A 72,089-nucleotide genomic window follows, 5' to 3' on the forward strand; every position below is an offset into this window, starting at 1 on the left:
GTAACAGCCATCTGCAGATTATATGCTGTTCATGCCAGGTGTCTCTAGACAGAACACAGGCAATCTCTGATTTTGGCTTGCACCTCCTGGAAGGCCCCAGAGCCATTATATGTGGTAGACAGCTTCAGACCACATGAAAGCCCCACCACCCAAACACTCAAGGGGTAAACTAAGGGGGCACCCAAGCCCCACAGAAGTAAGTCCCGCCCTGTGGGGTGGGCTCCTACACAGCTGATCCTCCATGATGGTAATCAGTGGTTGCAGCCTGTTCTTGCAACTGATTGATCTGGGAGTAAATACCTCTCATTGATGGGCCAACAGCAATCAAGTCTCAACTACAAAAAGGGTATACACAGCACAAGTGGGGGACACAGCTCTAATGTCCAGCATGAGTGATTGGGGAGGATGTGCCACTGAACCCTACAGAACACCTACTATATTAGGCCACTCTACCAAGCCTGAGAGACATAGCAACTCTACCCACAGGTGAATTTAATAGTGGGCATACCAGGCATGTGCCCTGAGCCCCAACTTCTGAAGGGTCCCACAAAACCCCAACTTTACACTTTATTCTAATGACACCAAGTTTGGTTTTATATGTGCAATTTTAATATTAATAATACATAGTACTTTTTATTTATTTAAAAATATGGTTAACATGTATTTTTATTTTCCCTCTCTTTTTTTAAGAGGCCCAATATTTTCTTCTGTGTTTGGGACCTCAACCAACCTTAATCCACCTCTGACTATACCTAATACATAGAAACAAACACAGGGAGGCTGACAAAAGGAGGGGACAGAGAAATATGTCCCAAATGAAAGAACAGAACAAAACTCCAGAAGAAGAAATAAACAAAATAGACACAATCAATCTACCAGATATAGAGTTCAAAACTCTGGTTATAGGGATGTTCAATAAACTTAGTGAGAACCTCAACAGCATATAAAAGGACCAGTCAGGCATGACCTGTGGTGGTGCAGTGGATAAAGCGTCAACCTGGAAATGTTGAGGTCGCCGGTTTGAAACCCTGGGTTTGCCTGGTCAAGGCACATATGGGAGTTGATGCTTCCTGTTTCTCCCCCTTCTCTCTCTCTGTTTCTCTCTCTCTCTCTCTCTCTCTCTCTCTCTCTCTCTCCTCTCTAAAAATGAATAAATAAAATTTTAAAAAATGACCAGTCAGAAGTGAATATTACACTATCTGAAATGAAGAATAATTTACAGGAAATCAACAGTAGAGTAGATAAAGCCAAAAATCAATCAGCAATTTGAAATATAAGGAAGTAAAAAATAGCCAATCAGAACCACAAATAGAAAAAAGGATTTAAAATATATATAATAGTGCAAGGAGCCTCTGGGACAACTTCAAGCATACCAACATTTGCATCATGGGAGTGCCAGAAGAAGAAAGGAGAACAAGAAACTGACAACCTATTTGAAAAAACAATGACAAAAAACTTCCTTACCTGGTGAAGCAAATAGACATAGAAGTCCAGGAAGCACAGAGTCCATAACAAGATAAAACCAAAGAGGCCCACACAAAGGCATATCTTAATTTAAATGCAAATGGTTAAAAACAGAGAATCTTAAAAGCAGCAAGAGAAAAGCAGTTAGTTACCTATTACGAAGCTGACAGAAGACCGTCAGCTGATTTCTCAACAAAAACTTTGAAGGCTGGAAGGGATGGCAAGAAATATTCAAAGTGATGAAAAGCAAGAAACTACAACCGAGTTCATTCTATCTAGCAAAACTATCATTTAGAATCAAAGGATATATACATAGATTTCCAGATAAGAAAAAGCTAAAGGAGTTCATCACCACCAAATAAGTATTATACGAAATGTTAAAGAAAGAAGAAAGAGAAAAAGAAGAGGAAGAAGAAAAAGAAGATTCAAAAATATGAACAACAAAATAGCAATAAATTCATATCTATCAACAATTGAATCTAAAAAACAAAATAAAAAAACCAACCAGAGCAGAGACTCAGATACAGAAAACATTCTGATGGTTGCCAAATGAGAAGGAGATTGGGGAAAATGGGTGAAAAAGGTGAAGGGAGTAAGAAGTACAAACTGATTGTTACAGAATAGTCACAGGGATATAAAGTACAGCACAGGGAATATAGTCAATAAAATTCTAAATAGCTAAAATAAAAATCACTGCAGTGTACACCTGAAACTAATATAATAATGTATTTCAACTGTGATTGAAAAATAAAAAATAATTTAAAAAATAAATAAAAAAATTTAAAGTTGATCAGAAATAAATTTTGTTTAAATATTTCTATACTTTTCTGTCTTATTACCTTTGCTAATGTGCAGCAAATAAAATTTTTTTAAAGTTAGAATTTACTAAATTAAAAATGAGAAGTGATAATGTAAGCCTTCTGTTTGCTCATGCTTTTATTATTTTCTAAAATCTTTATTCTTTGAAATAACTGACCCTTTTCGCAAAGAAAAGTATTATATTTTTTTAGGACTGGCATTGACACATATTACCATTGACACATATTTGTGCTTTAGAAGAAAGGTTTAATATAGAACAGCTTCTTTTTCCATCAAAAAATGTACTAGACTTAATGTAACTTCATTACTAATTCCATGTTTTGAATTTTTACATTACACTACTCTATATATTTTAATAATTACATATACATACATATTTTAATAATTACATATACATACATTCATCTTATTTGAAATTATATTTTAAGATAACTAAATATAATATGTTGTTTATATACTGTATTGAATCTGTTTTCTCTTCTAACATAGGTATATTTTGATACTGTGTATACCATGAAAAAATAGAACTGTCATCTTTTTTCTTCAGTTGATTCACCATTTTGGTATCCCTTTATCTAAAGATGCAACAAAGTTTGATTTAAGCCTCAGTATTCAGCAAATATACAATTGGCTTCAGCTTTATTGTTAATGGTAGTAACACTAATAGCCTCTTGTTGCAATGTCTCTGGTAACCCTGAGAATTTGTGTAATCAATGACCATGAGTTAATGAGAAATGCCATATCAATTAGTATAACAACTTTTGTAACATTAATAAGGCATATACTGTACTATGATGTGTAATTAGAATTTTAAAAATCACTTTTTAATGTAGGTAAGAATATTAAAAGTGTCATTTGAATGATGTCATCTTATAAGAATTAGATAAAGGATTTGGCATGGGGATGGGGCCATCTTGGACTTGGGGAACATGTTTAGGACACTACTCTTTTAGGGATTCTTGCTGTATGGACCAAGTGTTTGCTTAAAGGCTTTTAATCACTGTAAAAAAAAATAGAGGACTGGATGAAGAAGATGGGGCACATATACACCATGGTATATTATTCAGCTAGGAGAAATGGTGACATCGGATCACTTATAGCGGAATGGTGGACTCTTGGTAGCATTGTGCGGGGTGGAGTAAGCGAATCGGAAAAAAACAGGAACTGCAGGATTCCATACATTGGGGGGACATAAAGGCAAGACTAGGAGGCATGGACAGGGGTGTGGTGGCTATGGGGGGTGGAGGGAGGGAAGGAGGGAGAGGGGGAGGGGGAGGGGTACAGAGAGAACTGGATGGAGGGTGGCGGAGGATGATCTCTTTTCGGGTGATGGGTATGCAACAGAACTAAATGACAAGATAACCTGGAAATGTTTTCATTGAATGTATGTACCCTGATTTATTGATGTCACCCCATTAAAATAAAAATTTATTTAAAAAAAAAAAAAAAAAAAAAAAAAAGAATTAGATAAAAATCTATCACTTAGCCCTGGCTGGATAGTTCAGTTGGTTAGAGCATTGTCCTGAAGAACAGAGGTTGCTAGTTGGATTCTTGGTCAGGACACATACAGGTATAAATCAATATTTCTGTCTCTTTCACTCTCCCTTCCTCTCTTACTGAAATCAACAAATAAATGTTAAAAAATTTTTCTGTCTCTCTCTCTCTCCCTTCCTCTCTTGCTGAAATCAACAAATAAATGTTAAAAATTTTTCCTATCTCTTTCTCTCTCCCTTCCTCTCTTGCTGAAATCAATAAATAAATGTTAAAAAAAATTTAATCTCACTTATTTAAAATAGTATGAACATTTTTATAAGTTGGAAGCCAGCAATAAATAACTATAATTGTAAAAGTTTTTAATTCACGTGCAGAACAACCCTTAAAAACTTTTTTAAATCTATTAAATAGAAACTTTTATAGCAAGTAAGAAAAATTAACTATAATGATAAAGGCAAAATAATGAAGAATAGACTACATCCTAATTCAAATATTTCAGAAATATTTAATAAATAGTATTCATAACATGACACTATAATTTAAGTATGTATTTATTTCTATTTAATTACATATAAGGAATGGAAAATTATAAAAAATGTGTTTATATTATAATGAATCTTATACAAAATATTAATTTTTGCATATGGATATTTAAAAACTAATTTATGTGCAATAAAAATCATATTATTATTAAATTTAAACTTAAAGAAGTATAAAAATTAAATAAATAATTGAAATTTGGGAAAAATTAAATACCTTCATTAATTATTGCTTTCTTCTTAACCTCACTTGAAAGTAAGCATTAATTTGTTATACAAGCATAAATAAATATCACCCAAGAAGTTCTGCAGCTGTTGACTGACCTGAGACAATTGCTTTCTATTTTAAATATTTAAAATTTTAATACCAGTCCTGGTCAGTTGGCTCATGGTAGAGCATCAGCCTGGTGTGTGGAAGTCCCAGGTTTGATTCCCGGTCAGGGCACACAGGAGAGGTGACCATCTGCTCTTCCAGTCAACCCCCTTCCCCTTCTCTGTCTCTCTCTTCCCCTCCAGCAGCCATAGCTCAATTGATTCAAGCACATCAGCCCCAGCCCTGAGATGGCACTGTGGACCCTCTTCCTCAGGCACTAAAAATAGCTCAGCTGTGAGTGGCCCCAAATGGGCAGACCATCGGCCCAAGATGGGGGTTGCCAGGTGGATTCCAGTTGGAGTGCATGTGGGAGTCTGTTTCTGTAAGTGCTCTCTCACTTAAAAAAAAAAATTAATGCCAAAATATTTCATAATAAAAATGTAGTTAAAAATTTTTTTTTATTTATTTTAAAGAGGAGAGACAGAGTAAGAGAGAGTAGGGGTAGGAGCAGGAATCTTCAACTCCCATATGTGCTTTGACCAGGCAAGGCCAGGGTTTTGAACTGGTGATCTCAATGTTCCAGGTTGACACTTTATCCACTGCACCAACACAGTAGTTTTAATTACACTTCAAATAATATTAGTTCATCTTCAAACAGTTTCTCCTATGACAGTAATGATCTTTTTTAACCTTGATTTTGGCCCAATACTAAATTGGATGAGACACAATGTATATACAGAAGCCATTCATAAATGGTTAAAAACATACAATCTTGATTTTTGAATTTGTTTTCATTGACAGCTGGCCTTACTGTAAATTTTTGTTTTAAATGCTTGACATTTTTATATTTTCTGCTTATAAATTATTTTATGTTAATATCAATTGACAATACTAGTATAGTTTCACTATTGAAAAAATTAAGGATGCAATAAATTTTAGTATCTGTGTTGAATTAAGAAAATAAACCATTTAAAACATATTGAGACTATTGTTAACCTTTTTGTCAACTTTGTCTAGTGTAGTTAAAATATTTAACTGAGTTCAAATATGAAATGCTGTCTCAAGGTTATGCATGAAAATATTTAATCATGATAAAAGTAATTATATTGATTTCTCATTTTATCAATAAATTAACTTACATAGTTATTTCTATTTATAATGAATTATAAGTCCATACATTCCAAGTAGACTCAGGAGATAAACAAATATGCACAATTTTTTGCCTCACCAGACAGTGGTACAGTGGATAGAGCATCAGACTGGGACACAGAGGACCCATGTCAAAACCCCTAGTTCACAGGCTTGAGCACAGGCTCATCCAGCTTGAGTTTGGGCTCATCAGTTTCAGTGCTGGGTCACTGGCTTGAGCATGGGATTATAGACATGACCCCATGGTCACTGGCTTGAGCCCAAGGTCGTCAGCTTGAGCAAGGGGTCACTCGCTCTGCTATAGCCCCCCAGTCAAGACACATATGAGAAAGCAATCAATGAGCAACTAAGATGCCGCAACAAAGAATCGATGCTTTTCATCTCTCTCCCTTTCTGTCTGTCTAACCCTATCTGTCTCTCTCTTTGTCTTTGTCACAAATATACATATATGAACCATTTTTTTTAATTACAAGAAGGGCCCTGGCCGGTGGCTCAGTGGATAGAGCATTGGCCTGGCATGCATAAATCCTGAGTTCAATTCCTGGTGAGGACACACAAAAGCAGTGACCATCTGCTTCTCTTCCCCCTTTCTCCCCCTTCTCTCTCTCCTCTCCTCTTGCAGCCAGTGGCTTGACTGGTCCAAGTGTCAGCCTCAGGCACTGAGGATAACTCAGTTTATTCAAGCATCAGCCCTAGATGGGGGTTGCTGGGTGGATCTCGGTGGAGGTGCATGCAGGATTCTGTCTCTCTATCTTCCCTCCTCACTTAAAAAAAATCACAAAAATTAAACAAGATTATAAAAACAAAGTTTAGAGAATTACTGACCATGAAGATCTGACAGAAAACGTAAGTAGATCTTGCATAAATAGAAGCATATCATTATTTAAATTAAATTTCTAATGAATAATTAATGGTTAAAATAAATTTAAAAAACTCAAAACATGTAAATTAACCAGAATATTTTACAGATAGGAAAGAAATAAAATTTCATAAACACACATATACACAATATTACACACATAGAAAAACATAAGTTAGAGACACAGAGAATAAAGAAGGAAGAAAGAAATAAAGAAATGGAAGAGACATCTTGTTTTAGTAGTAATAATTAACTTTTTTCTTCAAACCTGAAAAATATATCAATCCATATGTTTAAAAAGAACAATTTATCTTAACTGGATAAATTAAAATGAATGTACAAATTGAGCATAGGGTATTTTTTTTTTTTTGTATTTTTCTGAAGTTGGAAATGGGGAGGCAGTCAGACAGACTCCCGCATGCGCCCGACCGGATGTACCTGGCATGCCCACCAGGGGCGATGCTCCACCCATCTGGGGCGTTGCTCTGTTGCATCCAGAGCCATTCTAGCACCTGAGGCAGAGGCCACAGAGCCATCCTCAGCGCCCGGGCCATCTTTGCTCCAATGGAGCCTCGGCTGTGGGAGGGGAAGAGAGAGACAGAGAGGAACAAGAAGGGGAGGGGTGGAGAAGCAGATGGGTGCTTCTCCTGTGTGCCCTGGCCGGGAATTAAACCCAGGACTCCTGCACGCCAGGCCGATGCTCTACCACTGAGCCAACTGGCCAGGGCAGCATAGGGTATTTTTTAAACCCTCTTGATCCATCATTTATTCCTATCCAGACTGTGCCCTAAAGTCTAGACTACTTACATCAACAAGTTTATTACCAATGGCTTCTGGCAGGATCTTGGCAATGAAAGAAATTTTCCTTAAATTAGATAAAGATAATTAAGTGCTGAACAGGGTATTAAATATTCAGCTCCCTTTTTGTAGAACTTCCTCGGGTTGGGGAGATTAGATTTAACAATCAAAGGACATAGAGTGGCAGAATAAATAAAATTTTAAAAAACCAAGACCCTACAATAGAATCACTTCATCCTTAAAGACACACAGAGGCTAAAAATGAGGAGTTGAAAAAAGATATTCCATGAAGATAAAAATGTTTTAAAAGGCAGGATCTATACCCAACAAAGTAGAGTTTAAGTGATACTGGGGTCACTTCATCAACGAGCTATAACAATTGTATTTTATTAATACTCAACATCAAAGAATCTAAATATATAAAGCAAATATTAACTGATCTGAAGGGGAAGGGAGGAAGCAATACAAAAATATTATGTAACTTTAATATACCACTTCCAATAACAGAGCATACAAACAGAAAATCAATACAAAAAAGAGTGTACTTGAACTACTCTTCAGTACAAATGGGCCTAACAGAAATACACAAAACATTCCTTTTAATAGCACCAAAATAAATATTCTTCTCAATAATGAAACATTCTCCAGGATAGGATCATTTGGCAGGCCACAAAACAGGTCTTAACAAATTAATGAAAATTGAAACCATACCAAGCATCTTTTTCAATCACAGTAGTATGAAACTAGAAATTATTGACAGGCTAACCATTGTAAATTTTATAAATAAATAAAAATTAACAGTATACCCTTGAAGAACAAATGTTTCAAATGAAAATCTTTAGACAAATGAAAACACAACATAAACTTACAGGAAGTATCAAAAGCAGTTTGAAGAGGAAAGTTTATAGTATTTAATGCCAACATTAAAAACATATATATCTAAAAACAAACAATCTAAATTACCCCTCAGTGAACTAAAGAAAAGCAATCCAAATCTAGCAGAGAAAGGGAATAAAAACTATCACAGCAGAAATAAATAAAATAAATAGAAAATAATTTATACAACTGATACACTTCTTTTGAAAATTGAACAAAATCTACAACTGTTTTTAACAGGACAAAAAGCAAAATTTTAAATAAAATCAAAACTACAACTGATACCACAGAAATGAAATTAATAGGAAACAATGGTGAACTATTTTGCACCAACATTTTGAACTGAGGAGAAAGGTATAAGTTCCTAGAAACATTTGCTCTACCAAGTCTTAATCATGAAAAGATAGAAAGCTTAAACACATCAATAAGAAAAAAAGATATTGAAGCATTAACAAAAATATTTCCAAAAAGAAAAACACACTATCAGAAAAGTCTTCAAGTATGGATTTCATCAATTATTTAAAGAAATAAATAACAACTTTCCTTAAACATTTACATAAAATAGAGAAGGCAGCCCTAAAAAATTACTTTATTAGGTCAAAATTACCCTGATAACAAAGTCAGACAAAGTCATCAGAAGCACTTAAAACTACAGACCAATATCCCTGGTGAACATATGTAATAATCCTCAACAAAGTACTACCAAACCAAATGAAACAGCACACAGAAAAAGACTGTAACTATAACCAAGTATAATATACTTCCAGGATGCAATGATGTTTCAACTTACACAAATCAATGAATGTGATACACCAGTTAAAAAGATGAACAATAAAAATTAGAGGATCATCTTAGTACCTGTAGGAAAAGCATTTGACATAATTCAACACCACTTCATAATAAAAACTCTCAACAAGTTAAGTACAGAAAGACTTATTTTATCAAAATAAAGTCATTTATGAAAAGCCTACAGCTAGCATTATACATGATGGTGAAAAGCTGAAAATTTCCAAGATAAACAAATAATAAATATTATCCAAATTGGAAATAAAATTTTCTGTGTTTAAAGATGATATATAAGTAGAAAACCCTACATGTTATGCATGCAAACCAAAACATATTCCAAAAATACTCTTAGAACTAATAAATTACTGTAGTAATTTGCAGGATAAAAACATATGAGGGTGATGAGTATAAGGTAGTTTAAGATGGTGACATAAGAAGATCCTTCTCCCATGGACACAAAAGTTTGTAGCAACATATGAAACAATATTCCATAAAAAGAACTGAAAAACTAGCTGTACACCTGTTCCATAAAAAGGCCATGTCAAGATAGGTAGGAGAGGTATATTCACAGTATTGCCAGAAACCCAACTCCTGGCATAGGGACCCACAATTTGGAAGAGCATTTTTCTTAAATGGAGCTTTTCCTTGAGAAGTGTTTGTTGTTTTTTGGGTAGGGGTTACTCATCACAAGACACCACAAACCTTGGATTCTGCACTAGAGAGATGAGCTCCTAAAATGTCTGATTTTGAAAACCAACAAGGCTTATGTCCAAAAGAAGCATAGGGCTCTAGGAAACAAAGATCTCATTATGAAAGGGCTTGCACACAGTCCCTCTTACCCTAAACAACATCCAAAAGAGGAGTTTGAAAAAAGCCTCACTTTATGAAATTAATTTGCTAATCTTTTTTTTTAACTTGCTAATTTTAAAAGCATCTGCTAGAGGGGCTGAAGTCATTGAGATTCCCTCTAAAGCAATGTTTCCCAACCTTTTTTGTGCCATGCACCACCTTAACCTTTCTAAAATTTTTATGTCCCCCCTATGTAACATACATAATTTTTAACATTAAAAAATTGATTTGTTCACTTAATAAACATAAATGATAGGTTCTAGGAAGAAATCACTATGAAATTGTTAACAAAACACAGTAAGTAAAATTACAGAACATATAATGAAAAACAGAAATTTAAATTCCAAATAATTTTAATACAGATTTTTCTATATTAATTTATTATTTTAATTGTGTGATCCTTGCGCTTGATGCTTGCTGCACAGAGATTTTATATTAGGTTCCAATTTGGTTAGCTTTAGTCTCAAGTCTCCACGTTGTGTTATATCCAGCAGATTTCTTTTTTTTACCAGTAAATCATTTACAGCACTAAATCCACATTCAGCTAAAAATGAAGATGGAAATGGTAGCAATAGTTTTCTTGCACATTTGGTTGAATTTGGGTATTTGATTTCTGTTTCCTCACAAAGCCATGCCATCGCTCCTTTGATATTAAATAAAGCTTTAACTGACTCATCATTTTGCAATTCTGCGAGTTCTTCTTGATATTGCATATTTGATATATCAGACAAATCCACTAACATTGGCTGCATCATCCATGTTGGGAAATCAATTTGTTTTAAATCAGAAAATCTTTCTTTTAAATCAGTCGATAGAATATTCAAATGATTGACAGTAACAAGTAAAGCGGTATCAGTTACTTCACATTTTTGGAGCCAATGAAACTGTTTAAAGTTTTTGTTGTTAATATGTTTCTGACATAACTCAATATTGGTAATGAAACCAAATATCTTTGCTTTTGCATCGACAAGAGTTTTATTTGTTCCTCAAAGTTGCTTATTTAATATATTTAGTTTTTCAAAGATATCAGCTAAATAACTCACAAATGCTTTACCATCTATTGTTAACAGATACTTCATTTCAGGTTTGTCGCTTAAAAAATCACTAAGAGTATCAAACAGTTCCATAAATCTTTTCAAACAGTTTCCTTTAGATAGCCATCTTACTTCAGTATGAAGTAAAAGTCTCACATGGTCTTCATTTTGTTCTTCACAAAATAGCTTGAAAAGACGCTCACATTTGGCACTAGCTTTAATAGCATTAACACACTTTATTACTGTATGTAATACTTCATTCAGAACAGGCGAGATGTTTTTAGCTACCAAGTTTTCCCTATGAATAACACAATGCACAAGAATCATTTCTGGATTCGCATCTTTCATCAATTTTAAGCAGCCATTTTTCTTGCCCATCATATTGGGAGCACCATCTGCAGCACAAGATGTTATATTTTTCATTGGTATATCATTGACATCTAAGTAGTTTTTTAGCTTATTATATATATTTTTGGAGGTAGTGGTGCTTTCTAATCTTTTATAGAACAACATTTCTTCAGCAAAATGTCCTTTATCAATATATCTTACATAAGTTATCAATACTGCCTCACTGTCTCTCAAAGTTGATTCATCCATTTGCAAGGAGAATTTTCTTGTTTTCAGCTTTTCAATAAATTGTTTTTCAATATCCTCACTCATTTCGTCTATTCTTCTGCTAACAGAATTGTTACTGAGTGGCATAGCTTTTACATCTTTGTCATCTTTTTCAAGAACCGTTTTAAGAAATGCTGATATTGACGGTTTTATTAAATTCTCTCCTCTAGTGTGATGTTCTCCAGTTTTAGCGATGAATAAAGAAATTTGATAACTAGCCTCAAGAACACGATTATTAGTTGAAGTATGAGCAGTAAATAGAGACTTTAATGTTCTTTTTTCAAAATTTTTCTTTAAAGTTTTAAAGTAACTCAAATCTGAATTAATGTGAGCACTATGTTTCACCTTCAAATGCGCCTCAAGATGACCTCGTTTCATTGATTTGTTGGTCAAGCATTGCTGGCATAAAAGACAAAAAGGAATCCGCTCATTGTGAACAGCGGGTATGAACCCAAATTTTAAATATTCCTCCGAATATTGACGAGTTTTTTTCTTGCTTGCACCACTCATTTTACTATGGGCTATAATAAAAATAAGATCAATTAAAAACTAATATTAAAATATGTGTTAAAATATATTCAATGTGACATAGAGTAAACGTATACTGTTTTGTTTGGTGATTTCCACTGCCATGTCTTGTAGGTCACTGATCTGTTTTTTGTTTTAACTATTGAAACTCTCTAGTGAGTATAAGTTCATTATTGTATTCTTAGCTCTGTTTTATACTTTCTTACATTTCCTATCTTATTGTTGAATATCTCATTGTGTTATTTTAATCTTTGGTTTGGTGAGCATCTTTGTGACTGTAACTTTGAATTCTTTATTGGTTAAATTACTTACTTTTTTTCTTTAAGGTTGTTTTCTTCTGGAATTTTATATTGTTCATTTCAAACATATTCCTATATTTCCTCATTTTACTTGTTTCTCTGTGTTTTGTGTGTGTGTGTGTGTGTGTGTGTGTATTATTTGAACCAGCTACCTCTGCCTGTCCTTTAAAAAAATCTATTTGCAACAAGGTTGAACCTAGAAGGTATATTCTAAGTAAAATAAGTCAGTCAGAGAAAGACAAATATCATATGATTTCACTTCTGTGGGGACTCTAAATAACAAAATAAATGAACTCACACAACAGAAACAGATGTAGATACAGAAAACAGACTGATGGTTGCCAGAGGGGAGAGAAGTGGTAGCCTGGGAGCAAAATGTGGAGGAATTAAGATGTTCAAGTTGGTAGTTACAAAATAATTATGGAATGTAAAGTACAGAATAAGGAATAGAGTCAATAATATTGTAATAACCATGTACAGTACCAAGTGGGTACTTTAAATATCAGGGGGACCACTTTGTAAAGTATTGAATATATGATCATCTAACCACAATACTATACATCTAAAACTAAAACAAAATACTAAATGTAAATACTAAATGTAAACTATAATTAAAAAAAAATTAGTTATGAAAATGATGGATGAGTAAACAAAATGCTATATATACATGCAATAGAATATTATTAGTCTTGAAAATAAAGGAATTCTGATACACCACAACATAGATGAACCCTGAAAATATAGTATATAAGTGAGGTACCTACAATAGTCAAGTTCATAGACATTATAATGGTGGTTACCCCATTATATATCTCTCTGAAGGGAGAGATAATCGACAGCTATTGTTTGATGGGTATAGAGTTTTAGTTTGGGTTGATTTAAAAAATTCTGAAGATTGCCTGACCTGTGGTGGCACAGTGGATAAAGCATCGACCTGGAAATGATGAGGTCGCCGGTTCGAAACCCTGGGCTTGCCTGGTCAAGGCACATATGGGAGTTGATGCTTCCAGCCCCTCCCCCTTCTCTCTCTCCCTCTCTCTCTCCACTCTAAAAATGAATAAAATAAAATAAAATAATTCTGAAGATGAACACTGGTGATGGTTGTACATCAATGCAAACGTTCTTAATGCCATTCAATTGTAAACTTAAAAGAGTGCTTAAAATATTAAATTTTGTTATATGTATTTTACTGCAATAAAAAGTTTATATATATATATATATATATAAACATGCACATGGCTGACTGGGTGCCACAGACAACCAGATGTTGTCTGTGGAACATTATGCAGAAATGTAAAATATGGCAGAACCACCAACACCTTTCATAAAAACCCTCCATACTGTTTCAGCTTTGAAAAAAATGGTTCACACTTTTGCACATCCATCAAAATGTGCGTTTGTATAATCTTTACCCAAAGCAGGGTATTTTCCTCATTAACTCAACTCAGTAAGTATATTTCTGCAAAATATATATATTCTAATTTTCTCTGAAAGGGATTTTACTTGCAATAGTCTTCTAAGCAAGAGTCTTTCATGAGAAAAATATTGCACAAGCAAAGGAAAATAATTTTTCTGCATTGTGATCACTTGTATCTTGGGCAATGTTGTAAATATATATATATAAGGCACTTAATTCCTACAATAGTAAAGAAGCTACTGAATTTTATATTATTGCAGTATTTTATCCTGGCACTTTAAAGTTCATTTGCAATTTTAGAATCAGAAAATACTCCTAGTATGTTTGGTTAGTCTTTTCTGAAAAGAATGATTATGATAATGATGGTGTCAAGATACACATGACAAGCATTAGAACTTCCAGTTTTATTTTCATTTAAATCTTTTAAACAGAAAATTTGTGACTTTTTATCTTCATATATATTTTTTTCTTTAAATTTCTGCTTCCTTATGTGAAGTAAAAACATATGGAACACTTCACAAATCTGCATGTCATCCTTGGGCAGGGGCCATGCTAATCTCTGTATCGTTCCAATTCCAGTATATGTGCTGCCGAAGCGAGCACTTATTTTTATATTCGAGTTAATCATATATCTCTTAGTTTTAGCAGTTAATATATTCTGGCTTATATTTGACTTTCCATCATCTTTTATATTGTTTCATAGCAGTTTCAAAACATTTTTCTCATGTAACCTGCTGCTGATCCTGTCTTGTGTATTCATTTTAGTTATTGTATTCCTCATTTCAGTCTGATTCTTTTTTATGGTGTCTATCTTTATGTAAATTCTCACTGAGTTCATCTATTATTCCTCTAAGCTCAGTGTTTCAAACTCTGTATCTGGTAAATTGCTTGTCATTATTTTGTTTAGTTCTTTTTATGCAATTTAGTATTGTTCATTCATTTGGAACATTTTATTTTTTACTGCTTCCCTGTTTCTGTTACATAAATCTGCTACATTTCCCAGTCTTGGGTATTCTGTGGGGCCCAGTGACAGACTCCCTGATCACCTGAACCATGTGCAACAAGGGGTGTCCTTGTGTGGGTTGTGTGTGTCCTCCTGTTATAATTGAGCCCTAAGTGCTGTTGGCACACCTGTCAATAGTATTGATCCTCAGGATGTCTGGCTGTGAAGACGGGCTATGGCTACAGCAGACTAGCTTTGTGCAGTAGATAATCCTAGAAATCAGGATCCACCTTAGCAGGGCTCTAATACCTGCTGAGTTCACTCTTTGGATGCATTGTTTGTGACACTAATTCAGTGGTGCTCTGGTGTGGTCTGAAGCCGTCTACCAGGTGTGTTGGCTCTGGGGCCTCGAGAGTGATCTGGTGCAAACTCGTGTCAGCTACTGCCTGTGCCTGACTTGGGGCAACCTGGCCAGAGGTAGAAAGTGACCTGTAATTTGTAACTGCCTATGCTGTGAACCAAGGCCATATGCTACTTATGTCAGACTTGGGACCAATTTAGCAAAAAGTATTAAGCACACTAAAGCCAGACACTGCTTGTTTGGGATTTGTGAACCTTTGAGAGATTTTAAGAAAATCCAGAGTGGCCCAAGGTCAGCGGCTTGTGAGGAACAGCTACTGACAGTTTAGGCTGGTAGGAGGGTTGGACTTGGTGAGCTCAGGGAGTCACCAAGGTGGGGAGAGCAGTATTAGTCAAATTGATGGAGACTCAGATATGGCACCCACCTGAGCCTGCCTGCTGGTGGGCGGTGAGGGGGGCTCAAAAAAGAAACAGTGATACCTGACAGAAAATCTATCTGGAACAGAGCTGACCCCTCATTCCTAGCTCTAAAGTCAGACAATTCAGTTCCTCCCCATATGTCCTTGGTACTTTTTGAACTGCTGTACCAGTACTGGAGCTTAAGTAAGTACTCCATCATGGAGTAAGTCCATGCATAGGTCCTTTAAGAGGACACCTTTAGGAGGGCTATAGCAGCTTTGACTCACCCAAACAGAATTGCTGATTTTCACAACCACATGTAGTAGGGACTCTTTCTGGCACTAGTGGTCCAGAATGGGGAGCCTGGTGTGAGCCTAGGACTCACTCTTCAGGGGGTACCTCCACAACTCATATCCCATTTCTCATTTTATTTAATTGAATTTATTGGGATGACAATAAAATTATATAGGTTTCAGACATACAATTCTATAATACATCATCTGCATACTGTATTGTGCATTCACCACCCCAGGTCTCCTTCCAGAGATAGCCTTCTTAATTCTCAACTGTCACACATAGGTGTGGGACCAGCCCATTTTGCTCTCCACCCCTCCTACCAGTCTCAACATGGCTTCTTCTTCATATCCTTAATTACTGAAATCTGTTCAGCTAGTCTTCAGGTGGTTCTCAAAGATGGTTTTCTATAATTTAGTTGTGATGTGACCATGGGAGGAGGTAAGCACAGCGTACCTATTCTGCCTTCATCCTCTACACATTGTTGCCAGAACACTTTCCCTTACTTAAAATCTTTGATTTCATCAATTTCAGGATAAAACCCAAACTTCTTAGCATGACAAATAATCCTTTTGTTATCTGGCCTCTGCCTTCTGCTCAACCTTTAACATCAGTCATTTTTTTGCTCGCTAGTTCCACTCTTGAGTTTCTACAAAGGTGTGATTTAAACATGCAATTTCCTCTTAGTTGAAATGCTTATCTCAGCCTCTGGAGAGTTCCTTCCTATTATTCTTTCAAATTCTGGTTCAGGTATCACTGCCTCTGAAAAGCTTTATTTGATGTCTCCAGGTTTCCTTGGTTAGGTTCAATCTCCTTTCTTCACCCTGCACAAATCTCTACATTCTTGCACTGCAACATATTGTCACAAATTACCTATTTGCCTGTGGAAACAACTGTATTTACATACTGTGATGTAATAATTTGCTTACTCATCCACTAGTCCTTGAATACTACCTCATTTCCCTCAATTCATGGCTTCTTGAAGGCCTTTGTCTTCTTAAAACTCCCAACCATGCAGTATAGTACCTGCCCCAAAGCAGGGATTTGAAAAAAAAAAAAAAAAAGTTTGTAAGTATTCTTTTTGTTTTCCTGAAATTATTTGACACTAGAGAACATCAAGTAAGGATTACATACTTCTTAATATCATGAAATGATTGATGTAACAACTTTCAATATTTTGGCACAGGTTTTAGGATTCATTAAACTTCTTTAGAGAGCTCCTCTATTGTGAATTTAAATATATATATTTAAAGCCATATATAAGAATAGCTTTAAATTGAAATAATTGATTTTTCCATTTAATATACCCAAGATGAAATCTCACAATGTTTAACAGGTATACTTCCATAACAAATAACTTCAGGGGAAAAAAAATTCTGAGAACAGAATTACAGATTGGGTAGAATATTCCCAACTCACAACAATTACTAGAAGAATAAAACAGAACATATTTTTATTTCTATTTTTAGATGAAATCCATGCACAACATTGATATCAGGTCAGGAAAAGGACAAACCCCAGAAACTGAGAGGTAGTTTACAGTTCATTCATACCTTTTATTTGGTCCTTTTTTCTAAAAATGTATTCATTTCTTTGATCACATATTTTATATGCTATTAAAATGTTATTTTTAAAAGTATTACCAGTTTATAGTTTAAAATAAGAAATCCAGTGCGCACACCCCGGCCCAGATGTTACTGATAATCACATATGATGTCTAGTGTACACTGCTGCAGAGATAAAACAATTATTTTATTTTACAAATGCCTGAAGTCAATGTCTTCTGTTGTGAATTCATTTCAGGGTATTTTTAAAAATGTCTACAGACATGAACACTTTCCACTTTTCTCATTACCTACTAAAGATTTATCCTTAGAATTTAATATTTGATGACTAAATTATAGAAAGGCTTTTATGTATCTATGACATTTATTCCATCACTCTCATGTATTCTGATAAGCTTTGGTTTAAGGTTTTCACACATGTAAATCTACTAAGAACTCTCTTCAATATGAATTTTACAATGATTAGTAAGAGATGACCTGTGGTTGAAAAGTTTCCCACATGTACTACATTCATAAGGTTTCTCTCCAGTATGAATTCTCTGATGGGCGATGCGTGATGAGCTTTGTCTAAAAGTCTTCCCACATGTATTACATTTAAAGGGTTTCTCTCCTGTATGAATTCTCCGATGTTGAATAAGAGCTGAACTTTGGCCAAAAGATATCCCACATTCCTCACATCGATATGGTTTCTCTCCAGTATGAATTCTCTGATGATTACTAAGGGATGAATTACACCTGAATGTTTTCCCACACTCATTACATTTATAGGGTCTTTCTCCAGTATGCATTCTCTGATGTTGAATAAGAGCTGAACTTTGTCTGAAGGCTTTCCCACACACTTTACATTTACATGGTTTCTCTCCAGTATGAATTCTTTCATGAATAATAAGTGTTGAGTGGGAACTTAAGGCTTTACCACATTCATTACAATTATAGAACTTCTCTCCAGTATGAATTATTCTGTGTCTATTAAGTCGTGAAATAGAAGTGAAGCCTTTTCCACATTCATTACATCTATAGGGCTTTTCTCCAGTGTGAATTCTTTCATGTTGAATAAGAGATGCACTCTGACTAAAAGCTCTCCCACATTCGCTACATTTAAAAGGTTTCTCTCCTGTGTGAATTCTCTGATGATAACGAAGGGATGAACTAGATTTAAAGGTGTTGCCACATTCATTACATAAATAGGACTTCTTTCTGGAATGAATTCTCTGACACCCAGTAAGGGATGATTTCCTACCTGGGTTATATTTGTAGGGGTTTTCTCTAGCATGGATTTTTTGATGTATAAAAAGGCCTGACCTTCGACTGAAAGATTTACCACATTCTTTACATCTATAGGATTTCTCCACAGTATGTGTTCTTAGATGTTTATAAAGGGATGTACTAAGAGTAAAGGCTTTCCCACATTCTTTACATACATACGGTTTTTCTCCAGTATGGGTTATTTGATGTTGAATGAGAGCTGAACTTTGGTTAAAGGCTTTTGAACATTCTTTACATTTAAATAATTTCTCTCCACTGTGATTTTTCTCATGCTTACGAAGGGATGAAGTGTTAATAAAGGTTTTCTCACATATACTACATTTATAGCGTTTCTCTGCTGCATTGTTTTTTGGTTGATTAAGTAAATTTAAATTCTGTTTAAAGTTGTTTCCTTGTATTTCACATTTTGGTGGTGTTTTCTCTTTGGAAACCATCTGCTGTCTAATAAGGACTGACTCTGGGCTGAAGTTCTGGTGAAATTCAGTATTTTTATGTCTTCTTTCTACAATGAGAATTTTTTTGTGGGTGACTGAAAGTATCTGAACACTTTCACTTTTCTTCTGCTTTATCTCTAATCTGTCTTCATATATACAGGGTTTTTCTGATTTGAAGTCCCAGGGCCCATTCCTTTTGGATCTTTTCATTACCAGCTCCTGAAATGAAGACTCTTGAGTTTGAGTTGACTTTGTGGTTTTATGGCTGCTCTTCCATCCTGGAGGGGGAAAAAAACTGAAACTGTTTCATATGATACAGCATTTGTCTACACAGACAAAATGTATAGAACAAATAAATATTGATGATATTTAAATAATGTCTTGGTATCTACTCAAAAATTAGAAGAAAATTATAGATTTAAGCAGTATAGAAAAACAATCAATGAGAGCTGAAGTACTAGGGTAGAAAAAAATAGTAAATCCATATAAAAGAGGGTGAGTGTAAGAATCACCAGGAAAATTGGTGAATGAAAAAAAGAAGAGTATAAATTGGCAAAGGCCATCTGGGATCAGAGTCTAAAGCTCTTAACAGTCCCCTAAATCCCTGGTCGGCAAACTGCAGCTCACAAGCCACATGCGGCTCTTTGGTCCCTTGGGTGTGGTTCTTCCACAAAATACCATGTGCGGGTGCTACCTCAATAAGGAATGTACCTACCTATATAGTTTAAGTTTAAAAAATTTGGCTCTCAAAAGAAATTTCAATCGTTGTACTGTTGATATTCGGCTCTGTTGACTAATGAGTTTGCTGACCACTGCCCTAAATTATCTTCATGACATTTCTCTTCTTTATGTAATCATTCCTAACCTGGAAAGTCTTCCACCCTTCCCCTCATCCCAAATTCCTTCGAATCCTTTAGAGGCAGTTAAAAAAATTAACTCTCTTTTCTTGACTGAGTTTCCATAGTTCATTCCCTTTATTATACCACTTGTCAGTGTTTTAAAAACATATATATCACCTGACTGTAGTGGCAAAATAGCTAGAGCATTGATCTGGAAAACACTGAACTCACCAGTTCAAAACCCTGGGCTTGGGCTTGCCCAGTCAAGGCACATGTGACAAAGCAAGCAATGAATAACTAAAGTGAAGCAACTATGAGTTGATACTTTTTGCTGCCCACTGCTCCTCTCTCTTTAAAATCAATAAATAAAATCTTTAAAAAAACCAAAACATTATAAATAGATAGATAGATAGATATAGATATATAGAGATATAAGTCTATATCTCATTATATTGCAAAAGTTCCTGCCCTGGCCGGTTGGCTCAGTGGTAGAGCGTCGGCCTAGCGTGCGGAGGGCCCGGGTTCGATTCCCGGCCAGGGCACACAGGAGAAGCGCCCATTTGATTCTCCACCCCTCCACCGCGCTTTCCTCTCTGTCTCTCTCTTCCCCTCCCACAGCCAAGGCTCCACTGGAGCAAAGATGGCCCAGGAGCTGGGGATGGCTCCTTGGCCTCTGCCCCAGGCGCTAGAGTGGCTCTGGTCGCAACATGGCGACGCCCAGGATGGGCAGAGTATCGCCCCATGGTGGGCGTGCCGGGTGGATCCCGGTCGGGCGCAAGTGGGAGTCTGTCTGACTGTCTCTCCGTTTCTAGCTTCAGAAAAATGAAAAAAAAAAAAAAAAAGTTCCTTAGGTCCTCCAATTTATCTTTAATGATTCATATATAAGGTCAGAGTACAATATGGTGATCAAGGTATTGCACAACATGACTTCTGTCCTCATCTCCTTCCTCTAGCTCCTTGTCAGGTATGCTGGACTATGTGCAGTCTCTAAAGCACGTATTTCTTTACCTTTGCATGTGCTATAGACATCCTTTCCATTAACAAATAGTCATTCAGTGCCTACTATGGGCTGGGTAATGTCTGAAACTTCTATTCAGTGTGTGTGTGTGTGTGTGCGCGCGCTAGAGGAAAGGAGGGAAATGAAGTGACAAATAATAAATAAATAAATAAATAAATGCCATATGGATATGTGATAAAAAGAACTTCCCAGGCAAAGGAAACAGAAACACAAAAGTGTGGTGACTTCACAGGAAAGACAGAGCAAAGAGACTGTGTGCCTAGAATGCAGTGAGCAAGGGGGAAAATGGTAAATAAGACTAAAGCAACAGGTAGGACCAAATCATATTAAGGCCTTATATGTTATAGTTAGGCCTTTGGGATTTTATTCTAAGCATGATGGAAAGCCACAGGGAAACTGCATGCTCACTCAAGTTGGCTGCTATGCAGAGAACAGACTGGTGGAGTAGGCACTAGTGGAAGCAGGAAGGAGAGAAACCACTTTAAAAAAGGCTACTGTAGTTATATAGGTGAGAAAGGAGATGGAGGTACAGGTGAGTGCGTCTAAGGACTAACAGGACTAGACTGTACTGTGTGTTGGTTGCTGAGAGGGAATAAAAGTTAAGGTCACTCCTAGGTTTCCGCCTGAAAATGATGAATGCTGGCACAAGATCCTAAGGAGGGGAAGACTGGGACATGGGCAAGTCTGAGGGGGTGGGGTTGTTTCAGACATGTTTGTTGAAACTGAGATGCCTTAGTAGACACTTAAAGAAGACACTGAAATAATTGTATAAATTATTTTTGAAATCTGAGAAAGATCAGAGCTATAGGTATTTGGGAGTTATCTGGAAATACATTTTATTTAAAGCCAAAAAAATAAAAGCATTTAGGCACTGCAATGTGAGAGGTCAAGAAAAGGAAGGAAATCCAAAGAGTATGGTATTTCAGAAGCCAAAGGGAAAAAGTACTTCAGGGAGGAGTCAGTGATTAAGTTGGGCAATGATCTGAGAACTAGAAACTCAATCCTGATGTGCTAAAATGGAAACTGTCTGGGACTTAATAGCTGTGCTTGCGGTGGGCTAATAAGGAAGAAAATGCACTGGAGCACATCAAAGAAACAATGGGAGATAAAACATAAAAACATCAAGTAGAGAAACATTTCTGAAATATTTTGTTTAAAGGAAAATAGAGAAATAAAACATGAGGTGATTTTACTTTTTAATGGAATTACAGCTTCAAGAGTTCACACCAATACTGAGAATTACCATCTCAACTCTATTTTAAAGTGCCATTCCCTTGGTCCTGAATGTGCTTCCCCATGAAGTGGATATGAACCCTAAATGGTGGAATTTAGGGTTCCAATCCTAATTGTTCCTTATGACTTACTAAAAGTTTTCCACAGGCCTACACATTCTGTCTCCTGGAGTGCAGTTCAACTACTGATCCCTTCCAATATTAAGCCTGGGCCTGAGCTACCTCATGAATAAGGTTAAGACTTAGGTCAGAAGTTTAGAAACCAGAATGACCTTGCTAATGACCATCTCCCTGACTAGTCTCTGTCATGAAATCCAGATTCTCCTTCCTCGACTCTTATGACATGCCAGTTTCTGGTCAACCTTTTCTCCCTAGGTGATTTTACCCAGTCCCATACCTTGTATGTAAATGACTCTTCTCAAAGTACTGTATAGAGGTATTCAACTGCCTGCTAGACTTTTCTTTGGAGTATCTTTCTTTTCAAACTCAGCCTCTGCAAATGTGAATTCAGGGATATCCTTTTCAAACCTTTTTTCTATTTCTCACTTCAGAATCATGTCATAAGCTTTTTAGTTACTTTGCCATAAATTCTTAGTTTCATCTCTGAATCTTCTCTCCCCTGTATTCCAAGTCTATTCAGTCATCAAATTACTTTAAATCTCATCACTAAGATGTCTCTAACAACTATCATCAATGCATCCAAGTTCAGGATCTCCTTACTCTATAGTAGTTATTGCGGCTGACCCTCAATTTGATCCTTTCTCACCTTTCCAGTATTATTTCCCAGTGGATTGCTCCCTCTTACTTCCATAGAACTCATCTTATTGTTTCAAAAAGCTTTGATTATTCCTTATTTAATTCAATTATCAAATACTTAAAAATCATCTATACTGCTCACAAAAATTAGGGAATATTTCAAAATAAATATGAAGTGCTAAAATACCCCCTAATTTTTGTAAGCAGTATATAATGTGCAGGGCTCTACCCGGGCATTGGTGATTCACAAGACATCCTGGATCCGATAATGAAAAGAAACAACTTCTTTAAGGCTTTTACAGTTTTGCATTAGAGATAAAGACGAAACATCATAATGTGATAACTTCTAAAACAAAAACACAAGGTAGAAATGGATACAAACATTATCTTAGAAAAGCATCCAAACCACCCTTAGATAGTGGAAAATGCAAGCAGGGGAGGGTATAGACAGTGGTTAGAGTTTTGGAAGAGACATTTAAGTTGGAATTTTAAAGGACTGACCGTTGGCTACATGTTGGTATAGTGTGACGGCTAAAGGCAGCATCAAATCTTTGGACTCAAGCCAGCTTTCCAGGCTTGTTTCCTAAAGTATCCCTTCCCACTTTATCCTATGTTTGGTCAGATTAAAAATTATTCCTATAGAAATATCACATACATTTGTAGTCTCACAAGATTTTTCCAAAGTCAGAGCATTGAGGAAGCTACATGCTGGATGTCTACATAACACCATCACAGGAGGTAACTCTATGCGTTTCTAAGCATCCTCCTCAATGTTCATGTTGCTGAAAAAAGAATAATACTGTTTTAAAATTTTTGTTGTTGGTAAGTCTAATTTTTAAGTTTTGGGGTTTTTTTTTTTTTAATTTAAGTGAGAGGAGGGGAGATAGAAAGACAGACTTACCACATGTGCCCTGACTGGGATCCACCTGGTGACCCCCCCATCTTGGGATGATGCTTTGCCCATCTGGAGCCATGCTCACAACCAAACTATTTTTAGCACCTGAGGTGGAGACTCCACTGAGCCATCGTCAGCACCCGGGGCCAACAAGCTCAAATCAATCAAGCCAGGGCTGTGGGAGGGGAAAAGAGAGAGAGAAAAAAAGATAGAGAGAAAAAGGAGGGGGAGGGGAGAAGAAGTAGATGGTTGCTTCTTCTGTGTGCCCTGACCAAAAATCTAACCCAGGACTTCCACGGAGCCAACTGGCCAGGGCTTATATTTCTTAAATCACAGTATCACAGATACAAGCCAGTATGGATGTTTATTCAAGCTGGTATAACATAAGGACACTAGAAATAATTCTTTTTTATGAGACTAAGTCACCAATCTGCAATGCAATTAGGATCATTTGTTTCATTTTGCTTTCAATATTTATGGAATGCCTTTTCATTTTTATTTAATGTTGTCTGGGTTGATTCAAGGAGAAGAAAACACAGGCAGTCAAACCTCAGACATATCTTGTAGTGATATTTTCTGATACATCTCCGCAGGCAAGGGAAACAATAGAAAAAAATAAACAGATGAGACTACATCAAACTAAAAAATTTTTGCACAGCAAAGAAAACCATCAACAAAAAAAAAGACAAGCTACTGAATGAGAGAACATATTTGCCAATGATGTATCTAATAAAGGTTTAATATCCAAAATTTATTTTAAAAACAACACCAAAATAACAAACAATCTAATTTAAAAATAGTCAGTGGACCTAGACAGACATTTCTCTAAAGAGGACACACAGATGACCAATAGACATATGAAAAGATGCTCAACATCACTAATCACCTGAGAAATGCAAATTAAAGCCACAATGATATATCACCTCACACCTGTCAGAATGGCTATCATCAATAAATCAACAAACAACAAGAGTTGGGAAGAATGTAGAGAAAAGGGTACCCTTGTGCACCGTTGGTGGGAATGCAGATGCATGCCACTATAGAAAACAGTGTGAAGACTCCTCAAAAAATAAAAAATGGAACTACGTTATGACCCAGAAATTCCACTTCTGGAAATATATCCAAAGAAATCCAAAACATTAATTCAAAAGAATATATGCACTCCTATGTTCACTATAGTGTTATCTACAATAGCCAACATCTGAAAGCAATCCAAGTGACCATCAATTGAAGAGTGGTTTAAAAAGCTGTGGTACAGCCTGACCAGGTGGTGGCAAAGTGGATAAAGCATCGGACTGGGATGCCAAGGACCCAGGTTCGGGACCCCAAGGTCGCCAGCTTAAGCATGGGTTCATCTGGTTTGAGCAAAAGCTCACCAGCTTGGACCCAAGGTCGCTGGCTCAAACAAGGGGTTACTTGGTCTGCTGAAGGCCCACAGTCAAGGCACATATGAAAAAGCAATCAATGAACAACTAAAGTGTTGCAATGTGCAACAAAAAACTGATGATTGATGCTTCTCATCTCTCCGTTCCTGTCTGTCTGTCCCTGTCTATCCCTCTCTCTGACTCTGTCTCTGTAAAAATTAAATAAATAAAATAAAATAAAAAGCTGTGGTACATATATACAATGGAATATTACTTGGCCATAAAAAAGAATGAAACATTACCATTTGCAACAGCATGAATAGACCTCGAGGGTATTATGCTAAGTGAAATAAGTCAGAGAAAGACAAATGCCATATGATTTCAAAATAAACAAAACAGAACAGACTCACAGACAGAGAAAATAAATGTTTCCAAAGGGGGGGGAGGAGGGGGACTGGGTGAAAGCTGTGAAGGGATTGAGAAGTACAGGTGGATAGATACCAAAAAGTTATGCAGATATAAAGTACACCATAGGGAATATAGTCAATAATATTATAATAACTATGTATATTATAAAGTGTGTACTGAAACTATCAGGGGGAACCCTTTGTAAAGTTTATGACTGCAATACACCTGAAAATAATACAAAATAATATTGACTATAAACTGTAATTGAAAGAAAATTTTAAAAAGAATAAGAAAGACAATGAGCTGTGTTTTAGATGAGCTGTGACTTTAGGAAAATACCTTTGAGTAGAAACCTGTATATGAGGAAGTGAGTCACTAGGGCTTGCAGTTGTCAGGAAGAAGAATGGCCCAGCAGAGGAAAACATAAATGCAGAGGCCCTGAGGTGGAGCCTGCTCAGCTTGCCTGAAGAACTACAAGGAAGCCAGAGTCAATAGAGTCCTCGAATAAAGGGCTGAGTGGATGGAGGTAAAGGTGAAGAGACAGCCAGGGCCAGACCATGTAGACCTCTGAAGGCCACGTTCAGGATTTTGGATTGTGCTCTATGAAGCCAACTATAGGTTTTGAGCATGGAAATGAGATATTCTAATTTACCTTTTAAATAATTTTTTTCCTCTGGATTTTATTTACTGATTTTTAGAGAGAGGAGAGAGAGAGAGAAAGAGGGGGGAGAAGCAGGAAGCATCTACTTGTAGTAGTTGTTTCCTGTATGTGCCTTGACTGGGCAAGCCCAGGGTTTTGACACTAAGTTAATAAGTTCTGACAACCCACTACCATCGGACCAGCCAAGCCCAGGGTTTTGAACCAGCAACCTCAGCATTCCAGGTAAACGCTTTATCCCCTGTGCCACCACAGGTCAGGCTAATTTACCTTTTAAATAAATCATTCTGACAGCTACAAAGAGAGCAAATATTGGTGGTAGGAGGGAGGTACAGGGCCCATGTTGGAGTCTTTATCAGAAGGGCAAGGATGAAGGCAAAACTAATTCGAACACATTAGCACAACTACAGAGTATTTGGGCTCCACTTAAACCTTGTAAGAAATTCACTAAGTAAAACCACTGCACACTATTTCACTAGGCTGCTCACCCCAACAGCACATTTGTATAAATTAGAAAATGCATGGCCCTCTGTGCATGGCACCCCCACCATGTCCCCCAACACTGACCATCCTGCACATGTTCTGTCCACCCTACATGGCTTCCTGCATTATGACAGCCCAAGAGAAAAAAGTGAGAAAAACACTTTTTCATTGGTGGTCATGGTTTTACCTAGATCATCCCTGGATATTTAAATTTTAGATTTCAAGAATATATCCACATATGGGTGTAAACCAAACTCATGAGATGTGTAAATTCATACAATCACATTCTTATTACAACTCTTCCAGAGAGCATACCCTCAGTCATTAGACTTAGGGCACATTTCATAATCAAGAGACTCAGGTAAGACACAGAGCCACTGAGCCATCTCCTCCCATCTGTCAATTTAATACATACTCAGGGATGACACAGTTTTTCTTTTTTTGTTTTTCTTATTTATGAATAGTTCTGAAGTGAAAATAACTTTTTAAAGTACTTTCTGATGCAACTAGAGGCTCTCAAAGTGCAACCCTAAAAGTACAAACTTTTCCTTCTCACCAGCTGTTCAAAGGACAGGTTTTTGGGTCTAGTCTAGAGTTAACACAGAGGCACTCTCAAGAACATCCAGGTCCTTCACCCGAGGTCACATGGCAGTGAGCTCCCCTGGGAAGAGAAGCTGTCCTGAGGACATATTTAGTCCAGGCAGATGAGGGACTTGCCAGGGGTACAGGACAGACCCAGCCACAGGCCAGAACACCCACCTGACTTTCATCTTTGAGGAGAGAGAGGTTTATCCCATCCCAGAGAAACACACATACTGCTCAGCGCCGGTATCCTCACTCCCTTCAACATCTATTGGTAGTTTTTCTTCAGGGAGGTTTTCCCAAACCTGGGATGGGGGCTAACTGAGGACCCCGATCACTCCCAGGTGGCCTGAGCATCTCTCTGGACAGCTTCAGACTCCAGTCACACTTTCTATTCTATTTAATCCAATGAATGCTCAGGTCACTCAGGGAGACTCCTTTATGAAGCGAAGGTTCAGAAAGTGTGTAAGGCAAAAGGGATTCTTTCTTCTCTTCCTCTGATCTTGCAGCCAGGCTCATCCTACACTTAACAGTGGGACTGATACCCTCTTCTCCCCTTACTTCCATTTGCACATGCTGGCCTCCACTCACACGTGCCCTTTCCTATGTTTGAACTATTTCTCCTCATCTTCAGACCCATCCTTCCTCAGCGAAGCCTTTGCCAATACCACTCCCTCCTGGTCTATTTTCAGCACTTAGTACCTTTCACATAAAGTGCTGGCCAGAATCTGTCATTCCACACCCTGTGTGCTCAGTTCATGAACAATAGTCTCCCCGCTCGATTATGAGCTCTACCAGTGCAGGACCTGCACCCTTCTCTCCCCAACTTCTAACACAGACACCTCTCTCATTTCTCTCCTAATTCTTTCTTTTTAATCATTTTTATTTTTTCAATTACAGTTGACATAAAATATTATATTCCTTTCAGGTATACACCCTAGTGATTAGACATTCTACAACTAAGTGATCATCCAATAAATCTCGTACCTATCTGACACCCCACAATTATTAGATTATTGACTATATTCCCTATGCTGTACTCTGAATCCCATGACTATTCTGTAACAACCAAGCTGTACTTCTTAATCCCTTCACCTTTTTCACCCATTTCCCTAAACCCCCATCCCATCTGGTAACCTTCAAAATGTTCTCTGTACCTGAGTCTGTTTCTCTTCTGCCTGTTCATTTACTTTTTTTTATTCAATTGTTAATAGATATGTATTTATTGTCATTTTTTGTTCATATACTTTTATTCTTAAAGAGCATCCTTTAACAATTCATGCAATACTGGTTTGGTGGTGATGGACTACTTTAGCTTTTCTTGTTTGGGAAATTCTTTATTTGTCTTTTGATTCTAAATGATAGCTTTGCTGAGTTATCTTGGTTGTAGGTCCTTGCTTTTCAACACTTTGACTATTTCTTGTCAATCCCTTCTGGCCTGCAAAGTTTCTGTTAAGAAATCAGCAAACAGCCTGACCAGGCAGTGGTACAGTGGATAGAGCGTGGGACTGGGATGTGGAGGACCCAGGTTCGAGATCCCGAGGTTACCAGCTTGAGTGCGGGCTCATCTGGTTTGAGCAAAGCTCACCAGCTTGGACTCAAGGTCACTGGCTTGAGTAAGTGGTTACTCGGTCTGCTGAAGGCCCACGGTCAAGGCACATATGAGAAAGCAATCAATGAACAACTAAGGTGTCGCAACAAAAAACTGATGATTGATGCTTCTCATCTCTCTCTCTCTGTTCCTGCCTGTCTGTCCCTGTCTGTCCCTCTGACTCTCTGTCTCTGTAAAAAAAAAAAAGAAAAGAAAAAGAAATCAGCTAACTGTATTATGGGAGCTCCATATAGACAACTGCTTTTCTCTTGCTGCCTTTAAGATTCTCTGTCTTCAACATTTTGCATTTTAATTATGACGTCTTGATGTGGATCTCTTTGGTTTCATCTTGTTTGAAACTGTGCCTGTATGGCTTGTATGTTTATTTCCTTCACTTCGTACATTTGATGTTGTCCCAGAGGCTCCTTACACTAACTTCATTTTTTTTTTTTTCTGTTCTGATTGGGTGGTTTTGCTTCCTTATACTCCGAATTGCTGATCTGATTCTCAGCTTCATCTTCTCTATTGTTGATTCCCTGTAAATTATTATTTCAGTTAGTGTATCGTTCATTTCTGCCTGGTTCTCTTTATATGGTTTCCATATCCTTTTTTATGCTGTTTGAGGTTCTCACTAAGCTCACTGAGCATCCTTAACCAGTGTTTTGAACTCTGCATCTAGTAGATTGCTTGTGTCCATTTTGTTTAGTTCTTTTAGTAGAGCTTTGTTCTTTCATTTGGAACATGTTTCTTTTTCTCCTCCTTTGGTAACCTCCCTCCCTGTGTTTGTTTCTATGTGTTAGGAAGAGCTATTATGTCTCCTGGACTTGGTAGAATGGCCTTCTATAATGGGTATTCTGTAGGGTCCAGTGACACAACCTCTCTTATCACCCAAGTTGGACACTCCAGGTGCAACCCCCCTGTGGGCTGTGTACACCCTTCTCTTGTAGTTGAGCCTTGGTTGTTGTTGGCACATCAATGGGAAGGATTTACCCCCAGGCCCATCAGCTACAAGGACTGGCTGCAACCACCGACCTCTATGGAGAATCAGCTGTGCAGGGGCCCACGCCAAAGAGGACTTATTCAGCGGGGCTCTGGTGCCTGCTGAGTCAGTTCCTTGAGTGTGTCGCTTGTGGAGGTGTTTGGGTACCGTTTCAAAATGATCTGAAGCTGTTTACCAGTTGTGCTGGCTCTGGGACCTCCCAGTAGGTACCAACCAAGGTCAGCCACAGCTTGTGTCTGCCTGGGGCCACTCAGCATGAGCTACAAAGCAATCTGAAGATGGCTGCTACTTGTGCTAGGCTTGGAGTTGCCAAGGCGAGGACAAACTGTGAACCAAGTCTGGCTGCTGCTAGTGCTAGGCCTGTGCCACTTAGTGAGAGGTATGGAGCACACTGAGTTCAGATGCTGCTTGTTTGAAAGATTTCAGGAAAGTCTGAAGCATAAGCCAAGATAGGACATTTCTATGCATAAACCACTGAAAACAGCCTTGGGTGGGCCTGAAAGTTAGGCGGAGTAGGGCCTTCGGGAATCACCAGGACAGAGCAAACAGTGTGAGTCAGGTTGATGGAGTCTCAGATATGATGTCCAACTGCTGGCTCTGTGAAAGGAGGGCTCATCAAAGGAACAATGGCCTCTGCCAGCATTTCTATCTAGGAGAAAGCTTTTCCCCCCAGCTCTCACTTGATGTCAGACAATTTAGTTTCTCTCCATATGTCCCTGCATCCTTTCAAGCTGCAGTCTCAGCACCAGAGCTTACAGGGAGTGAGTCCAAGTAAGGCCATGTATGGGCCTTCTTAGAGGATCTGCCTGGGATTCCAGCAGCCTCTGTCTCAGACAGTTACAATCCCCTCTGGTTTTTACAGCCAGAAGTTATGAGGACTTCTCTTCCTGGCACTGAAACCCTAAGCTGGGGGTTCTGATGTGGGGCTGGACCTTTCACTGTTCAGGGGGACCTCTGCAACTGAGAAATCCCTCTGAATTTTTATCTACCACATATGGGTATGGGGCCAGCCAGGTCTGTTTCTCTGCCCCTCCTACCAGTCTTAGTGTGGCTTCTTCTTTAATTCCCTAGTAGAAGGACTTCCACTCAGCTCAATTTCAGGTGGTTTCAAATGATAGTTGTTCTATAGTTTAGACGTAATTTTGATGTGGTTGTGGGAGGAGGCAACTACCATGTTTATCTGAAAGGCCCGATTCTTCTATCCTAATCCAACTTGTAAATGTTAAGGTTACCTGGGATTCTGTCTTTTGCTGTTACCTTGCCTAGTTGGCTCAATGCTTCAAATGCCACCTTTGTACCATTGCTGACCTTCCTCGAGTTTCAATCCTGTATACAGTGTGTCTGTAAAGTCATGGTGCACTTTTGACCGGTCACGGGAAAACAACAAAAGATGATAGAAATGTGAAATCTGCACCAAATAAAAGGAAAACTCCCAGTTTCAGACCTACTCAGTGTAGTTCGATGTGGGCTCACACACAGATTTTTTAGGGCTCCTTAAGTAGCTATCCCGTATAGCCTCTACAGACTCATCACTGACTGATGGCCTACCAGAACGGGGTTTCTCCACCAAACTGCCAATTTCCTTCAACTGCTTATCCCACCGAGTAATGTTATTCTCTATGTGGTGGCACTTCGTTATAAATGCGCTGATATTCACGTTGCACTTTGGTCACGGATTTGAATTTAGCAAGCCACAGAACACACTGAACTTTCCTCTGTACCATCCACATCTCGACTGGCATGACCGTGGGCTACTCTGCTGTATACACGGTGTTACATCATCATCTGCGCATGCGCACATGCTGCCACATCATCCTACAGAAACTGGGAGGGTTTTCCTTTTATTTGGTGCAGACTTCACATTTCTATAGTCTTTTGTTGCTTTCCTGTGACCGGTCAAAAGTGCACCATGACTTTACGGACACACTGTACTTTATACAACTGACCACTGGCAATCTCTACCAGAGTATTTCATTCACATCTCATTATGCAATAGTCTCCAGAAATTTCCCATATCTAGTTTTGCCTCACTTTAAATTTTTCCCCTTCTCAAAGTCTTCAACAAGTCGAAGAAGAAGCAGTATACACTAACACATTCTGTGAGGCCAACATAACCCTGATACCAACTGGCAGGGACAACACAAAATAAGAAAACTACAGACCAATATCTCTAATAAATACAGATGCAAAAATACTAGCAAATCAAATACAACAACACATTAAAAAATAATACATCACAATAAGTAGGATTCATTCCAGGAGCACAAGGATGGTTCAACATACGTAAATCAATCGATGTAACACACAGCAACAAAACAAAGAACAAAAATCATATGATTCTATCAATAGATGAAGAAAAGGTATTTGATAAAATACAACATCCATTTACATTTAAAACACTCAATGAGATGGGTATAAAAAGAAAGTACCTCAACATAATAAAGTCCATTTATGATAAACCATCAGCTAATATCATTTTAAATAGCAAAAACCTGAAGACTTTTCCTCTAAAATGAAGGACAAGACAAGGTTGCCCATTCTCTCCACTCTTATTCAACATAGAACTGGAAGTCTTAGCCAGAGCAATCAGGCAAGAGAAAGAAATAAAAGATATTCATATCAGAAAATAAGAAGTAAAGGTATTATTTTTTTGCTGAAGACATGATCCTGTATATAGAAAACTCCAAAGTCTCCAATACAGTAAAGTAGCAGGTTACAAAATCAATATACAAAACTCCTGGTTTCTGATACACCAACCACAAAACTTCAGAAAATAAACAAAAAAAAATTCCTTTTACAATTGCAACAACAACAACAAAATACCTACAAATAAACTTAACAAAGGATGTGAAGGACCTGAAAACTACAAAAATTATTGAAAAAGACATAATAAAATGGAAAAATATTCCATGTTCATGGATTGGAAAAATCACCATAGTTAAAATGGCCATATTACCCAAAGCAATATACAAATTTAATGTAATCCCCATCAAAATCCCAATGTCATTTTTTAAAGAAATAGAACAAAAAATTACCAGGTTTGTATGGAACCATAAAAAATCCTGAATAGCCAAAGCAATCCTGACATAAAAGAATAAAGTCGAAGGTATCACACTACCTGACTTCAAATTATACTACAGAGCCACAATAATCAAAACAGCATGGTACTAGCAAATAAACAGACATACAGACCAATAAAACAGAATTAAGATCCCAGAAATAAAACCACACACGTGCACACACACACACACACACACACACACACACACACACTTACATACAATGTTTGACAAAGGAGCCAAAAACATGCCAATGGAGAAAAAAAAAGCCTCTTCAATAAATGGTGCTGGGAAAATCAGAAACCACATACAAAAGAATAAAACTTGACTATATCCTGCCCTATACAAAAAAACTTAATTCAAAAAAATTGAAATAAGACCTAAATATAAGATCTGAAACAATAAATTACATAGAAGAGAACATACTGTATTTCCCTATTTATAAGATGCTCCCATGTATAAGACGCACCTTAATTTGGGGGCCCAAATTAAAAAAAAAAGTACTGCATAAAGTTATTGAACTCAAATTTTATTCATCATTAAATTTTGTACAACTCCTCATCACTGTCAAAACTCCCATCCATTAGCTTGTCCTCATCTGTGTCTGATGATGAATCACTCTTCAACAATAAGCGCAAAAAGAAGTGAGAAAAAGCAGAAACCACAAGTAAAAAAACCTACAACCACTGTATAAGATGCACCCAGTTTTTAGACCCCAAATTTTTTGAAAAAGGGTGTGTCTTACACATGGGGAAATACTGTAGGTACTAAACTTATGGACCTTGGCTATAGAGAACATTTTATGATTTTGAGCCCAAAGGCAAGAGAAGTGAAGGCAAAAACAAATGAATGGGACTATATCACACTGAAAAGCTTCTGCACAGCAAAAGAACCAACAAAACAAAAAGGCAGCCAACCAAATGGGAGATATTTTCAAACAGCTCTGATAAGGGTTAACATCCAAAATATATAAAGAACTCACAAAGCTCAGCAATAAATAAGCAAACAATCCAATTTAAAAATGGGGAGAGGTTTTGAATAGACACTTCTCCAAAGAAGACATACAAATGGCCAACAGATATATGAAAAGATACTCATCTGCACTAGCTATTAGAAAACTGTAAAGCAAAACTACAATGAGATACCTACCACCTGACACCTGTTAGATTGGCTATTATCAACGAGACACATAAGTGTTGGAGAGACTGTGGAAAAAAAAAGGAACCCTCATTCACTGATGGTGGGAATGTAAACTGGTGCAGCTATTATGGAAGAAAATATGGTGGTTCCTCAAAAAATTAAGAATATAACTACCATATGACCCAGCAATCCCTCTACTGGCTATCTACCCAAAACACTTGGAAACACTGATATGTAAAAACAGATGCACCTCATGGTAATCACAGCATTATTCACAGTGGCCAAGACATGGAAACAACCAAAGTGTCCCTTGATCAAGGATTAGGTAAAGAAGATATGGTTCATATATACAATGGAATACTACTCAGCCATAAGAAATGATGACATGTTGCCATTTACGACAACATGGATGGATCTTGAATGAAATAAATGAAGTAAGTAAATCAGAAAAAGTTAAGAACTGTACTGCTTACAAAAATTAGGGGATATTTCAAAATGACTATAAAGTGATAAAAGAACCATTTGATTTTTTTAATTAAACAAGAACATCAGAAAAGCAAATGACAAGTCAAAGAAAGTTGTTCAATTATGCAAATAAGATACAAAACCAACTTTTATTTCATTGGTGAAAATGCACTATACAAAAAGCTGCAAGTACTGGAGTATCTGCATGTTCCCTGATCCCCTCATTTTTGTGAGCACTGTATATGATTTCACACATAGGCAGGATATAAAAATGAGACTCATGGACATAGATAAAAGTCAGTGGTTACCAGGGGGAGGGGAGCAAAGCAGGACAAATATATGGTGCAGAAAATGATTTGACTTTGGGTGATGGGCACACAACACAATTAACAGTTCAAATGCTATACAACTTAGGTACTCTTATTGATGTCATCCCATTACATTTAATTTTATAAATATAATTTATAAAAAAGTTTCCCCTGCAATGCTTTCAAAGTGATCATTCTTTTTTTTTTTTTTTTTCATTTTTCTGAAGCTGGAAACAGGGAGAGACAGTCAGACAGACTCCCGCATACGCCCGACCGGGATCCACCCGGCACGCCCACCATGGGGCGACGCTCTGCCCACCAGGGGGCGATGCTCTGCCCATCCTGGGCGTCACCATGTTGCGACCAGAGCCACTCTAGCACCTGGAGCAGAGGCCACAGAGCCATCCCCAGCGCCCGGGCCATCTTTGCTCCAATGGAGCCTTGGCTGCGGGAGGGGAAGAGAGAGACAGAGAGGAAAGCGCGGCGGAGGGGTGGAGAAGCAAATGGACGCTTCTCCTGTGTGCCCTGGCCGGGAATCGAACCTGGGTCCTCCGCACGCTAGGCCAACGCTCTACCGCTGAGCCAACTGGCCAGGGCCAGACCATTCTTTTTTAATGACCGTTCTTTTTTGTGTTTTTAAGTGAGAGAGAGACAGACAGACAGACAGGGACAGATAGGGAGAGAGATGAGAAGCATCAACTCATAGTTGTGGCACTTTGGTTGTTCATTGATTGCTTTCTCATTATGTGCCTTGACAGGGCACTTCAACAGAGCAAGAGACCCCTTGGTCAAGCCAGTGAGCTTGGGCTTCAAGTCAGTGACCTTTGGGCTCAAGCCAGAGACCATGGGGTCATATGTATGATCCCATGTTCAGGCTGGCAACCCCATGCTCAAACTGGCAACCCCATGCTCCAGCTGGTGAGCCCGCACTCAAGCCAATGAGCCTGCACTCAAGCCAGGGACCTCAGGGTTTCAAACCTGCATCCTCAGTGTCCCAAGCAACCCTCTATCCACTGTAAAACCTCCTGGTCAGGCCCATAGAGACCACTCTTAATAATTTCAAATTACTAAGAACTTCATGAAATATTCTCCATGTGAAAAATGAAAAGATTACATATAAAGCACCCTTTCATCTCACTCATTCTCAATCCCAATTCAAATATAAATGTTACCAGCTAAGCTGTGCCATTACCTTTTCTGTACTTACGTGCATGCTATACTTTCCACAAATACCCACGTAATCTTCTTTTAACATAAATAGTGACATATGTATCATAAAAATGCACCAGAACTTCCTGAAGCCCTGAACATGCCTTGGCAGGAGCTTTGTCCCCATCAGCTTCTCTTTCTGACCGTATGCCACAAGTTGGGACAAACCACAGCATCAATTCAGCTGTGCCTTTAATGAAGGATGTTAAATTGTTTCAGATTCAGACCAACATTTCTAAAATATCAGGGACCATATAATCCTTCTGCTTAAAATCCTCTGCAGTCACTCATCAGACAGTTCACATCTCTAAGAACTATACCAAAGCACTGCATAATGGGGCCCCCGTCAAGTTTCCTAAAATCATTTCCTTTCTCCGTTTCTTCTTTCCCCAGAGCCTCAGTAAGAATGAACTACTTGCAATTCTATAAATATACCATGTTCGCTGAATGAACACAAGAATGTTGCTCTCTTTTGAAACAAGAAGAACAAGAAAAGAGATCCTGAGAAATTCATTTGTGAAGTGATTACCAGGCAAAAAGAGGAAGCTCATGTCTAGGGTCCTCAGTATCCCCTTCTCCACCTCTTCCTGAGGACTGAGAACTATGGAAAAACTTTCCTGATCACCACCTGCAAACCACACCAGCCATCTGTTAACCAGACCTTTGCCTGCAGCTATTCCCAGGAACCTTAGCCCCCACTCACCAAGAGAGGAGCCTTCTTCGTCAACCATCCAGGGCTCTTCCCCTTGCTGCAACAGGGAGATCACTTTTGGTTTGGAAAATGGGGGTCCTGCTCATAGACAAAAAGAAAAAGAAAAAGAAAAAAAAAGACTTGGGTGGTTTTATTTTTGACACAAAGAGGTATCTCAGATCTGAATGGAAAACTCAGTTAATGGTATGAAAAGCTTCTATGGGATGCTCAAGTTGTGCCCCCACAGAAGGAAAGGACTTTGTAGGATGCAACAATGTAATAATTAGTTGTACATTAGGGAAATAGCATAAACATGCAGCCTGATTAATAGGGTGCCACTGTCTTCCTATAGAAGATGGAATATGTTAAATGTATAGACCAGGGGTAGTCAATCTTTTTATATCTACCGCCCACTTTTGTATCTCTGTTAGTAGTAAAATTTTCTAACCACCCACCGGTTCCACAGTAATGGTGATTTAAAAAGTAGGGAAGTAACTTTATAAAATTTATAAAGCAGAGTTACAGCAAGTTAAAGCATATAATAATAATTACTTACCAAGTACTTTATGTCGGATTTTCACTAAGTTTGGCAGAATAAATCTTTATAAAACAACTTACTATAGTTAAATCTTTTTATTTATACTTTGGTTGCTCCACTACTGCCCACCATGAGAGCTGGAACGCCCACTAGTGGGCGGTAGGGACCAGGTTGACTACCACTGGTATAGACTGAATTAAATTTGGAAATAGGTATCTACAGAAAGGATTGCACAAGTAGCTTGTTTAAAATGAGAAAACACTGACTCCCTTTCAATGGTAGCAGTAGTCAGCAAACTATGGGTCATAGGCAAAATCTAGGCCACTGTCTATTTATGTATGGCCCTTAAACAAAGAATGGCTGGGAAAAAAAAGAGTATGTTACAGAGACCATATATGGCCCATATATTTTAGAAAGCCTAAAATACTTACTTACTACCTGACCCTTTAGAGAAAAAGTTTGCTGACCCCTAGAAAAGAGGTAGGAAGGGCAAGTGGCAGATAGAGAGTAACAAACCACAGAACAATTGTTGTAAAAAAAATAATGCCTGAACCATGAAGAAACTCTAATGTGCAACTATATAGAGGGGTAGGAATGATTATCAATACCACCCCTCCATTCCCCTACATGAGGTAACTGCATGCTTCTAAGAGTGAATATGTTAAGAATTATTTACAGAGATCCTTCATAAGGACAATCTCACGGCATAACTCAGCAAAAGTTTATTAGACAACCCACAGCTCTTATCCAGGAAAGCAGGTACTACGTTATCTCAATTTCTGAGTTGAAAGAGAATTGGCAAAGGCAAGTAGTAAGTCAATGAAGAGGGCTGAGAGATACTCTCTGCCAAGAGGTTAGCAACCACAGAACCATCATAATGGAAAAATGGTGCCTCAGGTGGGAGGGTTTCTGATGTGTAACTGTGCAGACTGTGCCATCCATGGGGCAATTCAATACCTACCAAGGGAGAAGGTTTTGAATATTTATTTTTGGAGATCCAATTTATACAATCCTAAGACAAAACTCAGCTGAAGTTTCTGATGACGTGTGGCATTCATCCAGGGAAGGGGTGCCCAGTTACTCCCACTTCTGAATTCTGTGTCTATAGGGAAAACTTCCTTACCCAGTGAGACCAGGTTATTGTAGTTTTCCAACATCACATCCTGGTACAAGTTTCTCTGAGAAGGACGCAGCTTTCTCCACTCATCCCTCGTAAAGAGCACAGCCACATCCTTGAATGTCACTGACATCTGTAAAGACAAGCCATCCCAGCTCACCCAGGACCACTATCACAGAGTGAAGACAGTGGCAGTATGGACACAGCTGGCTACCATGAAATGCTTATTCAGAGATTTCCATAACCCACTCCTCAGGTTCGACTGATTTGCTAGAGTGGTTCACAGAATTCAGAGAAACAAGTCACTTACTAGATTACTGGTTTATTATAAAAGGATATAACTCTGGAACAGCCAATGAAGAGATGCAAGCTTTGCAGAAAGGGCAAAGAGCTTCCACACTCTCTGGATGTGCCACTCTCCTCAAATCTCCACACGTTCATTCACCAACCAGAAAGCTCTGGGGACCCTGTCCTTTTCGGTGTTTATTGAGGCTTCATTACGAAGGCATGATGGATTAAATCACGGGCCATTACACACCCATGACTGATTGAATCATTACACAGATGGGACCGATTCAACCTCCAGCCTGAGGCAGGTGGTGGGGGTGGACGGCTGAAAGTTCTAAACCTCTAGTCGGAGTCGGTTTCTCCTGCAATGAACCCTAATCCTCAGGGCCTTTACTAAAGTCACCTCTTTAAAATAAACTGGTGTCACTGAAAAGGGTGGTGACAAGTAACAAAACATTTCACCTTTATTGCTTTGAAGTTATCTCAGGTAAAAAAGAGAAAAAAAAACATATATTACTAATTACATAGGGAATTGTAAGTTCTTTGGAAGCTATGTGCCAGAAACAGGAATGAAGAGCAAATATATATTTTATATTATAAATCACAGTATCATAGCTGCTCAGTGGTAGAGATGGAATTCCAACCCAGGTGATTGTCCAAGGTGCAATTCTTAACCACTCTGCAAAATGACCGGTCAATGCCTACCCCACAGGTTAAGAAATAAATGAGATAATCCACATAATGGAGATGGACAGTGGTGAGGGTTACACAATAGTGTGAATGTACTTAATGCCATTAAATCATACACTCAAAAAGAGTTTTGTAATGTATATTTTGTCACAATAAAAGTTAAAGTAAAATAAATACATACATACATATATACGAATATACATAAATAAATAAAGGGGCATAAAAATGATTCTGAAAGATGCATACCAAAGGGATGACAGTGGTTATCTCCAGATGTTGGGGTAAGAGTGATTTTCATTTCTTTTAAATGTATGTATTTTTTATTCTCTGAACTTTTAACATGAGCATGCAATACGTATATAATAAGAAAAATAACTTACTGGCATAAGGGGGAATACAAAAAATGATCCTGCCCTAAAAAGAACTTATGACTCAACTGAAAGAGAAGAACATGACATAATTTGAACAACAAAAGACAAAGTGTAGCTGGACAGGATTGTACACCATCTCCCAGTTCGATTCTCATTTTAGAGATGAAGAACACAAAGTCCAGGGCAATCAAGACCCCAGGTCACATAATTTATTAGTGACAGAGGCAGGACAATAATTAAAGTTTTCTTTTAACCCAGTACTCAGTATTTTCTCTCTCTGTTCATAAACATCCTGTCAGTGAGTTTCACACACAGGTCCACACAGTACTGACATACAGGCAGCAGACAAGGTTAGGGAGAATGTCATACAGGATTCATACACACTCAAGGATGGGAAGCTTCTGGGCAAAAAAGCAACTCTGCTGTTAGAATGGAATGGCAAAGCCTTAGAAAAAAGCAGCCCACATATGCAACGGAAAGCCCTAGTCATAGCCTCAGAAGATCAAACACCACCAAATTTTGTCTGTCCAAAAGATTAACATCAACATCACAGTGCAGAAGAGCCTGGTAATATGTGGTTGGGTCTGTCCTGTGTTCTGAAAGATCACCAGAGCAATGGCTGGATAATAACAACCATGAATTTAGAGGCCACACACACTTGGTTTGAATTCAGGTTACTGGACTTCTCGAGCCTCAGTTTCCTCACATGTCAAATGGGGATAATAACTGCTGCGCTGTTATGAGACTGAGAACAAAGGTAAAGACCTCAGGACATTCCCCAGCAACATAACCTGTTATTGTTAGATGAAGCTGAGTAAAGAAAGGACAAGTATTTATTTTCTGGGTCTTAGGGACATTGTAGGCCCTAATCAGTCAGCACAGTAGTAGAGCGTTAGCCCGGTGTGTGGTGTCCTGGGTTCGATTCCCAACCAGGGCACACAGGAGAAGCGCCCATTTGCTTCTCCACCCCTCCCTCTCTCGTTTCTCTCTCTTCTCCTCCTGCAGCCAAGGCTCGATTGGAGCGAGTTGGACCCAGGCACTGAGGATGGCTCCATGGCCTCCACCTCAGGTGCTAAAAAGAGCTCAGCTGCTGAGCAATGGAGCAGTGCCCAGATGGGCAGAGCAACGTCCCCTAATGGGCTTGCTGGTTGGTATGGGTGCTTGCAAGAGTCTGTCTCTGTCTCCTCTCCTCTCACTGAATTAAAAAAAATAAATAAAGGAACATTGTATAGCAGTTTCTATCAACATTAATGGTATTATTAGAAAAACATTGGTCAGCTACCACAACAACATATTTTGCCAGGCCCTGATCTAAATACATTTCATGCACGAATTCACGTGAACCTCTCACCTAACCTATGAGGAAGGTATTTTTGTTATTCCCACTTTACAGGTGAGGAAACTGAGGCACAGAGAGGTGAAGGTATTTGCCCAAGACCCATATATGACAACAAAGGATACAGGTTCAAACCCAGACAACTGATTCAAAACCTCCACTTCCTAACCACTTTATACACTGCCTCTTCACTACCAATATCCATCCTCCCTACTGCTTTAAGAGGAGTTTTCTCTCTGCCCTCAGAGACAAGAGACTTCTCCAACTGTGTTCCCTCCAACATGGCTACCCTCTGTTCAAGCACTGACTCACCATATAGAGTCCCTCCCTCATTTCCATACAAAAAAGATAAAAATAGCAGGTTAAGATCAGTTTTCAAGAGTGGTAGAAGTGTGGCCCTGGTCAGTTGGCTCAGCAGTAGAGCGTCAGCCTGACGTGTGGAAGTCCTGGGTTCAATTCCTGGCCAGGGCATACAGGAGAAACACCCATCTGCTTCTCCAACCCTCCCCTTCTTGCATCTCTCTCTTTCTCTCTTCCCTTCCTGCAACCAAGGCTCCATAGGAGAAAAGCTGGCCCAGGCGCTGAGGATGGCTCGGTAGCCTCTGCCTCAGACGCTAAAATGGCTCACATTGCAACAGAGCAATGTCCCAGATGGGCCGAGCATCGCCCCCTGGTGGGTATATCGGGTGGATCCCCGGTCAGGCACATGCAGGAGTCTGTCTGCCTGCCTCTCCCCCGCTTCTCACTTCAGAAAAATAAAAATAAAAATTTTTTAAAAAGAGTGGTAGAAGCAAGGCACATGATTCTGAGTAAGAGGGAGAAAAACCTAAAAACACATAGTGGAGAAACCTGGGGAAGGTACCATGAGGATTCTGAGGTGTGGGGGGAAAAAAGGAAAGCATTCTTGCCAAGGGTAGGGAGAAAGATACAGGTGAACCAAGGCAAGACCAGAAAAAAACTCTGCCAAGTGTGATACTTGTTCTATCCCCAAGTGATATAAGAAGTGTGACATCTTACTTGTCAAATTAGTAATCACATAGTGAACTGAGATTAATAAATAAATGAGTGTCTGTTCGGAAAAAAAAGGGAAACACTAGACATGGATTGGGGTGGGGGTTGGGGGAAGCAACCACCACAGAATCCACCAAGGTGAACCAACTTTTCAAAGAGAAAACGACTTGAGCTCCAAAGCCTGTGTAAGACTACAATGGGTAGAGAACTCCAGTTCAAGGGAATACAGAAAAACAAAACAAAATTAAAACAAAACAAATAAAGAACAACAACAACAAAAAATCTGTCTCTAAGACCTGAGGTAAAATAAACTCACCTGGGACCTTGCTTCTCTCTGTTGAGTAGCCATGTCCTCTCTCTGGACTCTTCCCATGAGGATGGGCAGTCTCCAGAAGGCAGATCTGAGGGAAGAAAAGGGAGACAAGAGAGAGAGAGAGAGGGAAACCCCTTTCACTTTCCACCCCTCAGACTCACCAGTTCTCAAATCCTTACACCATCTAATAGGGCGCTATGTGCCCTCAACGGGAGAAGTCATGAGGAGACAGGAGCAGACTGGACCTGAAGGGCTGGGCTATCCTGGTCCCGACCCAACCCTTCCGGTGGCTCAGAAAAAAAGGACCTAGAATCCCAGCAGCAGCAGCGAATCAGTGAGCCTCACCATGTGCCAGGCACCGCCCACACCATTTTGTCCCACAGCACTGCTGGTATTATTACCCCCATTTCACAGCTCAAGAAACCAAGGGCAGAGTGGGAGTACCTGCCGCAGCCCACAGAGCCACTGAGGGCGCCCCAGGATTCCCCTCGCGGGGCTCCAGCGCATCCCAACTCCTCTAACCTCACTGCGTGCACCGACAACTTTTCTCCACCCACACCTACCCTTCCTGTCAAGTTATCAATTCCCAGATTCTTAGAGAAAACTGCTTCGGATAGGGAAAACAGCAGCTCTCCTATGGCGGGGAGGTGGCTGCTATCTGAGAGGTGGGCACAGAACCAAAGACCTGGGTCAAGGTCCCCACTCGGCCATCGGGGGAAGCCAGAACGCACTCCTCGCAGAAAGCAGATCAGACGGCTGCCGCCGGGAGGGCGGGGACGGCAGTGAGGCGGGGACACCCCTTTCCTCACGCACTGACGGCCCGCAGCACTAGCAAAGGCCCGCGGGCCAGGGCAGGCGGCGCGCGGGCCGGAGGAAGCAGGTGGCTGGGGCCTCAGGCCCACAGGGACGAAGTGCCCGACCTGCCGCGGCGTTCAGGTGCCCGTCAGCGGGGCGGCTCGTAGGGCGCAGGCGAACAGAGCCGGGGTGCTAGGCCCTCGGCCAGTCCGCGCCCACAAAGGCCGGCTCGCGCCTCTCGGGCCTGTGCGCGCACCCTCCCGAGGCCGCGCTCCTCGCTCCGGCTGACCTTCCGCCGCTCACCTCGCCCAGGCCTTGAGGGTGTCGGGGCCGTGCTCCGCCGGCCGCACTCCGCAGGAGGGAGGCTCCGGAACTTCCCCGGCCGGACAGATCCCTCTGGTCCAGATAGGGCTCGGGCTGGGAAGCCGCTCACCCGGGCAGTAAACGCCTGGCGGCCCTAGCAGGTCCGCGAAAGGCGGGGCAGGGGGCGGGTAGGGGCTGCCGCTAATCGCTCTGGGAAATGAGGCCCATGACAGAACGTGAGGATTCTGGGAAGTGTAGTTCTCTGAGCTTTCTGCCAGGCAGGGGCACCCGCGAGCCTGTCACATCCCCAGACCCCAATTCTGGACTTGACGCCGCCCTGAGTGTATTGCAGCGGCCTGGGCTGCTGGTTCCTTTGTAAGGAAACGGAAGGTCTCGAGGGCGGGATCTTGTTGCTCTGTATCTATTGAATACATAAATGATGGTAAGGCAAGTAGAAAACCGGGAAGACCAAACCAATTTCCCCTCCAGTCAATTAAGGGAAGTGAATGTGCCAAGCCTATTGTAGGAAATATATCAGCGAACAAAAACAAAGGTCATCCATTGATCATTGCTCTCGAGGACTTTTGGGGGAGGTAGGGAGCGGACAGTGAGCCATGAACATAATTATATAACCTTCTAAAAGATAAGTGTTAGGGGAAAAACGAAAGAATAGGATTGCAGGGATCTGGGACCCATTTGAGAGAGTCAGTAGGGGGGCCTCTGCAGCCCACCAGATGAGAAATGGGAGAAAAATTCCAGGCAATGCGGGAGGGGAGCGACAGTCCAGGCAGGAGAAGCCAACAGATAATCTAAAAATTTTTACTGAAAGAATAGATTTAAATGGTTGGTAATTTTTTTAAGTAAAAGAAAAACACACTTGATGGGGTTAACATTTTGTTGAACATCTTTCAGCAGACCTTTGAACTACACATTGTGACAAGGTACCAAAGAATGGAAAAATTTATATTTTAGGAGGAGTCAGGTTTCTTGTCCTCTCCTTTCTGTAGAGAGTGAGGGTAGAGAAATGTAAAAGTTTCCTGACTTGCAGAGATATACTGAAACCCCCTTTTACTAGGAAGCTTAAAGGGCATTTTATAATTTGGGCTGAGCATACAGAAAGATTTTGTTCTTGTGTGTGATCTGCACCAACTCAGGATGGACGACAGCATTGTATTATAAATAAAGAGATTTTGTGCTGAATTTTGAGTAGAAGTGGAGAGGAAAGTTGGATCCCCCCCCCCCCCCGCACCTGTGAGGAAGAGGATAAACACCTGGCCAGGTGCAGGGGGGGGGGGTTAAGCCAGCCCTTTTCCTCTCCTCTCTTTCCTTCTTTAATGGGCCATTCACAAACGCTTATCCCCTGGCGCCATATAGGCTCCCCCTCCCATCCTGAAAGCATATAGTTGATGTATCTGCCTCTAGACATGGGGTGGCAGATGAACACTAAATGATTTGGGAATGTCTTTTAATATGTAAAACATTTTTCGCTATTGTGTTACCTTATAAATTTTAATATGTAGGAATATTTTCATAAATCCTATAGACAAATGTTATAAGCTTGCTAATGATTATGTCATTTTTCTCTCCTCCTTCTTTACCCGTCAACCTGCGTGTGATCAAGGGTCTATAACCTACCTCAAGGCTGTATTCGAGACTGCACAACTTGGGTCAACTATGCCCCGTGTTAGTCATATGCATCCGGCATATTAATAAATCTCCTCCTTTTAATAAAACTCCTTAAAAATTCATTTGGACTTGGTGTCTTTACGTAAACCCAGTGGAACGGTTACTTTACAACAATATTAATCGCAGTAAATCACTACTGCTCTCATTTTAAAGAAATGGAACATTGCAAATAGCAATTGTAACTGTCTTGGTTTTTTTCTCCACACTTACGAATATGCTTTGATTCTGACCAGGTGATTGCACAGTGGTCCTCAACCTGGGATGCTGCAGACCCAGGTTTGAAACCTGAGGTCGCTGGTTTGAGCATGGGCTCATCTGGCTGGGGTCACTAGCTTGAGTTGGGAAGTCGCCAGCTTCAGGGTGGGATTATAGACATGACCCCATGGTCACTGGTGGGCTTGAGCCCAAAGGTCACTGACTTGAAGCTCAAGGTTGCCAGCTTGAGCCCAAGGTCACCAGCTTGAGCTGGAGCTTCCTGGTCAAGGCACATAATGAGAAGCAATCAATGAACAACTAAAGTGCTGCAACTATGAGTTGATGCTTCTCATCTCTCTCCCTGTCTGTCTGTCCCTTTCTCTCTCTCTCTCTCTCTCTCTCTCTCTCTCTCTCTCTCTCTTAAAAAATAATCAGGAGGGCTATCTCAGCTGCAGATGAGTAATGAGGAGTCTCAGCCCCACACCAGGCCACCCCAGTGCCAGTGTCTTTATGGCTTTTGGCTGTGAAAACCAATGGGGATTGTTTGTGAGTGAGACAGAGGACTCCTGTAGTCTCAAAAAGTTTCTTTTAAAGGCCCAGTGCATAGACTTACTTGGACTCACTGGATCTTAGCTCCAGTGCTAGAGCAGCAGCTTAAAAGGCAAGTCAGAGATATATGGAGAAAAACTGAATTATTTGGCTTCAGATAAGGATGAAGGGCCAGCTTCCTCCAAGACAGAGTGCTGGCAGAGGCCATTGTTCCTTTAATGAGCTTCCTCTCCAACGTACCCAAGTCAGTAGTCATATCTGAGTTCTCATTCACCTAGCTAACACTGTTCACCCCACCCTGGTGATTCCCTAAGACACTGCCCTACCCAAATTTCATGCCCACCCAAGCCTTTCCAGTGCCTTTTCTATACAAATGGCCTATATTAGCTCATGCTGTGGACTTTCCTAAAATCTCTCAAAATTTTACAAACCCAAAAAAACAGCATCTGGCCTTAACATGACCCATACCTCTTGTAAAGTAGCCCCAGACCCTGCACTAGTGGTAGTTAGCCTTGGCTTGCATCATGGCCTCTTCTGGGAACCTACAAACCCAGCACAAATAGAAGCCATGTGGAGATTGCTCGTGCCAGATGTCCTAGGCCAGACACAGGTGGTAGCTTGTTGGAGGAAAGCCAAAGCACCAAGTGACTTTCTGTTCCCATCATGAGGAAGTGAAGGATGAGACCAAGCATACATGACTGAAGGCAGTTGCATCCAGGGAAGGCTCAAGGACACGATGCTTGGCCCTGCTGGAGCTTTTTGCAGGGCAGGAATCAGATAGCAGATAGTGTGGCTATGTCTCAGAAAGGGCAAGAGAAATCTAATCAGTTTTGCAAAACTAAATAATAAAATTGTACACTGTATTTTGCTTGTTAGTTTATCATGCATGATGTCATATTTCTGCTTAAGAAATTGGATAACTGATCTCTCTAATGCACCTCAATCCTAGAGAGATTGGAGTCCTCCACTTGCAGTATTGTTGCTGCCTCATTCCTTTGTGGCTCCTCTTCATGAGACCCTGAGTACCAACAACAAATGGCACCTGAACAGGGGACATGAGGAGAAAATAAGTCTTCAAGACTGCTTTCGGTTTTCAGTCCAAAGGAACCAGAGGGATTCCTGTGGACGGGTAAGTCCTTACTATGGGATAGTGGAGCAATGGGGAATTCCCCATCAAGTGACTAGGAAGCCTATGCCTATTCACAGTCACTTAAGAGATTGTTACATAGTTCCAAAGTCAAAGTTAAGAAAGAAACTTTAGACGAACTATGGTATTTAGTTAGAAGGCATTGTTATTGTTTTACCTCCACAGGAAAAAAATTTACTTAATTTACAACAGTGGAGATTAGTAATGAAGACTCTCCTGAAAGCTCATCAGAATGGAGAAATCATTCCTTTACAAGGCTAGTCCGATGGTAGTGGGTTATCAGAACTTATTAACTTAGTTTGCTGTTCAGCTGGAATTGGGGTGGAGGAGAGGTCTCAGCATGGTCAACCGGAACTACCAGTTGCAGCATCTATAGAATTTGAGAAGGAGACTCAGGTATTAAGAAAGTTACAGCTTTTCTTGTTATGGTCTGATTTTCATTAATATTTTAGATACAATCCTCTCATTTGTTTCTTTCTTATTCTTTGCCTGGAAATTTAGATAGGGGACTCCTGATGGATCTGATTACAAAATCTGTAATTGGCTGCGAGATTTTTTCTCAGGGAAATTTTGATTAATCTATCCATCTTTAGTTCCTCTCAAAAAATGCCCTGAGATCAGGCAGGCATCTTTCTAGTCTGCTTGTACTTTGAAATCCTGGGTTTCTCTCTGGTTTGTCTGTTTTGTCTGATTCTTGTTTCTGTTTAGTTTTTGTTTCATGTTGTCTAAAATGTGATTTGTAAGGCCTGAATTAAGTTCTTGCCTGCAACAATTGAAAATGCCAGCTCTTATATTGAAAAAATAGTTTCATCCCTAGATTTTTTTTGCTTAAAATTGGAACTTGTAAGGAGCACTCATTTAAATTTAAATTGAATAGAATTTAGATCCTTAAGACTTGCTAATTTGGCCTGATTGGGCAGTGGCTCAGTGGATGGAGCATCGGACTGAGATGTGGAGGACTCATGTTCAAGACCTGAAGATTGCCAGTGTGAGCACGGGCTCATTTGCTTTGAGCAAAGCTCTCCAGCTTAGACCCAAGGTTGCAGGCTTGAGCAAGGGGTTACTGGGTCTGCTGTAGCCACACAGTCAAGGCACATATGAGAAAGCAATCAATCAACAGCTAAAGTGCCACAACGAAAAATTGATGCTTCCCATCTCTCTCCCTTCCTGTCTGTCTGTCCCTATCTGACTCTTTCTCTGTCAAAAAAAAAAAAAAAAAGACTTGCTAATTTGGTTAATGCATTGTAAGGTATATTTAAAGTTAGAAGTCAAATAGAAATTCAAGTATTAGGATTAATCAAGGTTATGTGTTATACTTGTGTTTCTGTGATGTGAATTGTCTTGTTTGTGTGTAAAGATGAACTCAGATATGTGAAACAAAAGAATTAAGTAAAATTAAGCAGGGCCCTGATAAGTCATTTCAAGAATTTGTCTCAAGCTGCTTCAGGCAGTTGTCTGCTTGTCAGGCCACATCCTGCAAAAGGAGCCACTTTTTGAATTAGAATCTAAACTTTCTGACACAGAAGTTTGACATAGCACTAACCCTTTCAAAACTGACCAAGATAATTGGCCTCCGCCTCTTTCTTCTATTGTTGGGAGATGTTAGCTCAGATTCTTCTTTCAAAAGTGGAATATTTACAAATTATGACTTGGTGGGAAGATCAGGCTTGTATTCAAGCTAATTGGAATGCTAACACTAACCCTCCTGTTAATATTATACAAGATAAGCTTTATGGACAGGGACAGTTTGCTGATTTACAACAGCAATGTGGACAAAATAGGAGGGTGAGGATTTGCTCTTATCTCCACAGATATGGGAGACCAGTGGATACCTTCCAGAAACTTGAAGCCTCGGTATGAGTCAGAAGTGGAAGAGAGGGAGATTTAATATCTTTGAGCCCCCAGAAGAAGAAATGGAGAGACTAAGCCTAGAGCTGAAGGTTACCAGAGAAGTGAAGATGAAGACAACTGCAACATAAAAAGCCGAATGCCTACTTAAGGGCAACTGAAGAAACTTACCCAGGAGGCAGAAAATGTTTTAATTGGGACTAAGACTTCAAAAATTTCCTTGACTCTGTTTCTGGCAATGTTGGTTGTTATGTCTGTAAGAATAAGTGGAACTAACTATTCTTACTAAACTTATATACTTAATCTCCTTTAAATAGACCTATTAATTGAGAAAACACTCCTTTTTTTTGTTTATGTTAATAATTCTGTTTGGCATCCAGGACCATTTGACAGCCATAGACCCTTAAGGCCTGAAGAAGAAAGACAGGTTACATCAAATTATACTGTGGGCTCAGATGGATTACCTGTTTATTTAGGTGCAGGAGATCATTTCTTAAAGATAAAATCACAGGGTTGGTTATCTACTATACAAAATGGGTCACATCACCTTATTCTATATATATTACAAGGGTGGACCTTTCAGACTTATGTATGTCTACCTTATATGTTCATGATTGGTCCTATGTTCTGAAATGAATCAATTAATCTCATTACCTGTGCGAATTGTTCTTTTTTTACATGTCTCAATTCCTCTGTTAATTATAATCAATCTGTTGATTCTATGTATATACTTAAAGCCAGAACAGGAGTCTGGATCCCTATTCAGATGCATAGACAATGGCAAAACTCGCCTGAAATGTATTTACTAGATAAGGCTCTAAAAAAGATACATCATATATATGACACTTTCAGAGAAAGACTGAAATTGCTTTCTAGTACACCTTTATTAAGTAGTATTGCTGATAGATTATCTGAACTAGTCCCTGTTAAACATTTACAATTATTAGGAGCTTCTACAATAAGTGCACTAATTGTCATTGCTCTTTTGTTTTTGTATTGGCTAAGTCTGGAGAAAGAGCAGAAGCAACTTGTGTGATTCCAGAGGATGAGCTTCCTTGTACACCATAATGTTGCAGAATGAGTTAAAGAAAAACGGGGGAGATGTTGGGGGACAGCCAAAGCACCAAGTGACTTTTTGTTCCCATCCTGAGGAAGTGAAGGTCGAGACCAAGCATACGTGACTAAAAGCAGTCACGTGTCCAGGGAAGGACTCAAGGACATGATGATTGGCCCTGATGGAGTTTTCTGCAGGTCAGAAATCAGACAGCAGATGGTGTGGTGTTATGTCTCAGAAAGGGCAAGAGCGGAGATGACGTCAGAGTAATGGCATGGTAGGAGCGATACCGATAAATCTCCCCCAAAACTCAACAAGATCTTCAACCAGAAACAGAAAAACCTATCCTTGGAGCCTCCAGATGTTTTGCAATACACCTGAAGGTATGGTCGAGTGAAAAATTGGCTAAATATATAATCAAACCCTGAAGGAAATAGGGAGTAAGAAATGCTCCGCCTTCCTCACTAACCTAAATAGGGCTTCTTTCACTGGGAACTGAGAATATAGAAACTGAGACGGGCAAAGGGGGTGAATAGATCCAGGCCGCGGCACAAACGGCCAAACCAGGCTGTGGCACGGAGATACAAGCTGAGGAAAAACGGTGCCTGTGGCAACCCAGTCAATACAAGTTAACACTCGCGCCAAACCTAGACGAAGAAAGACAAGTGGGGCAGCCATTTTCCCCGATCTCCTGGTCGGGCACGCGCAGATAGTGGGCGAGAGATTCCTCCGAGTGCCTCAGCAGTGGGCGCCCGTGTTATCCCACAGAGAGGCAGAGTCAAAGGCCTTTGTGTGGACTGAAAGCGGAATCTCCGGGCTGCCCCAGCACCCTAAAAAAGCTGCGCACAGGGAGGGAGCGAGAGCCAATTCCAATGCTGGAACTTTTCCATGCGGGTGGGAGTTTCACTCAGAGGGTGAGGCGGCTGGCCTGATATTCTGGTCTGCACGCATGAAGAGTGGGCAAGAGATTCCTCCGAGCACCTCAGTAGTGGACGACCGTGTTATCCCACAGAGGGGCAGAGTCAGAGGCCTTTGTGTGGGCCAAAGGCGGAATCTCGGGCCACCCCAGCACCCTGAGAGAGCCACGCATGGGGAGGGAGGGAGAGCCAATTCCAAAGCTGGAACTTTTTCGTGTGGGTGGGGGTTTCACTCAGAGGGTGAGACTGCTGGCGTGATATCCTGATCTGCGCGCGCAGATAGTAAGCAAGTGATTCCTCCGAGTGCCTTGGCAGTGCACATCCATGTTATCCTACAGAGGGACAGAGTCAGGGGCCTTAGTGTGGGCCAAAAGCGGAATCTCCAGGCCGCGCCAGCGCCCTGAAAAAGCCGCACACAAGGAGGGACCAAGAGCCAATTCCAACACTGGAACTTTTCCGTGTGTGAGGGATTTCACTCAGAGTGTGAGACTTCCGGCCTGATATCCTGGTCTGCGCACAGATAGTGAGCAAGAGTTTCCTCCAAGTGCCCCAGCAGTGGGTGCCCGCCCGTGTTACCAGACAGAGTGGCAGAGCCAGAGGTCTTTGAGTGGGAAAAAGCCCCGCCTGATTATGCTAGCAGCTCTGACTGACTGAGCCTTACCCAGAGCCCTGTGCTGAGTGGGAATAGAGTGGGGAGTTGCCAGCTCTTTGAGCCTCTTACTATCCAGGCAGAGGCAGCAGCAACCCCATAGCTAAATTATCAGGTTAATAATTGAGGAAGGAAAGACTAGGAGAGAGGCTCCAGGAACACGGACTCTCTCACTGTCAGAACCTATAAATGCTAATGAGCCTTGACTGCCAACGAGACTGAAGCACAATACATGACATCGCCATAGAGACTTATCAACTGTAAACCTCTACCTGAGTGTGCCAAAGGGGCAGAACCCGGGGTACAGAGTCACCAACCAGGAAGAGGGAGAGAAAAGAAAATAACCTCTCAAAATCAAGAATAATCTGCAGACTTTATAATCTGTCCCATTTTATTATATTTGTTCGTTTGTTTCTCTTATCTTCATTCTTCATTTTTTTTTCCTCTTCCAATTTGGTCGTTTAACTCTCTGCTGGTCTTACTCTCTCCTCTCCTTGAACTACACTACCCATAAGCGTTACATCTCCCATTATCTTTTCTTTCTTCTTCCTTTCTTTCTGTTAGGGTTGCACTCCAAAACCCTTCTCTCTCTCTCTCTCTCTCTCTCTCTCTCTCTCCTCTTTTTTCTTCTTTTAGTGGCTCCCTCTTTTTTCTCTCTCTCTCTTTCTTTTCTCCCTCTATATTAGTTTCTTCCTTTCTCCTTTACATCTCCTCTCATTCAAACCTCAATAATGAACAAATTATCTTATCCGGGACTCAAACATATGTTTGTGGCATTTTGGGGGGTTTTTACTTCACCTTTTAAACTCACTAGCAGTGCTCCCATCCCTGGCTCTTCATTTTATCTAGTTCTTGATCCACTAATACAATAGTAATTTTTTAAATTGTCCCCCTATTTTCCTGTTTCCCTCTTATTCCTCTCATCATAACTCTTAGTCAACCAACATCTAAAAGCAAATCATTTTATTCTTGACCCAAATTTTTTCCTTATTTGCTTTTTGCGGGTCCACACCCCCTTTTTTTTCTGTTCTTTGTTTGTTTGTTTTTTCCTCTTTATTACTTCTCCCCAATTCAGGCCCTCCATTACAGGCATTGTTTGTTCTATTTAGTACAATATAATTCACAGTTCACCACAAGATTTTCTCAAGAAAGAGGGGAGAGGAGAGGAGAGAAAAAAAGAGGGGGAGGAATAATTTTCTTTTTTTTAATTTTTATTTTATTTTATTTTTCTTTATTTAATTATTAATTTTTTAAAAAAACTCTTCGATTTTTTATTTTTATTTTTTTAACTATTTATTCTTCATTAAATCTCATTAATACTATCAAAAAACCACCCTCAGATGCCATTAAGGAAGAGAAAATTGAATATCATGGATACAAAAGAAAGAGAGGTAACACAGATAGATGAGGAAAAATCTATGGAGAAAAAATTTAATATATTGGAAACCTTGGAGTTAAACGACAGAGAATTTAAAATAGAAATCCAAAAAATACTCAGAGATATACAAGAAAACACAGAAAGGCAATTTAGGGAGCTCAGAAAACAACTCAATGAACACAAAGAATATATGTCCAAGAAAATTAAAACTATAAAAACAAATCAAACAGAGATGAAAAACCCAATTCACGAGCTGAAAAACGAGGTAACAAGCTTAGCTAATAGAACAGGCCAGATAGAAGAGAGGATTAGTGAAATAGAAGACAAGCAACTTGACGTACAACAGAGAGAAGAAGAGACTGAAAAATTAAAAAAAATGAGATAGCCCTACAGGAATTATCTGACTCCATCAAAAAGAATAACATAAGAATAATAGGTATATCAGAGGGAGAAGAGAGAGAAAATGGAATGGAGAACATACTCAAACAAATAATAGATGAGAACTTCCCAAGCCTGTGGAAAGAACTAAAGCCTCAAATTCATGAAGCAAACAGAACTCCGAGTTTTCTTAACCCCAACAAACCTACTCCAAGGCACATCATAATGAAATTGGCACAAACCAACGGCAAAGAAAAAATTCTTAAGGCAGCCAGGGAAAAGAATACAACATATAAAGGAAGGCCCATTAGATTATCATCAGATTTCTCAACAGAAATTCTACAAGCTAGAAGAGAGTGGACCCCAATATTTAAAGTCCTGAAACAGAGGAACTTTCAGCCACGAATACTATACCCATCAAAGCTATCTTTCAAATATGAAGGAGAAATAAAAACATTCACAGATACAGAAAAGATGAGGAAATTTATCATCAGAAAACCGCCACTCCAGGAAATACTAAAGGGGGTTTTCCAATCAGATACAAAGAATAATAAAAAAAAAAAAAAAGCCACAAGTAAAACCTCCAAGAAGAACAAAGTTAAACCAAATTTAAACTGTGACAACAACAAAAAGAAAGGGGGGGAGAGGATGGAGATTAACAGTAGCAAAGGACGATGGAGTGCAAAAGTACTCACAAAATAGTGCAATACAATGAACAGGGTACGAACCCTTTTTATTACCTAAAGGTAACCACCATTGAAAAAACCACCACAGAAGCACATGAGATAAAAAATATAGCAACAGAGGAAAGATGTATGGCATACAACCAAATAAAAACAAAAGATAGAAAAATGAAAGAGAAGGATCAAACAAGACACAAAACTAACAGAAAGCAATCTATAAAATGGAAATAGGGAACTCACAAGTATCAATAATTACACTAAATGTAAACAGATTAAACTCACCAAAAAAAGGCAAAGAGTAGCAGAATGGATTAAAAAAGAATATCCAACTGTATGCTGCCTACAAGAAACTCATCTAAGTAACAAGGATAAAAACAAACTCAAAGTGAAAGGCTGGGAAACAATACTCCAAGCAAATAACATCCAAAAAAAAGCAGACGTAGCAATACTCATATCTGATAATGCTGATTATGAGACAGCAAAAGTACTCAGAGACAAAAATGGCCATTTCATATGGCTAAGGGGACACTGAATGAAGAAGACATAACAATTCTTAATATATATGCACCAAACCAAGGAGCACCAAAATATATAAGACAGCTACTTATTGACCTTAAAACAAAAACTGACAAAAATACAATCATACTTGGAGACCTCAATACACCGCTGACGGCTCTAGATCGGTCATCCAAACAGAGAATCAACAAAGATATAGTGGCCTTAACAAAACACTAGAGCAGCGCTGGCCGGTTGGCTCAGCGGTAGAGCGTCGGCCTAGCGTGCGGAGGACCCGGGTTCGATTCCCGGCCAGGGCACACAGGAGAAGCGCCCCTTTGCTTCTCCACCCCTCCGCCGCGCTTTCCTCTCTGTCTCTCTCTTCCCCTCCCGCAGCCGAGGCTCCACTGGAGCAAAGATGGCCCGGGCGCTGGGGATGGCTCGGTGGCCTCTGCCTCAGGCGCTAGAGTGGCTCTGGTCGCAACATGGTGACGCCCAGGATGGGCAGAGAATCGCCCCCTGGTGGGCAGAGCGTCGCCCCATGGTGGGCGTGCCGGGTGGATCCCGGTCGGGCGCATGCGGGAGTCTATCTGACTGTCTCTCCCTGTTTCCAGCTTCAGAAAAATGAAAAAAAACAAACAAACAAACAAACAAAAAAAAACACTAGAGCACCTGGATATGAAAGACATCTACAGGACATTTCTTCCCAAAGTGACTGAGTATACATTTTTCTCCAGTGTACATGAATCATTCTCAAGAATTGACCATATGTTGAGCCACAAAAAAAAATCAGCAAATTCAGAAGAATCGAAGTTGTACCAAGCATATTTTCTGATCATAAAGCCTTGAAACTAGAATTCAACTGCAAAAAAGAGGGAAAAAATCCCACAAAAATGTGGAAACTAAACAACATACTTTTAAAGAATGAATGGGTCAAAGAAGAAATAAGTGCAGAGATCAAAAGATATATACAGACTAATGAAAATGACAATATGACATAGCAGAATCTATGGGATGCAGCAAAAGCAGTGATAAGAGGGAAGTTCATATCACTTCAGGCATATATGAACAAACAAGAGACAGCCCAAGTGAACCACTTAACTTCACACCTTAAGGAACTAGAAAAAGAAGAACAAAAACAACCCAAAACTAGCCGAAGAAAGGAGATAATAAAAATCAGAGCAGAAATAAATGAAATAGAGAACAGTAAAACTATAGAAAAAATTAATAGAACAAAGAGCTGGTTCTTTGAAAAGATCAATAAAATTGACAAACCCTTGGCAAGACTTACCAAGGAAAAAAGAGAAAGAATTCATATAAACAAAATCCAAAATGAAAGAGGAGAAATCACCACGGACACCGTAGATATACAAAGAATTATTGTAGAATACTATGAAAAACTTTATGCCACTAAATTCAACAATCTAGAAGAAATGGATAAATTCCTAGAACAATACAACCTTCCTAGACTGAGTCAAGAAGAAGCAGAAAGCCTAAACAGACCTATTAGTAGAGAAGAAATAGAAAAAAACATTAAAAACCTCCCCAAAAATAAAAGTCCAGGCCCAGACAGCTATTCCAGTGAATTTTATCAAACATTCAAAGAAGACTTGGTTCCTATTCTACTGAAAGTCTTCCAAAAAATTGAAGAAGAAGCAATACTTCCAAACACATTTTATGAGGCCAACATAACCCTCATACCAAAACCAGGCAAGGATGGCACAAAAAAAGAAAACTACAGACCAATATCTCTAATGAATACAGATGCTAAAATACTAAACAAAATACTAGCAAATCGAATACAACATATTAAAAAAATAATACATCACGATCAAGTGGGATTCATCCCAGAATCTCAAGGATGGTTCAACATACGTAAAACGGTTAACATAATACACCATATCAACAAAACAAAGAACAAAAACCACATGATCTTATCAATAGACGCAGAAAAGGCTTTTGATAAAATACAACACAATTTTATGTTTAAGACTCTCAACAAAATGGGTATAGAAGGAAAATATCTCAACATGATAAAGGCCATATATGATAAACCATCAGCTAACATCATATTAAATGGCACAAAACTGAAGGCTTTCCCCCTTAAATCAGGAACAAGACAGGGTTGTCCACTCTCTCCACTCTTATTTAATGTGGTGCTAGAGGTTCTAGCCAGAGCAATCAGACAAGACAAAGAAATAAAAGGCATCCATATCGGAAAAGAAGAAGTAAAGGTATCACTTTTTGCAGATGATATGATCCTATACATTGAAAACCCCAAAGAATTCACAAAAAGACTAATAGAAACAATAAGCCAATACAGTAAGGTCGCAGGATACAAAATTAACATACAGAAGTCAATAGCCTTTCTATATGCCAACAATGAAACATTTGAGAACGAACTCAAAAGAATAATCCCCTTCACAATTGCAACAGAAAAATAAAATACCTAGAAATAAACATAACAAAGACTGTAAAGGACTTATATAATGAAAACTATAAACCATTGTTAAGGGAAATCGAAAAAGATATAATGAGGTGGAAGAATATTCCTTGTTCTTGGTTAGGAAGAATAAATATAATCAAGATGGCCATATTACCCAAAGCAATATACAAATTTAATGCAATTCCCTTCAAAATTTCAATGACATTTTTTTAAAGAAATGGAGCAAAAAATCATCAGATTTATATGGAACTATAAAAAACCCCGAATAGCCAAAGCAATCCTAAAGAAAAAGAATGAAGCTGGGGGCATTATAATACCTGACTTCAAACTATATTATAGGTCCACGACAATCAAAACAGCATGGTATTGGCAGAAAAATAGACACTCAGACCAATGGAACAGAATAGAAAACCCAGAAATAAAACCACATATATATAGTCAAATAATTTTTGATAAAGGGGCCAACAAAACACAATGGAGAAAAGAAAGCCTCTTCAATAAATGCTGCTGAGAAAACTGGAAAGCCACATGCAAAAGAATGAAACTCGACTACAGTTTGTCCCCCTGTACTAAAATTAACTCAAAATGGATCAAAGATCTAAACATAAGACCTGAAATAATTAAGTACATAGAAGAAGACATAGGTACTCAACTCATGGACCTGGGTTTTAAAGAGCATTTTATGAATTTGACTCCAAAGGCAAGAGAAGTGAAGGCAAAAATTAATGAATGGGATTACATCAGACTAAGAAGTTTTTGCTCAGCAAGAGAAACTGATAACAAAATAAACAGAAAGCCAACTAAATGGGAAATGATATTTTCAAACAACAGCTCAGATAAGGGCCTAATATCCAAAATATACAAAGAACTTATAAACTCAACAACAAACAAATAAACAATCCAATAAAAAAATGGGAAGAGGACATGAACAGACACTTCTCCCAGGAGGAAGTACAAATGGCCAACAGATATATGAAAAGATGCTCATCTTCTTTAGTTATTAGAGAAATGCAAATCAAAACTGCAATGAGATACCACCTCACACCTATTAGATTAGCTATTATTAACAAGACAGGTAATAGCAAATGTTGGAGAGGCTGTGGAGAAAAAGGAACCCTCATACACTGTTGGTGGGAATGTAAAGTAGTACAACCATTATGGAAGAAAGTATGGTGGTTCCTCAAAAAACTGAAAATAGAACTACCTTATGATCCAGCAATCTCTCTACTGGGTATATACCCCCAAAACTCAGAAACATTGATACGTAAAGACACATGCAGCCCCATGTTCATTGCAGCATTGTTCACAGTGGTCAGGGCATGGAAACAACCAAAAAGCCCATCGATAGATGACTAGATAAAGAAGATGTGGCACATATACACTATGGAATACTACTCAGCCATAAGAAATGATGACATCGGATCATTTACAGCAAAATGGTGGGATCTTGATAACATTATACAAAGTGAAATAAGTAAATCAGAAAAAAACAGGAACTGCATTATTCCATACATAGGTGGGACATAAAAGTGAGACTAAGAGACATTGATAAGATTGTGGTGGTTACGGGGGGCTAGGGGAGAAGGAGAGGGAAAGGGGGAGGGGGAGGGGCACAAAGAAACCTAGATAGAAGGTGACAGAGGACAATTTGACTTTGGGTGATGGGTATGCAACATAATTGAATGACAAGATAACCCGGACATGTTTTATTTGAATATATGTATCCTGATTTATTGATGTTGCCCCATTAAAAAAATAAAATTATTAAAAAAAAAGGGCAAGAGCAATCTAATCAATTTTGCAAAACTAAATAAAATTGTACACTGTACTCTGCTTGTTAGTTTCTCACGCATGATGTCATGTTTCTGCTTAATAAATTGGATAACTGATCTCTCTAAGCACCTCAATCCTGGAGAGATTGGGGTCCTCCACTTGCAGGATTGTTGCTGCCTCATTCCTTTGTGGCTCCTCTTCATGAGACCCTGAATACCAACAACAGTAGCTAATCATGGCTCGTACTTCCCTGAAGGCCCCAGAGCCAGCAGCAGGGCCAGCACACCTGATGGTCAGCTTCAGACCACACTAGAGCACCACCCAAACACCTCCACAAGTGACACACTCAAAAAGCAAACTCACCCGACCAGGTGGTGGTGTAGTGGATAAAGCGTCAGTCTGGGATGCGGAAGGACCCAGGTTTGAGACCCTGAAGTCGCCAGCTTGAGCGCAGGCTCATCTGGTTTGAGCAAAAGTTCACTAGCTTGGACCCAAGGTCACTGGCTCCAGCAAGGGGTTACTTGGTCTGTTGAAGGCTCACGGTCAAAGCACATATGAGAAAGCAATCAATGAACAACTAAGATGTCACAACAAAAAACTGGTGATTGATGCTTCTCATCTCTCTCCGTTCCTGTTTGTCCCTATCTATCCCTCTCTCTGACTCTTTCTCTGTCTCTGTAGGAATATATATATATATATATATATATATATATGCAAACTCATTGAGCATTAGAACTTTTCACTGAAGCAAGTCCTGTTTCATGGGGTCAGCCTCTGCACAGCAGCTCCTCAGCTGTGATTGAAGTCAGTCCTTGTAGCCAATTTTCCTAGGGATAAATCCCTCTCATTAAGGTACCAGCAGCAATCAAGGCTCAACTACAACAGGATGCACACAGCCCAGACAGGTAATGCACCTGGAGCACCCAACTCAGATGACTCGGGAGGCTGTACCACTGGGCCTGAGAAGGCGCTTACTACATAAAGTCCCGCTGCCAAGCCTGGGAAACATAGCAGCTCTACCTAATACATAGAAATAAGCACAGGAAGGAAGCCAAAATGAAGAGACATGTCTCAAATGAAAGAAAAGAACAACCCCCCTCAAAAAAATAACCTAAACAAAATGGAGACAATCAATCTACAAGATGCAGAGCTCAAAACACTGCTTGTAAGGGTGTGCTCAATGAGCTTGATTGGTGGTGGCACAGTGGATAGATCATCGACCTGGGATGCTGAGGTCCCAGGTTTGAAACTCCAAGGTTGCCAGCTTCAGTGAGGGCTTCTCCTGCTTGAGGAAAGAAAGGATCACCAGCTTGAACACAGGTTCACCAGCTTGAGCATGGGATCTTCAACATGATCCCATGGTCTCTGGCTTGAGCCCAAAGGTTGCTGGCTTGAAACCCAAGGTCACTGTCTTGATCAAGGGATAACTGGCTTGGTTAGAGCACGCCAGTCAATGCACATATGAGAAGCAATCAATAAACAACTAAAGTGACACAACTATAAATTGATGCTTACTATCTCTCTCCCTTCGTGTTTCTCTCTCTTTAAAAAAAGATACTCAAGGAACTTAGGGGTACCATAGAGAAACTTAGTGAGAATCTCTTCTTTTTCTTTTGTGACAGACACAGAGAGAGAGAGGAACAGATAGGAACAGACAGACAGGAAGGGAGAGAGATGAGAAGCATCAATTCTTCGTTGCAATTCCTTGGTTGTTTGTTGACTGCTTTCTCATATGTGCCTTGACTGGGGGACTACAGCATGGGCTCAAGTCAGGGACCTTGGGCTTCAAGCCAGCAACCTTTGGGCTCAAGCCAGCAACCATGGGGTCATGTCTATGATCCCACACAGAAGCCAGTGACCCCATGCTCAAGTTGGAGAGCCCACACTCAAGCCAGTGTCCTTGGGGTTTTAAGCCTGGGTCCTCTGCATCCCAGTCCAATGCACCATCCACTGCACCACCCCCTGGTCAGGCAAAACTCAGTGATAATTTCAAGAAAGAAATACAAAATGTTAAAATGAAGATACAAAACAAAAAAGAACTGATCAGAAATTAAGAATATACTAACTAAAATAAAGAATAAGGTCTGTTTTTCTTTTGTTTATTTTGTTTATTAGATTTTACATATAAGTGAAATTAAATGGTATTTGTCTTTCTCTGACTGGTTTATTTCACTTAGCATAATACCTTCTAGGTACATTCATGCTGTCACAAAAGGTAAAATTTCCCTTTTTAGAGCAAGAAGTTGGGGACGTCAGAGTAATGGCGGAGTAGGAAGCGATACCGATAAATCTCCCCCAAACCTCAACAAGATCTTCAACCAGAAACAGAAAAACCTATCCTTGGAGCCTCCAGATGTTTCGCAATACACCCAAAGGTATGATCAAGCGAAAAATTGGCTAAATATATAACCAAACCCCAAAGGAAATAGGGAGTAAGAAATGCTCCGTCTTCCTCACTAACCTAAACAGGGTGATTTTCACTGGAAACTGAGAATATAGAAACTAAGGCGGGCAAAGGGGGTGAATAGATCCAGGCCGCGGCACAAATGGCCGAACCAGGCTGTGGCACGGAGATCCAAGCCGAGGAAAAACTGTTCCTGTGACAACCCGGGCAATACAGCTAACACTCGCGCCAAACCCAGACAAAGAAAGACAAGCGGGGCAGCCAGTTTACCTGATCCCCTGGTCGGCGCATAGTGGGCGAGAGATTCCTTCCAAAGCCCCCGGAGGGTGCGCCTGTGTTACTCCACAGAGAGGCAGAGTCAGAGGCTTTTGTGTGGGCCAAAAGCCTCCGGGCTGCCCCAGCACCTGGGGAGAGCCGCACATGGGGAGGAAGCGAGAGCTAATTCCAACACTGGAACTTTTCAGTGTGGGCGGGAGGTTTCACTCAGAGGGCGAGACTCCGGCCTCACATCCTGGTCTGCGCGCACGGAGAGTGGGAAGGAGACTCCTCCCAGCACCTCCGGAGTGGGAGCCCGTGTTGTCCCACGGAGGGGCAGAGTCGGGGGCCTTTGTGTGGGCCGAGGGCGGAGTCACGGGCTGCCCCAGCGCCTTGAAAGAGCGGCACACGAGGACGAACGAGAGCCAATTCCAACATTGGAACTTTTCAGTGCGGGCGGGGGGTTTCACTCAGAGGGCAAGACTTCCGGTCTAACATCCTGGTCTGCGCGGGCAGACCCGCCCGTGTTACTGGACAGAGTGACAGAGCCAGAGGTCTTTGAGTAGGTGAAAGCCCCGGCTGATTATGCTAGCAGCTCTGACTGACTGAGCCTTACCCAGAGCCCTGTGCTGAGTGGAAATAAGAGTGGGGAGTTGCCCACTCTTTGAGCCTCTTACTATCCAGGCAGAGGCAGCAGCAACCCCATAGCTGGATTCTCAGGCTGCTGGTTGAGGAAGGAAAGACTAGGAGAGAGGCTCCTGGAACACGGACTCTCTCACTGTCGGAGCCTATAAACGCTAATGAGCCTCGACTGCCAATGAGACTGAAGCACAATACATGACATCACCATAGAGACTTATCAACTGCAAACCTCTACCTGAGAGTGCCAAAGGGGCAGAACCCGGGGTACAGAGTCGCCGACCAGGAAGAGGGAGAGAAAAGAAAAAGCAAGAAGATAACCTCTCAAAATCAGAAAATCCGCAGACTTTATAACCTATCCCATTTTATTATATTTGTTCGTTTGTTTCTCTTATCTTCATCCTTGAATTTTTTTTCTTTTTTCTTTTTTTTTTCCTCCTCCAATTTGGTCGTTTAACTCCCTACCGGTCTTACTCTCTCCTCTCCTTGAACTACACTACCCATAAGTGTTACATCTCCCATTATCTTTTCTTTCCTCTTCCTTTCTCTCTATGAGGGTTGCACTCCAAAACCCTTAACTCTCTCCCTCTCTCTCTCCTCTTTTTTCTTTTTTCTTTTTTCTTCTTTTAGTGGCTCCCTCTTTTTTTCTCTCTCTCTCTCTTCTTTTCTCCCTCTATATTAGTTTCTTCCTTTTTCCTTTACATCTCCTCTCATTCAAACCTCAATAACAAACAAATTATTTTATCTGGGACTCAAACTTATGTTTGTGGCATTTTGGGAGGTTTTTACTTCACCTTTTTAACTCACTAGCAGAGCTCCCATCCCTAGTATTTGTTCCACTAAATACACTAGTAATTTTTTAATATGTCCCCCCATTTTCCTATTTCCCTCTTATTCCTCTCATCATAACTCTTAGTCAACCAACACCTAAACGCAAATCATTTTATTCTTGATCCAAATTTTTTCATTATTTGCTTTTTGTGGGTCCATACCCCCACCCCTTTTTATTTATTTATTTTTTTTCTTGCCCCTTTATTACTTTTCCCCAATTCAGGCCCTCCATTACAGGCATTGTTTGTTCCATTAAATACAATATAATTCACAGTTCACCACAAGATTTTCTCAAGAAAGAGGGGAGAGGAGAGGAGAGAGAAAAAGGAGGGGGGGAATAATTTCCTTTTTTAAAATTTTTATTTTATTTTATTTTTCTTTATTTCATTATTAATTTTTTTTTTAAAAAAAAACTTTTTTCAATTTTTTATTTTTTTAACTTTTTGATTTTTAATAAATCTCATTAATACTATCAACAAAACCACCCTCAGATGCCATTAAGGAAGAGAAAATCGAATATCATGGATACAAAAGAAAGAGAGGTAACACAGATAGATGAGGAAAAATCTATGGAGAAAAAATTTAATATATTGGAAACCTTGGAGTTAAATGACAGAGAATTCAAAATAGAAATCCTAAAAATACTCAGAGATATACAAGAAAACACAGAAAGGCAATTTAGGGAGCTCAGAAAACAACTCAATGAACACAAAGAATATATGTCTAAGGAAATTGAAACTATAAAACAAATCAAACAGAGATGAAAAACTCAATTCACGAGCTGAAAAACGAGGTAACAAGCTTGGCTAATAGAACAGGCCAGATAGAAGAGAGGATTAGTGAAATAGAAGACAAGCAACTTGAGGCACAACAGAGAGAGGAAGAAAGAGACTCAAAAATTTAAAAAAATGAGATAGCCCTACAAGAATTATCTGACTCCATCAGAAAGAATAACATAAAAATAATAGGTATATCAGAGAGAGAAGAGAGAGAAAATGGAATGGAGAACATACTCAAACAAATAATAGATGAGAACTTCCCAAGCCTGTGGAAAGAACTAAAGCCTCAAATTCATGAAGCAAACAGAACTCCGAGTTTTCTTAACCCCAACAAACCTACTGCAAGGCACATCATAATGAAATTGGCACAAACCAACGGCAAAGAAAAAATTCTCAAGGCAGCCAGGGAAAAGAAGAATACAACATATAAAGGAAGGCCCATTAGATTATCATCAGATTTCTCAACAGAAACTCTACAAGCTAGAAGAGAGTGGACCCCAATATTTAAAGTCCTGAAACAGAGGAACTTTCAGCCACGAATACTATACCCATCAAAGCTATCTTTCAAATATGAAGGAGAAATAAAAACATTCACAGATACAGAAAAGATGAGGGAATTTATCATCAGAAAACCCCCACTCCAGGAATTACTAAAGGGGGTTCTCCAATCAGATACAAAGAACAAAAAAAAATAAAGCCACAAGTAAAAGCTCCAAGAAGAACACAATAAAACCAAATTTAAACTGTGACAACAACAAAAAGAAAGGGGGGAGAGGATGGAGATTAACAGTAGCAAAGGATGATGGAGTGCAAAAGTACTCACAAAATAGTGCACTACAATGAACAGGGTACGAACCCTTTTTATTACCTAAAGGTAACCACCATTGAAAAAACCACCACAGAAGCACATGAGATAAGAAAGATAGCAACTGTGGAAAGATGTATGGAATACAACCAAATAAAAAAAAAAGATAAAAAAACGAAAGAAAAGGATCAAACAAGACACAAAGCTAACAGAAAGCAATCTATAAAATGGCAATAGGGAACTCACAAGTGTCAATAATTACACTAAATGTAAATGGATTAAACTCACCAATAAAAAGACACAGAGTAGCAGAATGGATTAAAAAAGAATATCCAACTGTATGCTGCCTACAAGAAACTCATCTAAGTAACAAGGATAAAAACAAACTCAAAGTGAAAGGCTGGAAAACAATACTCCAAGCAAGTAATATCCAAAAAAAAGCAGGCGTAGCAATACTCATATCTGATAATGCTGACTACAAGACAACAAAAGTACTCAGAGACAAAAATGGCCATTTCATAATGGCTAAGGGGACACTGAATCAAGAAGACATAACAATTCTTAATATATATGCACCAAACCAAGGAGCACCAAAATATATAAGACAGCTACTTATTGACCTTAAAACAAAAACTGACAAAAATACAATCATACTTGGAGACCTCAATACACCGCTGACGGCTCTAGATCGGTCATCCAAACAGAGAATCAACAAAGATATAGTGGCCTTAAACAAAACAGTAGAGCACCTGTATATGATAGACATCTACAGGACATTTCATCCGAAAGTAACTGAGTATACATTTTTCTCCAGTGTACATGAATCATTCTCAAGAATTGACCATATGTTGGGCCACAAAAACAACATCAGCAAATTCAGAAGAATCGAAGTTGTACCAAGCATATTTTCTGATCATAAAGCCTTGAAACTAGAATTCAACTGCAAAAAAGAGGGAAAAAGTCCCACAAAAATGTGGAAACTAAACAACATACTTTTAAAGAATGAATGGGTCAAAGAAGAAATAAGTGCAGAGATCAAAAGATATATACAGACTAATGAAAATGACAATACGACATAGCAGAATCTATGGGATGCAGCAAAAGCAGTGATAAGAGGGAAGTTCATATCACTTCAGGCATATATGAACAAACAAGAGACAGCCCAAGTGAACCACTTAACTTCACACCTTAAGGAACTAGAAAAAGAAGAACAAAAACAACCCAAAACTAGCCGAAGAAAGGAGATAATAAAAATCAGAGCAGAAATAAATGAAATAGAGAACAGTAAAACTATAGAAAAAATTAATAGAACAAAGAGCTGGTTCTTTGAAAAGATCAATAAAATTGACAAACCCTTGGCAAGACTTACCAAGGAAAAAAGAGAAAGAATTCATATAAACAAAATCCAAAATGAAAGAGGAGAAATCACCACGGACACAGTAGATATACAAAGAATTATTGTAGAATACTATGAAAAACTTTATGCCACTAAATTCAACAATCTAGAAGAAATGGATAAATTCCTAGAACAATACAACCTTCCTAGACTGAGTCAAGAAGAAGCAGAAAGCCTAAACAGACCTATTAGTAGAGAAGAAATAGAAAAAACCATTAAAAACCTCCCCAAAAATAAAAGTCCAGGCCCAGACAGCTATTCCAGCGAATTTTATCAAACATTCAAAGAAGACTTGGTTCCTATTCTACTGAAAGTCTTCCAAAAAATTGAAGAAGAAGCAATACTTCCAAACACATTTTATGAGGCCAACATAACCCTCATACCAAAACCAGGCAAGGATGGCACAAAAAAAGAAAACTACAGACCAATATCTCTAATGAATACAGATGCTAAAATACTAAACAAAATACTAGCAAATCGAATACAACATATTAAAAAAATAATACATCACGATCAAGTGGGATTCATCCCAGAATCTCAAGGATGGTTCAACATACGTAAAACGGTTAACATAATACACCATATCAACAAAACAAAGAACAAAAACCACATGATCTTATCAATAGACGCAGAAAAGGCTTTTGATAAAATACAACACAATTTTATGTTTAAGACTCTCAACAAAATGGGTATAGAAGGAAAATATCTCAACATGATAAAGGCCATATATGATAAACCATCAGCTAACATCATATTAAATGGCACAAAACTGAAGGCTTTCCCCCTTAAATCAGGAACAAGACAGGGTTGTCCACTCTCTCCACTCTTATTTAATGTGGTGCTAAAGGTTCTAGCCAGAGCAATCAGACAAGACAAAGAAATAAAAGGCATCCATATCGGAAAAGAAGAAGTAAAGGTATCACTTTTTGCAGATGATATGATCCTATACATCGAAAACCCCAAAGAATCCACAAAAAGACTACTAGAAACAATAAGCCAATACAGTAAGGTCGCAGGATACAAAATTAACATACAGAAGTCAATAGCCTTTCTATATGCTAATAATGAAACAACTGAGAAGGAACTCAAAAGAATAATCCCCTTCACGATTGCAACAAAAAAAAATAAAATACTTAGGAATAAACATAACAAAGAATGTAAAGGACTTATATAATGAAAACTATAAACCATTGTTAAGGGAAATCGAAAAAGATATAATGAGATGGAAGAATATACCTTGTTCTTGGCTAGGAAGAATAAATATAATCAAGATGGCTATATTACCCAAAGCAATATACAAATTTAATGCAATTCCCATCAAACTTCCAATGACGTTTTTTAAAGAAATAGAGCAAAAAATCATCAGATTTATATGGAACTATAAAAAACCCCGAATAGCCAAAGCAATCCTAAAGAAAAAGAATGAAGCTGGGGGCATTACAATACCTGACTTCAAACTATATTATAGGGCCACGACAATCAAAACAGCATGGTATTGGCAGAAAAATAGACAATCAGACCAATGGAACAGAATAGAAAGTCCAGAAATAAAACCACATATATATAGTCAAATAATTTTTGATAAAGGGGCCAACAACACACAATGGAGAAAAGAAAGCCTCTTCAACAAATGGTGCTGGGAAAACTGGAAAGCCACATGCAAAAGAATGAAACTGGACTACAGTCTCTCCCCCTGTACAAAAATTAACTCAAAATGGATCAAAGATCTAAACATAAGACCTGAAACTATAAAGTACATAGAAGAAGACATAGGTACTAAACTCATGGACCTGGGTTTTAAAGAGCATTTTATGAATTTGACTCCAATGGCAAGAGAACTGAAGGCAAAAATTAATGAATGGGACTACATCAGAATAAAAAGTTTTTGCTCAGCAAGAGAAACTGATAACAAAATAAACAGAAAGCCAACTAAATGGGAAATGATATTTTCAAACAACAGCTCAGATAAGGGCCTAATATCCAAAATATACAAAGAACTCATAAAACTCAACAACAAACAAACAAACAATCCAATAAAAAAATGGGAAGAGGACATGAACAGACACTTCTCCCAGGAAGAAATACAAATGGCCAACAGATATATGAAAAGATGCTCATCTTCTTTAGTTATTAGAGAAATGCAAATCAAAACTGCAATGAGATACCACCTCACACCTGTTAGATTAGCTATTATTAACAAGACAGGTAATAGCAAATGTTGGAGAGGCTGTGGAGAAAAAGGAACCCTCATACACTGTTGGTGGGAATGTAAAGTAGTACAACCATTATGGAAGAAAGTATGGTGGTTCCTCAAAAAACTGAAAATAGAACTACCTTATGACCCAGCAATCTCTCTACTGGGTATATACCCCCAAAACTCAGAAACATTGATACGTAAAGACACATGCAGCCCCATGTTCATTGCAGCATTGTTCACAGTGGCCAGGACATGGAAACAACCAAAAAGCCCGTCAATAGACGACTGGATAAAGAAGATGTGGCACATATACACTATGGGATACTACTCAGCCATAAGAAATGATGACATCGGATCATTTACAGCAAAATGGTGGGATCTTGATAACATTATACGAAGCGAAATAAGTAAATCAGAAAAAACCAGAACTGCATCATTCCATATGTAAGTGGGACATAAAAGTGAAACTAAGAGACATTGATAAGAGTGTGGTGGTTACGGGGGGGAGGGGGGAAAGAGAGAGGGAAAGGGGGAGGGGGAGGGGCACAAAGAAACCTAGATAGAAGGTGACAGAGGACAATCTGACTTTGGGTGATGGGTATGCAACATAATTGAAAGACAAGATAACCTGGACTTGTTGATCTTTGAATATATGTAACCTGATTTATTGATGTCGCCCCATTAAAAAAATAAAATTATAATAAAAAAAAAAAGGTAAAATTTCCTCTTTTTATGGGTGAGTAGTATTCCATTGTGTAAATGTACCACAGCTGTTTTTCCCACTCATCTTCTGAAGGGCACTTGAAACTTGTTTAACAAACCAAAGTAGGCCCAATAAATTCAATAAAATATAAAATGAAATAAAAAAGAGTCATTACAGGGAGTCAACAGTAGAGTAGATGAGACAGAGTATCAAACCAGTGACTTGAAAGATAAGAAAGCAAAATACAATCAGAAAGAAAAAATAATTCAAAAAGAAGAAAATAGTGTAAGAAACCCCTGAGACAACATTCCCATTAAGGGAGTGCTAGAAAGGGAAGAAAGAGAACAAGATATTGAAAACTTATTTGAAAAAATAATGATGGAAAACTTTTCTAACCTCATAGAGGAACTAGGCATATAAGTTCAGGAAGTGCAGAGTCCCTAACAATATGAACCCAAAGAGACCCACACCAAGACACATCATAATTAAAATGCCAAAGGTTAAAGACAAAGAGAGAATCTTAGAAGCAGAAAGAGAAAAGCAGTTACTTACCTATAAGGGAGCTCCCATAAGACTCAGTTGATTTATCAACAGAAACTTTTCAGGCCAGAGGAATTGGCATGAAATATTCAAAGTGATGAAAAGCAAAGACCTGCAACCGAGACTACTCTATGCAGCAGAGCTCTTAGAGTCAATAACCAGATAAAAAGTTTCCCAAACAAGAACAAGTTAAGGGAGTTTATCACCCTCAAACCAATATTACATGACTGTCAAAGGGTCTTTTTTAAGAAGAAGAAGAAAGATATTTTAAAAATAAATAATATAGAGCATTGATCTGAAGAGCTGAGGTCCCTGGTTCAAAATTCCAAGCTTACCCTATCAGGGTACATACAGAAAGCAACTATCATGAGTTGATGCTTCTCATTCCTCTTCCCCCTTCTCTTTCTCTCTCTGCTCTCTCTAAAATCAATAAATAAAATCTTTACCAAGAAATGAAGAATAAAATGGCAGTACGTAAATACCTATCAACAATTACTAAATGCAAATAGATTAAATGCTCCAATCAAAAGACATACAGTGGCTAAATGAATAACAAAACAAAACCCTTACATATGCCATTTACAAGAGATAAAGAGACACACACGGCCCTGGCTGGTTGGCTCAGTGGTAGAGCGTCGGCCTGGTATGCAGGAGTCCTGGGTTTGATTCCCGACCAGGGCACACAGGAGAAGTGCCCATCTGCTTCTCCACCCCTCCCCCTCTCCTTCCTCTCTGTCTTTCTCTTCCCCTCCCACAGCTGAGGCTCCATTGGAGCAAAGTTGGCCCGGGCGCTGAGCATGGCTCTATGGCCTCTGCCTCAGGCGCTAGAATGGCTCTGGATGCAACAGAGTGACGCCCCAGAGGGGCAGAGCATCGCCCCCTGGTGGGCATGCCAGGTGGATCCCAGTCAGGCGCATGCAGAAGTCTGACTGCCTCCCCATTTCCAGCTTCAGAAAAATACAAAAAAAAAGAAAAAAAGACAGACACACACACACACTACTGGTATGTGGTGGTGCAGAGGATAAAGTGTTGACTTAGAATGTTGAGGTCTCCAGTTCGAAACACTGAACTTTCCCAGTCAAGGCACATAGGACAAGCAACCAATGAACAACTAAAGTAAAACTATGAATTGATATTTCTCACTCACCTTTCTTTCTGTAAAATCAATCAATAAAAAATATTTTTTAAAAATTTTAAAGACAGAATAAAAGTAAAGAGATAAAAGATATTTCATGAAAAATGGAAACAAAAGAAATCTAGGACGGCAATATTTAAATCAGACAAAATAGACTTTAAAAAGAAGAAACAAAAAAGGAACCAGCACTTCCATTTCTGGGCATTCCAAAAAAAACCTAAAACACTAAATCAAAAAGATATATACACCCTGTGTTCTTGGGGGGGGGTTTGTTTTTTGGTGGGGGTTATTTTGTATTTTTCTGAAGCTGGAAATTGGGAGGCAGTCAGACAGAATCCTGCATGCACCCGACCGGGATCCACCCGGCATGCCCACCAGGGGGCGATGCTCTGCCCATCTGGGGGCGTCGCTCTGTTGTGACCAGAGCCACTCTAGCGCCTGAGGCAGAAGCCATAGAGCCATCCCCAGCACCGGGGCCATCTTTGCTCCAATGGAGCCTTAGCTGCAGGAGGGGAAGAGAGAGACAGAGAGGAAGGAGAGGGGAAGGGGTGGAGAAGCAGATGGGCGCTTCTCCTGTGTGCCCTGGCCGGGAATTGAACCCGGGATTTCCACACGCCAGGCCGATGCTCTACCACTGAGCCAACCGGCCAGGGCCACCCCTGTGTTCTTTACAGCATTGTTTATAGTGGCCAAGATATGAAAGCAACCTAAGCGTTCATCAATAGATGAATGAACAAAGAAGTGGTGCATGTGTATAATGACTCAGCCATTAAAAAAAAATGAAATTTTGCTATCTGCAACAACACGAATAAACATAAAGGTTATTGTGCTGAGTGAAGTAAGTCAGACAGAGAAAGACAATTGCCAGATGATTTCACTTATACGTGTAATCTAAAATAAGTAAATAAATAAGTAGAACAGAAACAGAATTATAGATACAGAGAACACTTTGATGATTGCCAGATGGAAGGGGGAGTTGGGAGGGTGGAAATGGTGAAGGAATTAAGCAAAGGAACAAAAACCTCATAAATACAGACAATAGTATGGGGATTACAAGAGGGAAAGAGAGTGGGGGAGGTAGAAGAGGGTAAAGGGGGGTAAATTTTGATGAAAGGAGATGTAACATGGGGTGGTGAATATGCAATACAATATTCAGATGATGTATTATAGAATTGTACACCTGACACCTATAATTTAATTAATCAATATCACTCCAATAAATTCAATAAAAAAATTTTTTTTAAAGAAAAAGGTGAAAGAATTAAGAAGTAAAAATTGGTAGTTACAGAATAGTCATGAGGCTATAAAGTACAGCATAGGGCAGTGGTTGGCAAACCATGGCTCGTGAGCCACATGCGGATCTTTGGCCCCTTGAGTGTGGCTCTTTGGCCAGCTTAAGAGTAACCTAATTAAGTTAATAACAATGTACCTACCTATATAGTTTAAGTTTAAAAAATTTGGCTCTCAAAAGAAATTTCAATTGTTGTACTGTTGATATTTGGCTCTGCTGACTAATGAGTTTGCCGACCACTGGCATAGGAAATATAGTCAATAATATTGTAATGACTATGTATGGTGTCAAATGTGTACTAGATTTATCAAGGTGATTAATGCATAAGTTATATAGATGTCTATACATGAGGTTGT

The 72,089-nt window shown here is 39.3% G+C and overlaps 1 protein-coding gene and 2 non-coding genes across 4 annotated transcripts; 1 reads left to right on the forward strand and 2 right to left on the reverse strand.

The window, feature by feature from the left end:
• Positions 1–14,338: 14,338 nt before the first annotated feature.
• Positions 14,339–14,442, reverse strand: LOC136377792 (U6 spliceosomal RNA). Its single transcript, XR_010746422.1, has one exon. It is a non-coding gene; the product is annotated as a U6 spliceosomal RNA (small nuclear RNA).
• Positions 14,443–17,204: 2,762 nt separating this feature from the next.
• Positions 17,205–43,729, reverse strand: ZNF354A (zinc finger protein 354A). Of its 2 annotated transcripts, XM_066343006.1 has the most exons (5): positions 43,561–43,729; positions 42,466–42,550; positions 38,460–38,586; positions 36,811–36,897; positions 17,205–19,378 (listed from the first exon to the last, which is right to left on the reverse strand). In XM_066343006.1, exons 2-5 carry the CDS (start codon positions 42,520–42,522, stop codon positions 17,829–17,831), a joined length of 1,821 nt encoding a protein of 606 aa, XP_066199103.1. In that variant the 5' UTR covers positions 42,523–42,550; positions 43,561–43,729; the 3' UTR covers positions 17,205–17,828. The 2 variants fall into 2 exon arrangements, with proteins under 2 accessions (XP_066199103.1, XP_066199102.1); XM_066343005.1 differs by lacking the exons at positions 38,460–38,586; positions 43,561–43,729 and having other exon boundaries at positions 17,205–19,395; positions 42,466–42,552.
• TRNAA-AGC (transfer RNA alanine (anticodon AGC)) lies at positions 20,406–20,481 on the forward strand. Its single transcript has one exon. It is a non-coding gene; the product is annotated as a tRNA-Ala (tRNA).
• Positions 43,730–72,089: the final 28,360 nt, after the last annotated feature.

This window comes from Saccopteryx leptura, chromosome 6 (assembly GCF_036850995.1).
Source record: "Saccopteryx leptura isolate mSacLep1 chromosome 6, mSacLep1_pri_phased_curated, whole genome shotgun sequence".
In the NCBI taxonomy this organism is placed as follows: Eukaryota; Metazoa; Chordata; class Mammalia; order Chiroptera; family Emballonuridae; genus Saccopteryx; species Saccopteryx leptura.

Coding starts and splice junctions, on each gene's coding strand:
- ZNF354A (XM_066343006.1), bottom strand. CDS start 42,522: ATGGGAAGAGTCCAGAGAGAGGACATGGCTACTCAACAGAGAGAAGCA. Junction 38,587..42,465: donor AGAGAGAAGCAAGGTCCCAG/GTGAGTTTATTT, acceptor TTGTCTTTACAG/ATGTCAGTGACATTCAAGGA. Junction 36,898..38,459: donor CAATAACCTGGTCTCACTGG/GTAAGGAAGTTT, acceptor GTCTATGAGCAG/GACCCCCATTTTCCAAACCA.